Source organism: Equus przewalskii, chromosome 25, assembly GCF_037783145.1.
Source record: "Equus przewalskii isolate Varuska chromosome 25, EquPr2, whole genome shotgun sequence".
NCBI classification, from domain to species: Eukaryota; Metazoa; Chordata; class Mammalia; order Perissodactyla; family Equidae; genus Equus; species Equus przewalskii.
The window spans coordinates 42197669-42269549 of record NC_091855.1 but is presented as its reverse complement, the minus strand read 5'-3'; the positions used below and the strand labels follow the sequence as shown (position 1 = coordinate 42269549).

The 71881-nt window shown below is 50.1% G+C and overlaps 1 protein-coding gene and 2 non-coding genes across 3 annotated transcripts; 1 reads left to right on the top strand and 2 right to left on the bottom strand.

The window, feature by feature from the left end:
- Nucleotides 1–9542: 9542 nt before the first annotated feature.
- Nucleotides 9543–9614, bottom strand: LOC139079464 (small nucleolar RNA SNORD113/SNORD114 family). Its single transcript, XR_011533163.1, has one exon. It is a non-coding gene; the product is annotated as a small nucleolar RNA SNORD113/SNORD114 family (small nucleolar RNA).
- A 21713-nt stretch (nt 9615–31327) lies between these two features.
- On the bottom strand, nt 31328–31406 carry LOC139079487 (small nucleolar RNA SNORD112). The gene has a single exon (XR_011533181.1). It is a non-coding gene; the product is annotated as a small nucleolar RNA SNORD112 (small nucleolar RNA).
- Nucleotides 31407–43015: 11609 nt separating this feature from the next.
- On the top strand, nt 43016–47900 carry RTL1 (retrotransposon Gag like 1). The gene has a single exon (XM_070594560.1). The coding sequence runs from the start codon at nt 43452–43454 to the stop codon at nt 47499–47501; it is 4050 nt and encodes a 1349-aa protein (XP_070450661.1). The 5' UTR covers nt 43016–43451; the 3' UTR covers nt 47502–47900.
- The last annotated feature ends 23981 nt before the right edge of the window (nt 47901–71881 follow it).

Genomic DNA, 71881 nt, shown 5'->3' with positions numbered 1-71881 from the left:
CTAACCGCTAGGCCATCAGGGCTGGCCCATTAATTTTTAGTTAATGCAGTGAACACTGTTAAATCCACCAAGAGTAATAAACGTAAGCAGTACCACTATCCATCTACGTAGCCCCTAACCACATAGTTCACACCTCATTAATCTTTTTTAAGGGGCCATAGTCGTGAACTGCTTAGAGTGTGCCATGAAGCACTGGTCCAAAATTTACCCTAATTTGTACATTTACTGACTCATTCATGTTATCCTCTTATTTAATTACTCACAGAATAATTTGATCATTTATTCATTTTTAAGAGAAAAAGAGTAAAACCCACCAGTAATCCAGAATTGAAATACCGTTTCATGTAGCTGCTGATACGTACCTTGTCTAAAGTGGGGTAAGTCTAGATTTCTTTTTCTTCGTCTAAAATGATTTAATCATTATCTTGTTCTTTCATGACATCTCCTCACTGACCCACGCTCTTCCATCTTTTAAATAATTGGCCAAAATATGAACTCACTCGTTCACTCATTTTTAACAATACATTCAAAACGAATGCCAGCCAAGACACTGGACAAGAACATGGACTGATACCAATATCTGTCTACATGCTGACTACCCACAGACAGAACCTGCTAGATTCTTTTTTGCTTTTTGAAGCAATAGTCAGTGAAGAGAACTGTGTGTGCATACTTCCCATCATATTCTCAATGTTAGTCCATGCTTGGCCTTCTTTCAATTAGGCACTTGCTTAAACAATTACTTTTAATGTAAATAATTTGTTCCTTTTCTAAATAAAACCAACAACCACATACCAACCACGAATCCAAAACAACAATATGGACTCTCACGCAATAGTTAGATCCTTTATGGAAGACAGCAAGGAAGACCTGACCTATTTAGCTTATGGAACTCTGGTTCAGGAAATAATATAATAATCATCCTTATTTCAGTGCAGACTCAAATTAATTGGCCATCATTCATTTACACATCTTTATTCATTCTTTCATTGCTCCACTTACGATACATTTCAGACATTAAGAACCAAAGCTCGAGAAGCAGATTTTCCACTCCTCCTAACTTCTGCTGCAAGCCCCTCCCCGACAGAGGAAATAATTAGATTTCTTTTCTCTAATGAACCTCAAAGTTACAGAGTTTAATCAAAATCTTTGATTTATACTTTTGGAAACACTCATTGACATGACTCATTGACACTAGACATCTTTTTCTTCCTTTATTTATGCATTGTTTATTCCTTTATTCATTGATTCACTAATAATAATATAATCAATTCTCATGAATCAAAAAGCCCAAGAACAACATCCTTGACAATCACTAATAACTGTCTGTATGCCCGTTTCCCAAAGTGCTAACAGACGAAGCTGCTTTTTGCAACATATATATGTGCTTATGACATATATAAATTATTCATCATCCTTGTTTCCTGTCAGTTCCATTGGTCCCCGCTTGGTCTTTTTTCATTTAAAGATGGTTCAATAAATAGCGAAGGGACCTATAATCTTACTCCACAACTAGAACACCAACAATATTGTCCATCTTCCTCTCTGCTCCTCCCTCAAGGAATTAATTGCCTAAATCTTTATCAGTGGAGAGGTACTTAAATGAAGTGCAATGAAAAATAAAACACAATGTGAAGCAGCCCTGAAAATAAATGAAACACTCGGAGTCTTTTTTATTGGATTTTAGTAGTACTAATCAGATTAATCATAAATCTCAATTCTGGTCTGTGCTGGTGTTATTTGGTTTATTTATTAACATACCCATTTATTACTTTGAAAAATTCAAGCAGCACCCATAAACCAACCTCCCAAGCAAGAACATTAACCATCACTTACATCAGTCTCTTGTCTCCTTACCCACAGGGTTTGTAAAAGCCAGGATCTTTAGCATCAGAGAATGACTAAATCATCTGTGGTGTTCACTTGGGGAAAACGCACTTTCAAAAGAAAGAAAAAGCCTATAGTTAGATATTTGTTTTAACAGAAGTTAGTCTAGCCGTATTACATTAATCATAAACTTGGGTTATTTCATAACCTCATCATTGGCCAGGAATGGTACTCCTTATTTATTGACTTATTTAATTTTTATTTGTAAATAATACGATGAACACCAACATGAGAATGAGAACGATTATCTATAATAAATATCTGTCTACATACTCCCGACCCAAATGTTTAACAGCTCAGTGATTGCCTGAAAGGCGCTCACTAGTGCAAAACTGAATAAATGTGAAGCTTTGTTTTATGGCCTATTCTCACCAATAATGTGCATGAATTTTTCTGATTTATATGCCTAGCAATCCATTTATTTATTCATGTATACAATTAGGTATGAAATAAGTTAATTATCAACTCATTGTCCTAAAGAATTTCTCCATGCAAATTTCAACATGTACTTTACTCAAAGTGGGAGGAACTTAGATTTCTATTTCTTTATTCAGACAACCTTTGGGGATAACAAGAGTAATCATTATCTTTGGTTCATAAGACATGTTCCTCATTGGCCCTTGTTCAGCCTTCTTTTGTTTAATAATCTATATATAAATGCGAGCCTTCTTGCCTTATAACAACATATCAGCATCAATGATGAAAACCAAGGCTCTGGACAAGGGCTCTGAACTTCCTGTCTCCAGGCTCATGGCCCATGGACATAACTGACTAAATCCTCTTTTGATTTTTTTTTAATAAAACTGAGTGAACAGCATTACTCTGGTCATATGACACATTCTCAATATTGGTTCATGTTTGGCCGTCTCTCAATAAGATAACTGTTTAAGCAATTGTTTATTTATGTAAACTTTTTTTTGTCCTTTTCTAATTAAAACAGCCAACCAATCAATGAAAGCAGTAACAACAGCATGGACTTGTAGGTACATCTGTCCATGTTCTCCTTACGGAAGGGTTCAGAGCTTGGATTTATTTATCTATGGAACCCAGCGTTTCAACTATGCACTAAGAATAATCTTTGTTTGACTACATAATTTCATAATTTGTCCCTGTGTGGCCTTCCTTATCTTCATTCATTTACACTTCTTTATCCATTCATGATTTCACTTGGCAAAGAGTTTACCTTATCTCTTTTTTGCAATAGTTCACTGATTTCCAGAGAGGGCCTAATCACAATTTTAGATTCAGACCCAACCCCCACTCCAGGAGTCCTCACTGGTGCAAGCTTTGTACTCTTTCTCTCTAGTCCTTTATGCCTTTGCTTATTGATCCATTCTAATATAATCAATACAAAGAAATCATAAAATCTCGAAAATAAGATCCATGAATATTACTAAGATCTATCTATATGCGAAATGATCCCCGCAGAGGTACTACATTCGATCTCTTTTTGCGATGGCCCTAGTGTAGCACATACATGCTCCCTCCCTGAGGTCTTCTGAAGGAAGAAATAGTGAAATCGACTGTCAAGTGATTATAAAAGACAATAGCGCACATCTCTGAAAATGTATGAAACATATTCCAGCTTCGTTTTAAGGAGTCATCAGTTGTGCAGAATTGAATTCATCATCACCTAGGGTTCATAATCTATTCCCATCATTGGTAATGGATAGCATTTTTTAATTATATACTTTTATGTAGCTATTTATTACTTTGAAATATTTCAGTGAGCATCCATGAACAAGTTCCCCTAACCAAGTACATAAACTTTGAATGTTACTCACTTCCTTAAACACAGAGGTATCAGCCAAAATCTTCACCATTTGATATGATTAAATCAACTAAGGTGTGCTAATAATGAGATAAAAAGCAAGCTTTAAAAAATAACGAAAAAACATAAATTTAGGTATGTTTAAAGGATACTAATTGCAGGGTTCTACATTAGACATAAAACTTACTTCTTTTCATTGGCTCAAAAATATCACTACTGTTTATTTACCCAATTATTTAATTATAATTTTAAACAAGATAATGAACACCATTGAACCCACCACTCAACCCGCAAGCAGGAACCATGACTATTATAAACACATCTATGTACTTTATGCAGGTAAAGTCTGAGAACTGTCCTTTTTAATGGACCTTTCTTGTACTGATCGGATAAATTTAAATCTTTGTTTTACAGCACATCTTTAACAACAGTCCATGATTGACTCTACTTGATGTATTCATTCATTCATTCATTCATTCATTCAATTACTCATGCAGTAATTTCACCAGTTGCTCATTATACAAAGAAAAGGCAAAATGGTAAAATGGGTAGCAACCCAGAACCAAAACATTATTACATGCATGTATCTATGTGCATATTATGCAAAATAGGAAAAGCCTAGATTTTTAAAAATATGTTCATGAGTTGTGTAAAACAGGATAATCATTATCCTTATTTCATAGTAAGGCTCCTCAGTGGTGTGTGATTGCATCATTTAAATAAAATATGAATCTATTTATTCATTGTCTTATAACAATATATAAGTAAAATATGTCATTTTTATAATTATAACTCACTGGACAAAACTTTTGAATAATATTAACATGTGGTCACATGCTCACAGTAAACCATCCTAAATTAATCATAACTCTTGTCATAAGACCTACTGTCATCATCGGTCCATGACTGTTCTCTTTTTCAATTAGATATTTAATTAATTACTTATTTATGCAAACATTTTGCCCTTTTCTTAATAAAATAATCAGTAACCCATCATCAATCTGTAATAACAACGTTCAATCTTGGTCCTACCCGCCTATTTGCTCCCTGCTGAAAGCAGCCAAACCGTCATCTATTTATTCTCCTGGGCCTCAAAGCATACTCTCACAATTCAACAATCCGTGGCTTTCCTCGCCTTCATTCCTTCCTTCCTTTCTTTCCTTCATCATGAATTATTTCATTTATAATAAAAAAAATCCATACCCAAGGAACACAAAGCCCAAGAACAGGATCCTGAATATTCCCTTTTTATGCCACATGGGAATAACTAGATACCCTCTTGTAATGACTTAAGAGCTATCCAGTTTAATCAAAATCCTTAATTCAGACATCCCAGGATACTCATCATTGATTCATACTTGGCATGCATTTGGTGTCTTCTTCATTTATATCTTCCTTTCTGGATCATTTTACATGCATAAGTTATAATACAATCAATATCCATGAATCACAAATGACAAGAATGAGATGAATGACTGTTATTAAGATAAGTCTGTTTGCACTTGTCCCACAGAGCTAAAACACTTGACGTCTTTTTTCAACGCACCTCTGGATCGCACATATGGATCAATAAGAGCTGTGCTTCGTCTCATCACCATACTGATAATAGGTTTTTGCCTCTCTCTTTATTTAATTTATCCATATTGTAAAGATGCTGGAATGTACAAAACCACCATCTTCCCTCACAACTAGAACAATGTAATTTCCTCCCTTCTTCCTATGTTCTCCACCCTCAACAAGTAAACAACCTCGATCCTTACTGAGGAAGGGACGACTAAATACGCTCTGAAGCCAAACTCAAATGGACTACTATGTGGCCCTGAAAATGACTAATCACAAACCTTAGTTAAGAACATAGTCCCATCCTTGGTCAATGCTTGGTGTTCTTTGATTTTATTTAATTATATAAACTTTTTAAAAATAATTGCTTGAAAATCCATGAACAAACTCCCCAAACTGAGAACATAAACCTTGACAGTTACTTGTATTGACCTCCACGTTCTTTACCACAGAGGCAACAACTAAAATCTTCACAATTAATGAATGATTGAGTTGGCTGTGGTGTATTCATGCTGTAAAGGAAAAATGAATTCTAAACAGTCTATATTAGATGTTTTTAAACGGACATGAGTTTTGCATTGCCAGATTAATCATAACCCTGGATCATATCACATTCTCATTATTGGTGTAAAAAATGCATTCCCTTTATCAGTTTCTTTTATTTTTAATTTTAAGCAATGTAGTAAGCTTCACTGAATCCAACTTCCAACTCAAGAATAAGGCTTGTAACTATTACAAATGAATGGCCATATACTTCCTACTCTTAGTTAGTAGCCTAATAATCATTTTCATGAACTTTGTGCAGAATTAGATAGATTTAAAACCTAATCTCAGGATACATTCTCACCAATAATCCTAGCTTTATCTTCCTTTCTGATTTTATAAATTCTTTCACTTATTTACCTAATTATCAATGGAATAATTTGATCTTCTACTCACTTTTCTAAAAATACACATTACGTACAACAAAATATATAAAACATATTATATAAATATAAAATATAATAATATAATATGCAATAAAATAATATCTAATATAAATATAAAATATAATAAAATTATATATAAAATAATAAACTCGCCAACTGAAACCCAGAACTGAAATGCTCTTATTACCTGCATGTGTCTCTACTACTTAATCCAAGTAGGAAGAAACCAGGTCCCATTTTCTTCATATGGACATGAGTAGGGTAGAGCAGGAGTAGTCATTAACCTTGCTGCACATCACATTCTCCATATTGTCCATAATTTTCCCTCTTTGAAGCAATCGTTTGAGATATCATCATAGTCTTTTGCTAACTTACGATAATATGTAATTACCCCGTCTACAGACCCTATACTTGTGCACTAAAAATACTAACAACTGCCCAGAGGCTCTTTACCCACAGAAATAACTGACTATATTCCTTTCCATTTGTTTTTTTAAATAAAACTCATTGAACACAATTAGATTAATCATAACTGGTGCCATGTAACAAATTCTCAACAGTGGCCAATGCTCGCTTCTTTTCCATTAGAGAGTTCTGTAATCATTTGCTTATGTAAACATTTTTTCCTCTTTCTTAATAAAACCAACAACCAGCAATGTCCCACCAACCCAGAATGCCAACATGGACACTGAGATGCATCTGTCTACGTGTTCCTGTGTGTCTGGAGCTCCTGTGTGCTCCAAAGGAGATAACAACTTCTACTTATCTACTATATTGGAATTTGGTGTTAAACAAATACATGAGTAATAATACTTATTTCATGACCCATTGTCATAAGTGACCCACATGTGACCTTCTCTGTCTTCATTCTCTTACACACTCATTTATCCATGCATTCACTGACTCACTTACACCAATACAATCCATAATCAGGAACCACTAAAACTCAAGAATCAGATCTCCAACTGGCTTGAACTTCTGCTCGGAATTCTCTTAGCTCAGAGGGAATCACTAGGTCTAATCCTAACAGACCTCAGTGTTTAGAGTTTAATCGAAACTCTGGATTCATATACCCCAGAACTACACATCAGGGATCCAAGCTCAGCACTCTTTTTCTTCATTTATTTATACATTGATTCTTGGTTGTTTATGCATTATTTATTGATTATTTCATTCATGGCTTCACTGACAAAAAATATGAATTTCCATGAATCACAAAAATCTAAGAACAAAATCCTTGAATACTGCAGAAAGCTGCTGGCAGGCTTATTTCCCACAGAGCTAGTAAAAGAGATCTCTTTTTAATTGGCCCTCAGTGTTGCACATATGGATTAATCAATAACATTGCTTCATACCCATCATGTGTTTCACGACTCTCTGCTTGCTCACCTTTTGTTTAATTTCTTCATATTTTAAAAATGGTACAAGGGACCTACCATCTTACCCACAACTAGAGCACTGATAGTACTTTCTACCTTCCTAGATGCTCCCTCCTCAATGATTTAACAGTCTAGATCATTATCAATAGAGAATTTTTCTTAAAATACGGTGCAAAAATAAAACAGAATATTAAGCAACTGTAAAAATAAATGAAAAATCCTCCAGCTTTGTTTTGAATGGACCCCAACTGTACCAAAATGAAATAATCTTTTTTTTTTTTTTGAGGAAAATTAGCCCTGAGTTAACTACTGCCAGTCCTCCTCTTTTTTTTTTTCTGCTGAGGAAGCCCGGCCCTGAGCTAACATCCATGCCCATCTTCCTCTACTTGACATGTGGGACGCCTACCACAGCATGGTGTGCCAAGTGGTGCCATGTCTGCATCCGGGATCCGAACCAGCGAACCCCTGGCCGCCAAGAAGCGGAACGTGCACACTTAACCACTGCGCCACTGGGCTGGCCTCCATATGGAATAATCTTAATCCCTGGTTCATTACACATGCCCAGTAGTGGTCCATGCATATTTGCAGTAGCCACCCATTCCTTGGAAACAATTTCAGAGACAATATGAATTACCTGCACACCAGGAACACGAACTTTGTTCCTTACATGAGTCCCTCTGCTCCTTATCCACAGAAGTGACAGCCAAGATCTTCATCACTGGATAACGAATAAATCAGATTGGGTATATTGAATCTATGGAGTAAAAAGTAGATTTTAGAAAATTGAAAATGCAGTGTAGATTTAGTTTTTTTTAAGAGACCTTAGTCCTGCTGTACCAGATTTATCATAAACCCCTGTTTTCATCCCATTCCATTAGCCTAAGAATGGTCCCCTTCTTACTTATTTTAATTATTAATGTATGTTAATGTATGTTAATTAATGTGATATGATGACAGTTGCTGGATATACATGCTAGCAGAGGAACTGAGAAGTATGCCTGTTCCAACTGTCCATTAAACCTTCCAGCGGTAAGAGCCCAGATCATCTTCTTTATGGGTCTTCCTTGATTAGAATTGGATAAATTGACATCCTTCTTTCTTGACATATTCTCACCAATGATCCATGCTTGACCCTACTTTACAAATTTTTTCATTTATTTTTTATTTATCTACTCATGCAATAACTTGTTCATATTTTCATTCTTTTCAAATCAAACACAAACTGGTCTAAAATACAACTACAGGGAACTGTCTCGATGCACTTGACCCAGAGCGGACAGAATCCCAGTCCCCCTTTATTTATATGGACATCAGAAGAGCAGAGTGAGATTAATAAACTTTTTTTAACAACATAGTCTATCCTCAGTGGTCCACGTTTGTCCTCCTTTAAATAATCACTTCCTTCATTCACTTCATCGATATTCATGAACCAGCATACCCTGGGCAAGAGTCCTAAATAACACTAACTTCTGCCCATAAACTCAATGCCCACAGAAAAACAACTAGATGTGTTTTTCAAAAACGATGCTAACTGAGAAGCACTTATTTAATCGTAACTCCTCTCATATAACGCATTCTTAACATTGGCCCATGCTTGGTCTTTAATTAGGTAGTTCTGTAATTGATTATGTTTCTCCTTTTTCCCCTTTTCTTAATAAAATTCTTAATACAGTTAACAACCATCAACCGAGAAACAACACTGACTCTTACCTACATCTGCCCACACGTTCCTAATCGACACAAAAAAAGCCTTGCACTCTTCGCATACTGGACCTCGGCTCCTCAGCGCTGTGCTAATAACAATTCCTATCTCATTACGTACTCTCATAATTAGAGCTTATCCAGGCCGCTTTGTCTGCATTCACTGATAGGTTTCCTTGTTAACTCATGCCCTAGTTCACTAATAAAAGGATCCATACCTAAGATCTACCAAAGCCAAGAGCAAGATGCCTGCATTCCTAACTGGAGCTACAAGCTCATGTCCCATTAAGGTAGCAAATTAGATACATTTTTAGAGTGGACGTCAGAGTTACAGATTTTAATCAAAATCCTTGGTTCAGACACCCCAGGGTACTCATCATTGATCCAGGCTTGGGACTTTTTTCTTTATTCACTTACACATTTGTGCATTAGTTCATGCATTAATTGACTAATAATTACTTAATATCCATTAATCACAACAAAGCAAGAATAAGATACAAGAATATTACTAACTTCCGACTTTTGGCAAATTTCTCCCAGAACGAATACATGAGACCTCTTACCACAGTGGACCTCACTGCTGCACACATGGATCAGCCAACATTCTTTATCCAAACCCGCACTCATCATGGCCATGCTTGGCCCTGTTCTTTAGTCTTTCTTTAATTTGTTCAAATTTTAAACATGTAACAAAGAAAATTCAGGAACGTCTCATTTACTTCCCTATCTTCCATCTTTCCTTGTGTTTTCTCTCTCAACAGGTGAGAAATCTACATCTTTATCACTGGTGGAATGTGTAAATCAGCAGCGGTGAAAAACGAAATATTAAACAACTGTAAAATGAATAAAGTACCTTCTTTCATCTTTTCCTTCTTTGATGGACCTCACTTGTTCCAAGTTGGATTAATCTAAAATTGTTTCACGGCACATTTTTCCAGTGTTCATTCTTGACTCTCTTTATGTATTTATCTATGTGCTTATTTATTATTTAATTAGTTACAGATTAATTTAATCCTGTATCTATTGCTTAGAAGATAATTAACAAGAGTAAATCCAGGGGCCAGCCTCATAGGGTAGTGGTTAAGTTTGGTGCACTCTGCTTCAGCAGCCTGGGTTCAGATCTCGGGTGCAGACCCATACCACCATCAGCAGCCATGCTGTGGCAGCACCCCACATACAAAACAGAGGAAGATTAGCAAGATGTTAGCTCAGGGCAAATCTTCCTTGGCAAAAAAAAATGTAAATCTACTATCCGCAAAAACTTAACACGAATCTACCTGTGAACTTTAAACAAATAGGTTGGAGCCTAGACTTTACGTCCTCTTCATGGACATCAGCAACGAAGACTGAACTTATCCTAATACTTGCTTTGTAACTTATGTTCATCAAATGGTCACTGATTTGCCCCCTTTTAACTAACGGACTGTGACATAAATTTATTCATTCATTCCCTGACAATCTGTAGCTTGGAATCTGAAGTAAATGGTCAAAAACTCTAAATAAAACTAACATCTGTCAACCTGTTCATTATCCACAGAGATAACCAACTAGATATTTGTTGCTGTTTAACGAACTCAAGGAATAAACTGGATTAATTATAATTCTTATCATCTCACACAATGTTAACATTGGTCCTCCTCAATTTTCCTATTTACGTAAACATCTATTATGAGAACATGTAAGAATCTGCCCTTTCTTAGAAATTGACATCAGTGCCCTTTTTTTTTAAATGGACTTCATTGCTTCAAAAACATATTAATAATAATTCTTGCTTCATTATATACACTTATCATTGGTCCACACTTGCCTTCGTTTTTTTCATTCATTTATACATTTGTTTAATTTATGCATTGATTCATTTACACAATAATGTAATCAAAATTCATGAGCCTCAAATGCCTCAATTAGGACCCCATCATGTTCCTAACCCCTGGCTACAGGCTCATTTTCCCCAGAACTGAGACTAATAGTGTTTGCAGTGGATTTCAGTGGTGCCCATAGGCATCAAACAACAGCTTTGCCCTCTATGCTGTCCTCACCCAGCACTTGCCATCCTTGACTCTTTTCTATTTAGTTATTTAATTAGAGATTTGTCCATGTGGATTATTTTCTTAAAAAAGAAAAAAAGAGTAGCGACACACCAACAGCATTGATTACTACACACATCTGTTCATATGTTCATTACCCAAAGGGATTAACCACTTTAAATTATTTTTACAGGTTTCAATGTTTCAAAAAATGTTCAAAGTAATCCTTGTTTCAATATATACCTTAATATTTAGTGTATCCTTTTTCCTATTCATTCCCTTTTAATTGATTGATCCATTAATTGGCTAATAAAAATGCTATCAACACCCATAGGTCAGAAAAACACAAAGGAAAAGATCCTTGACTATTCCTATCATTGGTCTATAGCTGTGCTGGCCAATAAAAATATAATGTAAGCCACTTATATATATATATATATATATATATTTTTTTTTTTTTTTTTTTTTTTGGCTGAGGAAGATTAGCCCTGAACTAACATCTGTGCCAATCTTCCTCCACTTTATATGTGGGTCACCGCCACAGCATGGCTGGCAAGTGATGTAAGTCTGCACCCAGGATCTGAACCCACATCTTGGGCCACTGAAGCAGAGCACACTGAACTTAACCACTACACCATGGGGCCGGCCCCACCACTCATATACTTTAAGTTTTCTAGAATCTACACTTTTTAAAAGTAAAAAGAAACAGGTGAAATCAATTACAATTGTATATTTTATTTAACCCAATATATCTAAAATACTATCCATTTCAACATGTGATAAATATAAACTATTAACGAAATATTTTATTTTTTGTTCTGACTCTTCCAAATTTGGTGTGTATTTTCCACATACATCACATATCCATTCAGACCAGCCACATTCCAGATGCACAGTAGCTACCTGTGGCTAGTTGCCACTGTACTGGACAACACATGTGCATAATTTCCCACAGAAATAATCCACTAGATGTCTTTCTGTAATGATCAATAACATGAGTGAATCAACAGTCTTGCTCCATAGCACTCCCACACTCATCACTGGCCTGTTCTTAGCCCTCTTTCTTTTAATTCGTCTATATTTCAAAGATGATTCAATGAACCACTATGAACCCACCATCTTCTCCCACAATAGAACATTGATAGTATCTGTCCATCTTCCTATGGGCTACCCTCTCAAGCATAAATCTTTACCAATGGAGGAATGTTTAAATCAAGAGTGGTATAAAATTAATATGGAATATTAAAATGCAAATAACATAAATAAAATGGCCATAGTGTATTTTTAATAGGATTAAGTTGTGTTGAATTGGATTCATCGTAATCCTTGGTTCATATCACTCTCATCGCTAGTTCACACATGGCCTCCTGTGATATTATCAAAATATGGAGCCATTGGTTTCTTGGTTATACAGTCAACATCCATAAGCAAAGGATCCAAACCAAGAACAAGAACTCTGTCACTTACATCAGCCTCCGTGCTCCTTACCCACAGAGGGAAGCCATTCATCATTATAAAATGGCTAATCAGCTCTAGAGCATTCATCCTGCAGAACAGAAAGCAGATGTGAAAAAGACTGAAAGATATTAAATTTTTTAAATAAACGTCAGTTGTTAAATACTGGATTAACCATAACACTTGGCTTGTGCCACATTCTCAACCTTGGTCCATGCTTGGCCCTGCTTCTCACCATTGACCCACAAACAATACTCCATTTTTTACTGATCTAATCAATTAACAATTCTCAATTATTATTTCAACGAATGCCATTGAATTGCTCACCTAAAGTAAGAATAAGAATGATGACCATTACCAACATCTGTCTTTCTTCTCCTTCCCCTGCAGGTGACAGCCACAGGTAGGAAGATCGCACAGCCCCTGCCGATCAGGGTTCCAGAGCTGCGATGCAGTGGACGGCTCTGTGCCTCCTGTTCTCTCCCTTTGCAAGCAGGAGTGGTTCCAACACAGCATGTTTACCATGTGGGGACAGATAACCTGTCTCTAGTTTACAAGTCTCTAAATAAAGAAGAGGCAGAGCCAAACCAGAAGCAGATCAGGATGCTCTGGACTTTGAACTGGAGCACTGGTTTTATGGACTTCCGGGACGTTTTGGAGAGAGAATGACTGTATTTCTCGTATGGACATGAAGTAAATATTTCTTAGCAATTGGGGGAAATGTGGCAGGTTATGCTGTTTTTCAGCAGGTATTCCCTCTCCCTTCCCTCTCCCCCATGGGAAGAATATCCTTCCTGACCCCAGTATGTTGTGCCTGGCCATGACTTGCATTGCCCAATGGAGTATGAGTGGACGTGACAAACCACATGGGACTTAGAGCAGAGGCTTTAAACGTGCTTGGGTGGTTTTGCTTAGCCTCTGGAGCGTCAAGCCTTCACCATAAGAAGAGTATGTCCTAGACACTACAACTCCTTTATCTAGGGACCTAGAATAAGAAGGCAGGGGGGTGGGGGGGACGTGCAGAAGCAAACCCAGCCCACAGCCTGGAGCATAACTGCTGCAAGAGGCCCATCGACCCACATGTGAGAAATAAATGTTGTTGTTGCTACTACTTTGTCAGCCACTGAAATTGTGGGTTATTTGTTAGGCAACATTGTCACAGCAATGACTAATGCATACATGTCCTGCCCTTTATTTTTAGGAATTCATTCATTTATTGATTTTTATAATATCATCAATGAAATCACCATGAATGTACCATCAAACCCAAGAAAAACTATTATTTAGATCCATATATAATATATAGAGATATAAGTCATAGATGATAGATAGAAAGGTAGACAACCTTTGTAATTTTTATCCACAAATGGAGAAGCAAAGACCTTTATATAATGGACTTCAGTTGAGCAGAAATGTATTAACATAAATATTTGGGTCACGATACACTTTCATCACTGGTCCATGTTTAGTCCTCTTTACATACATTGACAATTACTTACATCTGCCATATGTTCCTCACCAACAAATGTAAAAGAGACCTTTTATTTATGGACCACAGTTTGTGATGACTTGTATTAATCACAAACTTTGTTCCATGTCACGTTACCATCCTTGCACCATGCATGGACTCTATTATTTATTATTCATTTTTTGAAGTAAATAATATAATAAATATATATAAAACCATTATTCAACCCGTCAATTACAACTTTGACAATAGATTTTTGACCGTTTCCCACCCAGATACATAGATCTTCAACTTTAGAGAAATGTTCACATAAACTGTGGGGCAGACATTCAAGGTAACACTGAATAGTTGATGAAATAGGTGAATAAGCCTATGTCTATTTTTCATGAACTTTCATGACTTTTTTGCCAGGGAATCTCAGCTGTGCAGAACTGGATTAATTACAATCTTTTTTCATGGTACACCCTCCTCTCTGGCCCATAACTAACTCTATTAATTCATGTATTTATTTATTCATATTTAATATTCAAGAAACTCCCATTAACCAACCACTCAATGCACCTGAGAGATTAGCCACACATGACTATTTAAACACAAATTAATAAAAATCAACTAAAAATAAAAATTCAGTTATTCATTCACATTAGCCACATTTCAAGTGCTCATAGTCACACATAGCTAGTGGCTGCTATATTGGACAGAAAAAATAATAGAACACGTCCAACACTGCAAAAAGTTCTACTGGACAGCTCTAGCATAGACCCTTTACCCTCAGGTAATTGTCTAGAACTTTTCCTAATGAAGCTAAATTGGATTAATCATAATTATTGATCATTTGGTCCATACTGATTCTCTTTTCTTTGATTTGATCATCTCTAAAGAAGTTTTTAGTGAGCAATCATGAATCCAATCTCTTACTCCACAAGTAGAACACTGACATTTTCTCTCTCACCTTTCTTTGTGCTCCTTGCTCAAAGAATTAATAGACTAGGTCTTTATCCACAGAGGAATGCTTAAGGAAACTCTGTACATATACACAATGCAAAACAAAACAGCTGGGAAAAGGAATGAAGCAGGCTAGATTATTTTTATAGAAGTCAAGAACACAGAACTGACGTAACTGTAATCCTTTAATCCTTGGGCCACTCTCATCACCAGCTGATATTTCGATATCTGTTGCATTTTATACATTTATATAATTATTTATTTTTAGGATGGAAATCGACATCCAACACACCACCATGCAAAAACAAGAATATTGACTCTTTACTCCTCAACCAACACATTTTTTAAATGGACCTTGGATGTACAGAATTAGAATAACCTTAATTCTGGGATAATGAGATAATATCATCAATGGCCCATGTCTGCCCTCTCTTGTTTTATTTGTTAATTTATTCATTCATTCATTTACTTGCTTATTTCCTTGTCTTGAACAACTTACCAGCCAAAAATTTAAGTACCTTGACCATTACTTACATTTTCTTTACATACTTTATCCACCCAAATAAGAGTTAAAATCCCCATAAATATTGTGTGAGTCAATAAACTCTAGTGTGTCCATGTTGTGCAACAGAAAGCAACTGTTTAAAAATGAACATCATTTTTAACAGCTATCACTTGTGTATAATTGAATTAATCATCCTTAGTTTATGAAACATTATCCTCATTGGTGCATGCTTGGCCTTTTTAAATTTTATTCATCCCTTTAAAAACACCATAAAAGAATACCCATGAATCTTATCCAACAAATAGAAAGTTACCAATACCTTACATCTCTACATGCACCTTTCCCCTTGAGTTAATAGCCTAAACTTCACCAATGAGGAAGTGTTTATATAAACCATAGTGTATAAATTAATATAGAATGCTACTAAAATAAATAAAATAACAGATATTTTTGTTTAAATCTCGCTCAAATTTGCAGAATTGTGCATTCATACATCTTGGGTCACTGTCTTCCTTAGTCCATGCTTGACCTTTTTGATTTTATTTATGTACTCATCCATTTATTTTTAATAAATCAATAAAGATACATGACCCTACCACTCAACCCAAGAATAAGTAACAATTACATTTATATAAACAGATATATGTTAAAAATTTATGAATATAAATGTATACACATATATACAATTAATATCATTAAACGTGAATATAATTGTTTCTTTTCATTTGCTCATTTCCTACAAAAAGAACAGCCTAGTTATAATATTTTTTAATGTGGTGACAGTTATGCCAAAGGAGATTCACCCCCCTGGTTCATGACACAGTCTCCCCATTGGTCTACGCTTGGCCATCTTTGACTTTACCTGTGCCCATTCACGTTTAATAACGCATACACACCCATCAACCCACCAGCCAACCTTAAAACAACACTAACCATCACTCACACTGCTTGGTCCATGGCTCATTTCCCGCAGAGGTCACAGCCAAGATCATCACCAACAGAGTATTATTAGACCGACTCTGGGGCCTTCATTCTGTGGAACACAAGGCAGATGTTAAGAAGGGTGAAACAACCTTGGTATTTTATAACGGCCACTGGATGAGCAGCACAGGATTAACCACAATTTGGTTCATGACACAGTCTCACCGTTGGCCCAAGCATAGCTCTCATCGTACATATTTCATTTAATAATCTTATCATGACAATCAACATAATTCACCACCCTAATCAAAAACAAGAATAATGACTATCACAAGCATCTGTCTCTATGCTTCTTACCCACAAAGGAACCAGCCCAGATCTTCTTCGTAATGGACTCAGACATGGAGAGTTGGAGGAATAATAACCTTTGAGTTCAGATAAAAATCTCATCATTGTTTCCTTCTTTTCCCTTTTATTGTTTTTACTTATTTTTTTTTAATTACAATAAACACAGATGAGCTCAGTGCTAACCCAGAAGAAAAACATGGATTACTACTTGTGTACATACCAACGCTTCTCATCCAGTCAGGTCTTTGTTTTGTTTGTTGTGTACAAAACTGTACATAAGGGGATTAATCTCAACCCATGATTCATAGAACATTACCTTTGGTGGTTCATTTTTGCCATCCTTTACTGTATTTGCTCAGCTAATTCACTTTTAACCATACAGCAAATACACATGAAGCCACCGTCCAGCTGAAGACCAATGGCTGTTTTACACACCTATTGCTATGCTCCCCACCCACACAACTTGTTGGGTTTGGGAAGGATAAAACTAAATTACTCAGAATCCTTGTTTAAGAACACATTCTCCTTGTTGGTCCACGCTTGGCCCTCTTTATTGATGCATTCATTTATTTTTAACTGTTCAGTGAACACCCACCAAGCCCCACTTATACTTGTCTACAATTTCCTCCTGCACAGCCCCCGAGATCTCCTCCAGAGGAGCACCCCCAGCACGCTCGTTCTGTGGAACACAAAGCCCCAGGAAAAGAAGAAAACAGCCTGGACCTTTGCAGTTTGTTAATGTCAGGTTAGCAGACCTGGACAAATCATAATCTTTTATCCAGAACACATTCTCACAATTGCTGTATTCGAGGCCTTTATTACCTTATTTCTTTATTCTTTTACTATTTCTAATAATAAAATTAACAACCACAAACCGCTTTGATCTCTTTTTTTTATGTCCCTCGGTTGTGAAGAATTAGTCGCAATCCTTGGTTCGTGACCTGCTCTCGTCTTTGTTCCTGGCACCCCTCTCTTATTTTATTGATTGTTAAAAGCAATACCATAACCATGCACGCCCCCCGCCTCCATTCCTCCCCCCTCACCCCCTTGCTGCCCTCTACCTGAAATAATCACTCTCAAACCTCCAGTCTACCCGCCCCCTCCCCTTTGATAGATATAAAATTCTATCACACACATGCATTCTTAAAAAATATTTCCCACGGGCCAACGGCTCGCTGGGCCTCTGCAGAGACTCTGTCAAGAGGAAGAATGAAATATGTATGATTGACTGGACAGTACACCCACCAGGCAGTGGTAAAAGGACTCAAACCCAGATTCTTGGACTCCATGTGCCATCTCTACGTGTGCTCACAGTCAGGAGGCAGTGTTTCCCAATGGTTAGAGCACATATGCTCGAACCACACCGCCTGCCTCCAAATCCAGCCTCCAATCCTGATGAGCTGGGAAGCATCAGGAAAGTTAACTAACCTGTCTGTGCCTGTTTCCCATCTGTAAGATAGTCACAGCACTAGTCCCCAAGCAGAATTAGCTATTGTTTTCATGTCAAAGTCAGCCCGAGTAAACCCCTTCCCCAGCCCGTCTCTGAGGCCCTCACCCAAATCTTTGTTCCCTCTGCAGCAGCGCCCGAGCTGTGGTGCTAGACAGACAGACAGACCAGGTTCCACCCCAGCAGGCACTCATGAGCTGTGTAACTGCAGAGACGTGACCTGGCCTCTCTGTCTTGTGCCCCGACTTGCGCGATTTGTAGACCGAGGACAGCCACGCCCCCGCGGGTCCACGGCGGGGGGTGAAGGGAACCGCCGCCAGCTCCCCCAGCAGCTCCCGCCCCGCCCTGCCCCTCCCCGCCCCGCCCACACGCCCTGCCCCTCCCCGCCCCACGCCGCCCACCCCGCGGGTCAGACCACCCCCAGGCTGATCAGAGGAACGATCTCGATGCTCAGGCCAAGCCGAGGGCTTCCGGCAAGATGGGCCTCGGGCAGGAAACTCTTGGGATCTGCTCTCTTTTTTGGACACGGCATGAAAGCTTAAACAAGTGCCCTGGAAAACAGAAATCCGACTAAGGGATCCAGTTCATGAAATGGGGCTGCCCTCGGGGGCGTCCACATCACGAGATTCTCCATGTTCGAACCGTTTCCCAGAAACCCCAAAGGCCTCCACGCTGACCCCTACTGACATACATGGCTAGCTTCCTTTCTCCCCTCCCAGATGGCCTGCTGGGTGCCCAGCACACTGGCCCCAGAGCAACTCTGAGACACGAACAATAAACAGGAAATTAAGTTTAAAGACAACCATGTGTTACATATACGTGTATATAATGGCTCCCGCCTCTGCCTCCATCACACGGGCGGCCCTTGGGCGAGGCGAGGCCCTTCATCGCCTGGGGCCTCAGGTGGCAGTCATCCACCAGTCTTCCCTCCCTGCCAGGGGGTGTGAAAATGAAAAGCATCAGGTCTAAGTGCAAGTTCCCTCCACGCAGCGGAGGATCATGAACGTGCTGCCTCCGGTACCCAGCACGGAGCATTCAGAGCGTGCCTTAGCATACGGTATCTCACTTGATCCTCACCACAGTCCTGTGAATCAGACACAATAATCAGAATTAGCCGATATTTATTAAATACATGCGCTGCACCAGGCCCCACGCTGCCTGCTTTGCATGCACTCAGTCCTCTGGGATGGGTACGATTCAACAATATCTCTTTTCTTTTTTCCCCAAAAAAGTTCTGAGCATGCATTTTGTGCCAGGCACTGCTCTAGGGACCAGGGGTATGGCAACGAACAAGACAGACAGGATCCAACAGCTCACGTTTTTGTGGGTGGAGACAGGAACCCACAATATTCAAAACAAAAAAGTACACTATGTGGGATATGAGATGATGATTTAAGAACTATGGAGAAAAATAAAGCAGGAAAGGAGGTGATAGGAAACAAGGAGAAGGAGAAGGCCTCACTGAGAATGTGCTACTTGAGTAAAGACATCATTAGCCCCATTTTACAAATGAGGAAACTGAGCCTCAGAGAAGTTAAGTGACTTACAAGTGGTCACACAGCTAGGAAGACGCCGAGCTGGGAGCAAACGGGAAACCTGGCTCCAGGTCTGTCTGACCCACTCAGCCCCAATGCCTCACTTTGCAGCCGTTCTTGCTCCCGGATACCCCACTGTCAGCCTACGATGTGAGTGTGTGAACGCATGTGTGGGCACATTGGAGGGCTTGTCTGACCTTCCACACAGGCAGCTCCAGGAGCACGGGGCATCCCCAGGACATACCAAATAAACAGGAGGAGACGCAGTGGTGACAGCTCCCACAGGACTTGCACTGCTTCTGGGTCAGGTCACGCTGGGGTCACAGCATCCACCCAACACAGCCCAGCAAGTCAGGGAGATGCTGAAGGCGTCTCCCACCCCTCGGATGCGCTCACCGCCCAGTGCCACCTCTACAGGCAGCCACGCGCTGCCCAGACTCAAGCTGCAAGCGTCCTGCCTAGGAATGGGAAGTCCCCCACTGGGTCCTCACGCCCCACAGGGTGTGAGACGCAACTGGAACAACTCTTTGTTCCAATGGGCCCGCCGTCAAAAGAGCAAACAACGAAACATTTCTAAAGTGGCTATTTTCTCCTCCCCACCACCAAAAAAACAGGTAGGGAAGGAAGTCTGGTGAGAGCACACATGAGAACTCGGGAAACACCCACTGCTTCGAGAAGCCGTGATGTTGACCCCAGAGAACTTTAAGTGTCCATCATGCCTTTCACCTATCGAGCTGCATCTCTGCTCCCATCTAACCTCTCTGAAACCCTCCATACCCCCAAGAACATTCCTCGGGGACCTTTCGCATCCCAGGGCTGTGTTTCTTTAGACAGATCAGGTCTATTTGGGGTGTGTAACTCTTGTTTCCAGAACTAGAACGAAAGGTTTCTGGTCTTAAATTTATACTTGTGTTTCTAGTTCGCTGACTCCCACTCCAAAGGCACTCTCGTACAACTCCCCAAGCACCTGCTCAGCTATCTGTAAAATGTGGGTAATGATTCCCACCAGTCAGAGGTATTAAATGCCATCTCGATGAGAATAGTGATAACAGTCAGAATTTTAATTATAATAAAATATTTATGGAGTGTTCACCCTATAGGAAACATTGTTTTAAGCACTTTAAATATTTGACTCATTTAATCTTCAATTATCCATTAATAAGGTGCTAATGGCATCCTCATTTTACAACTGAGGAAACTGAGGCACAGAGGTTAAATACTTTGTCTGAACTCATGAAACTAGTGAACGGCAGAGCGGGGATTGAAACCTGAGCCTCCAGGACGTGGGTGGCAGGGCTGGGGGCATAGGCAAGCTACGGACCTCCGTGTGCTGCCTCGGAGCCCGGGCAGCACGGCCGCTGGCTGAGCTGAACTGCGGCCTCCGTCCAGTTCCCTCTCTCCTGGCCTTGCACCCTCCAAGCTCTACAGTCATTTTCACATCTGCTTCCCTTAGCGTTCAGTCCTAATATGAGCTATGAGAAATTCAATTTAACTTAATGGTACTGCAGAATGCCAGTGATGTATCTGGCCCTTGTGTGTGTGATCGTCACAAACAGGATAAACTAGAGAAGGTGTTACTGTAGAAATGAATTTAGAGTCCAGGGCTAAGAAGTCCAGCTCCCTGACCAACTAGAGGGTGACTGTGACACCAGTGAACCCCAAGGGGTGCAGGGCATTCTCAGGCATGGTCACAGGGAAAAGGAACTGGGGAGAGCGTATGGGTTTGGAAGGAAAGCAAACTAGGGTTCAGATCCTGGTTCCATAGTTGCTTGCTCCCTACACGATTTGGGGGCAAGTCCCATCCCATTCCTAAACCTCAGTTTCCTTTTATCTTAATTGAGGATGGTAATTCCTACCACGGAGGGTGGCTGTGATGATTTGGAGGAAATGAAATTAAATAAAATTATGCCAAGTGACCAGAAAAGGACTGAGCATGCAGAGGAGCTCTGGGCTTAGTCTTCCGGGAGAATCAGCATGGTGCGCAAGCAGCTGGGACTGAGAGCTGCTGCTGAGCGCTCCAGCCCCACAGCTCGGACTTGGTCCCTGTGAGTAGGCGTCCCACTTGATGCCCCAGGGCCACCTGAGCCAGTCAGTACACTGAGAGGCAGAACAGGAGGCAGGAGCTTCTCAGCAAGCTCCACCCAGAGGAAACCTCTCTTCACAGCTCAAGTAAGCCTTTGCTGGTGGTGAGGAACAGACCATTCCCTCTCGTTCGTCCATCCATCCATCCGTCCATCTGCACTTCAATCCATTACCCGTCCACCAGCATTCACCAGCTAGCCAGCCATCTCTCTGCCTACCGATGCATCTTGATGCAGGCATCCATCCATCCACCAGCCCCAACATCCATCCTTCCACCGCTCCATTAGGCAGAGAAATCAGACAAACCTGGGTTGGAATCCCGGGTCCCACCTCCTAGCCGATCTGGGACAAGCCACTAACTTCTCAAAGTCCTCTCAGCTGTAAAATACAGGGAAATTAAATCATAGGACGCTGGGGTGAGAATTTAGAGAGAGAGCGGACCACCCCAGTGCCTGGCCCAAGCAAATGATCATTAAATATTCATTCCCTCTGCTTCCACAGTCGGGCTGTGACTGATGCAGGGAGAAAACCATGGGATGACATAGTGAGAAATGCTTTTCAGAAATTTTCTGCAATGTGCAACCCCCTGCGGCCCCTGGAGCTGGGTGACGGGTGACAGCACGAGCAATTTGGGTAGCAGTCCCTCTTGGACTGACAGCGGAGAGTGCCATCTAGTGGACTGGCAACTGGTGGGGTCCCAGCTCTTCCCGAGTTGCCTCTGCTGTGTGCTGTGGGGCAGCAGAGTTGCCACCAGCCGGGAGGTCCCAGCCCCTGGACCGCAGGCTGCCTTGTCGGGATGCGGTGCACGTACTGTCTTAATCACTCAGGGGCCCGGGCTGCCAGGAGCCTTTTGTTTTGTGGACGATGGCCAACTCTGTTTTGCCTACCCCAACCAACTCCCCTTTAGAGATTTCTGGGAAAAAGAGTAATTCTCGCAGCTACCGTTTGCTGAGTGTCTATGATGTATTAGACTCGGGGCTGGGGTTTCATGTATATTATCTCTAATCCTCTAAACGACCCTAGGGAAGACCCAGAATTTGCCCCAGGCTCAGTGAGAAAAGTGAGCTTTGCCGAGGTTGGGTTACTCACATAAGGGGAGGGTAGATGTTTGAACCTTGGGATGTGTAGTTGTACTTACCTTCTAGAGTCCCAGCGCCCCTTGAAAGCAGAGGCAAGAATCTGGACAGTGTTTGGAACACGCCAACTGTAAGAGAAATTTATGGATAAATCGGGCATATTTGAACACTAGAGAGATGTTGGATGACGTTGAGGAAATGCTGTTAATTTTGTAACTGTGATCATGGCATTGTGGTTATGTTTTAAACCACGAAAAGAATCCTTCTCTTTTAGAGATACACACTGAAAAACGCTCAGAGGAAATGCTATGGGGTCCGGAATTTGATTCAGAAAAGTCTGAGGAGGAGGGGTGGAAGGACAGGACAAGAGGGGCTGAGAGCTGACGGCGACCAGGTCTAGGTGACAGCAACATGAAAACTGTGTAAATTGTGATGAAAACGTGTACTGTTTTCTCCACTTTTGTGTTGGCTGAAATTTCTCACAATTGACATGTTAAAACAAGTAAAAGTAAAGTGCAGGAGATGAGGTGGTAGGAGAGAGGAAGCCATTTAACAGCGCAAAGGGCCCAGGGTCCACGCTAAATCCTGGGGGGAACTGGGGAGCTGGTCCATAGGCAACAAACGCCTCAGAGTAGAGAGGACTAGAAAGGCGCCAGCCGGCGGGGCAACCGACCGTTCTGAGTTGGGTGATTAAGGAGAAGCGCAAGGGGGCGGGAGCTGGCCAGCAAGACCCCACCAGCTGCCCCCTGGCCCCTGTGCCCCCATGCCTCCTCTTCCCTGGCTCTCAAAGGGCCTGAGGGTGCCTCCCTTCTGCAAGGTAGAGCAGACCCTGAAGACTCCTTCCCTGGGACCAGCTGGCCAGGCCGGGAAGGATTCAGCTATCAAGCTGTCAAGTACCTTTTTTTTTTTTTTTTTTTTTTGCTTTTTTGAGAGGACAAGAGTTGATGCTTCTGCCTTAAAACCATGTGCCAAGCTGCCCTCACCACCCTCAGCCCCTCTCCTCCCCATGTCTCCCAGCCTCCCTCTTTCCTGTCAGTCACATTGCTGCAGACTGACTCAAAGGACCCCAGGTCCATTCCAACCCCTACAGGGCCCCTGACCCCCACCATGCACTCCACTTCTCCCCCTTTCCGGCCCCTCTGCAGCTTCCACTCCCTGTGAACCGGCTTCCTGGGCGCCTCGCCACCCCTCATCCCCTGCAAATGCTCCCTCCCTCATCCTTCCTTTCCCACTTTGGAAAGCCGGCCACCCCCAGGAAGCTCCCCAGGCTGGACCCCCCGGGGCGGCCTGCGGCATCGCAGCACAGGCCTCTGGGAGGGAGGGACGCAGCGTGCAGCCACTCCCAGGCCGGGTTCCTGCGCCCCCAGCTGGGGCAGGGCCTGGCCCCCTCACGCATCCGCCGCGATGAAAAGTGCCCCTGAAAAACCAAAAGCACGGTCCCTTCTGCCTGTCTCCCGCCCCCCCTCACTTTCCGGGCTCAAAAATGTGGCCCAGGCAGCCCCCTTGTGGCACTTGGGGGCGCCACAGACTCTTGACTGGTGTCTGAAACACTAGACCGTCTGATTCCACCGCACCGTGAGTTGGCACAAATCTTAAGTGGCCCAACTCCTACCGGATGCAGACCTGGCTCAGCGTCTCTCTGAGTCGGGGGCATCATTCTCCTCCGCTCCCTCTCCGGCGACATCTCTCCCTCCTGGCTCCCTCCCTCCCGGAACTGGAACTCTCCTGTTGAATACCGCTCTGACACTGACACGCAGACAGGTGTCTGATGACTAACAGTGGTAGGGGGCCGGTGGGAAGGTGTGGGAACAGGGGCGTCTCATGCAATGACGTTGGGTTTCCATTTCCATCTCACAGATGGGGAAACTGAGGCACGGGGTGGCTCATAGTCCTTGTCTGTGGCAGAGAACGGGCTGGGGAATCCTCTTCCCAAGAGTGGGTTCCAGTGTGGGTCATTCTCCTGAGATAAGGGGACTGCCCTTAAGACTGGCCCCTCTTGTCCCTTTCAGCCTTTATGCCCACATCCCTCCTGAAGCCAGTCTTGCTCTAGGAGGTAGCCCTAGTGGGCCCCCCGGAAGTGCCCCATCCTCTCTAACTCATCACCCACACAAACAAGCCCCAGCCCCCTCCATCTCCATCTGCAATCTGCCTGGAGGTGGGCAGGGCCCTCCACGCATCAGGTTAATAATGCATTTTCAGAAGCCTCTGCCCATAGGTGCTACCACCTAATTTTTAATCTGCCCTTCAAACGGATTGAGCCACAGAGGAGCTGGGATCTCAAGCACCGCTGGGAGGTGCTTATAACTAATCAACCCATCCCCTGCCCACCCACGCCCCCCCAGCACTCAGCACTGCCTCGCTGAGCTGTCAGCTGAGCAGGGTGTGGTGGGGAGCCTCCGACAGACTGGGGTTCCATCCCGGCCCGGCCTCACTCCGGCTGAGAGACGGTGAGTATGGAACTTCACGGCTCCCTGCCTCAGTTTCTCCATCAATCAAATGGGGATGATAAGGCCAGTGCTCAGAGTTGCTGCCGGAGTGAATCCTAGGCAAACAGCCCCGCTCAGAGCTTGGCCCCTAGATAGGGCTGCATAAATCTCACTGCCCTCACCCACCCCCTCCGATCACTTGATTTACAGTGACTTACTCCCTGTCTCTTTCCCCCACCAGACTGAGCTTCAAGAACAGGAAGCCGACCGGCACTGCTCCGTGGCCAGCCTCCCACTCGGGTCTGGGCCCGGGAAGGTAGGTACACTGTGGTGGTCTGGAGAATGAGCGCATGGACCATCCCACAGTCTGTGGGACGCCTGGACCCACTGGGCTTCCCTTCCCCAGAAGCCCTCTGTGGAAACTGGCCCTGCTAGGAAGTGGCAGGGAAAATGTTCTCTAACGCCTTACCCCTGGGTCCTCTCATACTGTCATAGACAATGCAAATTCTTGCTCTATTAAATGCAGATGTGGGATTGCGTGTCATTTCTGCTGCCTGCTGCCTCTACTGTGAGCTCACAGGCTAGGGGCTGCCTCTGGCTGACTTGATTTGTGCGATTAAGCCGGCAGAGGGGTCTCTGCCAGGCAAAGTTCCCGTTTGTATTTGGAGCAGGGTCTCAAAAGGCCAGACGGTTTTCTTTGGTGCGACACTTGTTACACGCATGCCTCCCTGCCGGGGTCTCCCTGTCTACTCCACAAGCATTTATGAAGTGTCTGATGTGTGCTGGGCTACTTGTATCTCGTTTTGTCTCGCTTCAAGCCAGGGAGGGAGCCCCTCTTATCTCCATTTCACAGAGGAAAAACCGAGGCTCTGAACAGTAGAGGGGGTTGCCGTGGTCTCACAGCTAGGGAGCAGGGAGTGGAGCCCAGCCTGTCTCACTCAGGAGGCCCCCAGCCCCGCCGCGGCCGCCTGCCGCCGCCGCTGCGGGCTGACCAGGGCCGGCCCAGCCGCCAGCAGCTCCTGCGGAAAAGACAGGGGGGTTTGCATAGAGAGCATTCTCCCTGGCAACTGGCAAAGGGGCCATAAAAAACCGACAGGGCTCAGAAGCCGCTTAAGAGATAGCGCCAGAGCAGCTGGACCCAGGCGGGGAGACCCGCGCCCTCCCCTGGGCTCTTTGCAGAACAGCAGGGCAAAGGGCCCCGTCCCAGATCCAAAGGTGCAGGGACAGAGGCGTCCCGGGACAGGTGTAGACGGCCGTGATCAGGACGGTGACAGGGACCCCAAACCTGGCCTCCCGGTTGATAGGGGGCTTGCCATTCAGCACGGAAAAGGGAGGACTGAGAGCGAGCTTGCTGCCTGCAAAGAGCCGAGGGCAGAGGGGGCGAGGGGCCGCTGTGGAGCCGCGGAGGCAGACGCAGAAAGCAGGGGAGGGCTTGGCGAGGCAGCTCCGTCTGCGAGCCCCGAGCGGGCTGCTCGGGGAGAGAGGGAGCTCCCTGTTACGGGAGGCATCCGAGCAGAGAGAGGCAGGCCGGTACTTGGCCGGGAGGCTGCAGCACGGCTCCCTGCCCGGGCTGGCAGCCCGCACGTCTAGGCCTTTGAGAAGCTCCTACAGAGCTGAGTCCCGAGCTGGGCTGGCTGCGGAGGAGGCAGGCTGGGGTCAGAGCAAGGATGCGCAGACTTCCCCGTGTACCTTGCCCCGAGCTGAATGGCAGAGGCACGGAGATGGCTGGCGGAGCGCTTCTGTCACAATGAGGCAGTGAGGGAGAGGAGCGGAGAATGGGGGTGAGTGCTCGGGGCCAGCGGGGGGAGGTGGGGGGCTGTCCTGCAGCCAACTCCCCATCTCAAGGGCCAGGCCACCTGGAGTGGCCAAGTGCCCGCCCCGGCTCCCAGGCCCAGAAACGCTGGCCTGGGTCCTCTGTGGGGCAACAGGCTGGCGCAGAGGGTGGGGGGAGCCTTCCAGGGGGGGAAGTAGAAGGAGGGGGGTCTGGTGAGTTGTGGGGCTGGCCCGGTCATGGGAAAAGCAGGGCCCTTTGCTGGAGGCTGGGCCGCAGCCACAGATTTGGCCGGTGGCTGGATGCTCTGGGGACTGGAGAAAGCCCCCTCGCCCGGCGGCGGGGCCCAGGGGCCTGCGGGCTGATGAATGCAGCCCACGCTGGAGTCAGGCGCTGGCTCTCCAGGCCCATTCACGGGGGCTCCGTTCCCAGGAACTCCGGGTGGACGGGGCCTTTATCAGGGGACCCCCGCGAGACGAGGCTCTGTTCTGCAGTTTCTAAAGGAGTTTTCTCGTCTTTGTTCCCAGTGTAGGCACTCTGTGTGTAAGTGTGTGTGCGCGCGCGTGCGTGTGTGTGTGTGTGTGTGTGTGTGTGTGTGTAACAGGCTGGCTGCGGGGCCAGCCCAGGTTCCTTGTCTGTGAAATGACCCTGGTGCCCTCGCTCACCCTCGGGCAGGGACGCAGCTCCATGGGGCTGAAAGATTCAGGGAGGACAGACGTACCCAGGGACCCAGGGACGGAGCCCCTTGTCAGTGCTGCCTAATTGTCCCACTCCTGACAACCCAAACTGCCAGGCGCTATCTGTCAGCCTCGGGGTCCCAACAGCTGCTCCAACCCGCCGTGGGGGGGCAGCATCGTGTTGCAGGTGGCGAGTGCAGGCTGGTGCCCGCAGACAGACAGACAGCCAGACAGACTGCCCGGCCGACCCGCTTAGGAGCCGCGAGCGAGCCCTTGGGGAAACTGTTTGCTTTCTCAGAGCCTCAGTTTTTCGTTGTTTTCGTCATTGCTGTTGTCTTAATCTATTAAAGGACTGTTTTGAAACTGTGGATTTGAAAATGTTTAGTAAAGCGGTATCTGCATACGTGTTCCGGCCTCTGCGGCATTACATGGTTGGGGGGGGAAACGGGGCGCGGAACAACAAGTCACGCACATGTGAAATGGTGCAAATAAGGTTTCTGGTCACGGGTAGCTGGTGGCGCAGGAAAAAAAAGGGGGGGGGGCGCTCAGAATCACTTTGGTGTGGATTTGTAAAGTCACCCACCCAGATCCCTGACAGGCAGAGGCCACGGGGCAGCTTCTCTTAGCCCCCGATGGGCAGGCTGGCCGGAGGAGGCTCCTGCAGAGGAGGGGGCGCTACCCCCCTCCCACTAAGAGTTCCTTTTGCTCCAGACACAAACAAAGCCCAGCTCCCTCGCCCATGGCGAGAAAGTTAGGAACGGGGGTTCGGCACGGAGCGAGGGGCTGCATGGTGGGGGCACCGGCAGCGCCATGAACGGCTGCAGAGAAACAGCCCGGGCGGGGCGAGCCGAGCGTGTGCCGAGCCCTCGCTCCAGAGTAAACAAACTGAAAATTGAGGAGAGAGGCGTCTTTGTGCCCCGTGGCCAAGGAAGTTCACTTTTGTGTAAAAAGCAAGTCACACTTCCACTAGGTAAGGCTGCACAGAGGCACAAAAACCTCATTTAGGCTGGGCCCGGCCCAGGGAGCGTTTTCTGTGAAATTTAGGAGAAGTCAGGTTTAGCCAGAAGTTTTTCCAGGAATTATTAACCTCTGGAGACTGCAACCACTGTTCCTTCTCAGCAGCTTTTGCCAAAGTCTATAAAATACAAGCCCAAAAAATCTGCCTGAAGAGTAGTCTGACATTTTATATATATTTATAAAAAAACAAAATAAACTATCACAAAACTTTTTAGGAGAACCCAATTAAAACGGGTGGGGGCAGCCCCTTCCCGGGCCCCCAGGTGTTGGAGAAAAGGCCCTCGAACCCCCGGGGGCGGGGGGGGGGGGGGTGGGGAGGGGGGGAGCAGAGAGGCTTCTGGCCCCGCTCATTCTCTCTCAGCCTTTTGTTTTTTTGTTTTCCTTGGTGGGTCTCCCTGCTCTGAAAAGGAGCTACCTGTGTCTCAGGAGGGAGGGAGGGAGGGTCGTCAGTCAAGCATTCCAGGATGGTACGAGAAGGGAAAGGCTTCTGATTTTGCTGGGTCCGTGTGCTGGGGGGTTTATCTGTGTTATTTTCTCCCTGAGCCTCGCAGTAACCTGTGTGGGAGTCTAGGATTCCTTTTTTATTATCAGGAAACTGAGGCAGAGGAATTCTTGGGGACTTGCCAAGGACACACAGCTCTGTGTCTGCTCTGTAGCTGGGTCTGCGCTCAAGATGGCTGGCCTCTCGGGATGCCTCCTACCCACCCCTCACCCCCGCCGCCCCCAGGGAAAGAAAGGGGACCCAAACCTTGAACACCAACACCGTGGTGACCTTTGTTCCTCTCTACAAGCAGGTGATGTCCTCTGCCCCCAAGGATGATGCCACCTTGGCATCACAGTCTCTCGACCCCAAAGCCTGTGCTCTTTCTAGAACATGACCCGGCCCAAAGGCAGAGGCACCACTCAACTCTGTCCTCTCCCCGGAGCCATCGCCATCACCCCAGCTGGTGGCCCTGCTGTCACATGCTAGGATTTTCCTCCTTCTCATGTTCCCAGACCAGGCTTACTTCCCTCTGGCAAGGAACAGGCCACAAAGGACACAATCAACCATTCCCAGGCTGTAATTATGCCCTGAAAACCCGTCACTGGCACTCCCGACCCTGAGATGCTACCACCCCCACCCCGGACCCCAGGACTCTGGGTTCTGGGGCCCTGCACACAGCTGCCGGCAGGCAAGGGGCAAGCCCGCGCTGTGTGCCCAACAGGGTGCGACAGAGCAGTCTGGGCCAATGGGCGACGCTAGCCTGCACCCCGCCAGGTGTGTGTTTTCAGCGTGACAGCATACTGAGACTCACCCAGCGCCGCAGAGCAGACAGCTCTGTCCTCTGAAACTGCCCATCGGCCCAGGGAGGAACATGAGGCAGGTTTCAGTTAGGGAACATCAGATGCAGGCAACACGGGAGCCAGGGACACTGGAAAGGGACAAAGGAAAGGGGGTGATTAACATGTGGCCAGTTTTGTGAATTCTAGAAAAATGCAAAACTTGTCAACTTAGAAAACACGTCAATAAGGCATCCCAATTCCGGGGACTATGCTTTGCTGGACTTTTGAATGAGATGCTGGCGGGTGGGGGCGGGGTGAATGGCCTCTAATTCTAGGTTCACCGCAGGGGGCATTTCAAGCCTGGTCTCGGGGCCAAGGAGAAGCTGGCTAGAAAGGCAAGGCCGAAGCCCCCAGGTCTTAAAAGGCAGGATGCACGCAGGGAGAAGCAGGTCGCGCTGCAGTGCCTAGCGGGGAAATATGTGCCTGCATGGGGAGGGGGACGAGGCTGGGAGCCTCCAGCCGGACCCTGAAGGGTCTTACATGCCAGGCTAAGGCGCTTGGACCACGTCCCAGAAGCTCCGGGAAGTCAGATGGAGGATTTAAAGCAAGACAGTGACAAGGCAGAACGGCATTTTAGAAAGATCACTCAGTGAGAATAAACTCTGTAAACCAAACCATTTAAAACCCAGCTATCCCACCTTTAAGAAGCTAGATAAAGGAGCAGTCGGGGACGTGTTTACAGATTCGGCTACAAGAATGCTCATTGCAGGGTCGTTAGCAATAACAAAAAACGTTAGATCATTTCTAGCTGGCGTCAGTTGAGCAGAATCATATTAATTAAAACCTCGGTTTGTGATGTGCCCTCCTCATTTAACTGCGTGAGGACCACTTTTATTTTATGTATTCCTTTTTTATTTATTTTCTTAAATAATATAACCAGCACCCACAAACCTGTGACCCACCTCGGCGACGAGGACCTTAACCGAGCATCTATCTGTACACATCGTCCTCCCTCAGCACACTTACAGCTAGGACCTTCAACAGCAGAGCTGGCTCTAACCAGCAATGGTCCCCACACACCCCAGAATATTAAACAGCTCTTAAAAAGAACCAAACAGCCGAGGCCCATTGTCTTTTAATGGACCTCAGTACTTTGCGCAGAACAGGATTAATCACCATCTTTTGTTCGTAAACACTTTCTCTCCTCATGGGTCCAGGCACACCCCGCTTTTATTTTGCTAATTTGTGCGTGCACATATTCATCTGTAATGATGTCAGGAACACGCGTGAGCCCCCTCCTCAAGTCCAGATCTCAGCAAGGACTTACACCTGCCTCGACAACCCGTCCCCACCAGAAAGGGCCTGGGGCGTTCGAGACAGCAGTGAGGGGCGTACATGAACGCCAGTGTTTACGGATTACAGGCGACTAAGGGGTTGTGATAAGAAATGATGCCGATCTTTAAATTATCTCCAAGCAGATTCCTGAGTGAAGAAAAACAAGCTGCTCGAAAGGAAATGTACACTATGATGTAGTTTATAGAGAAAATAAACAAAATCATATATTTTACAGGTCTAGGTAAATACATATGCAAATGCAGAGAAAAATATGTGGAACTACACACCTGAAACTGACAACAGCAGCTGCTCTGTCAGGGCGGGGGGCGCTGGGACCGAGGGGGCGTTGAAGATGGCGTCAGCTTTATCTGCACTGTTTGACTTTTAGTAATGAGAGTATTAATTACCAATGCATTTCTTACATAATTAAAATAAACGTTTTCTGGGGGTTTGGGTTTTTTTTTTTTTTTTGGTTTTTATTTGTTTGCGGGGCATTTTTTGTTTCTTTATTTGGGGGAGCTTTGTTTTTTTACAAACGCAAAAGGAAGAGCATTTGGCTGATGGATCAGGACCCGGCACGTCTCCCCAAACAAGTTGTGCAGACATGGGGGATTTATTTTATCCCAAAGATCATTCCTTTTTTAATTTTATATGTCCTAGAGCTGGAGCCCTGGGCCTCCGAGTGGGGTGTCAGTGACATGAGGCCAGCAGGTGTGTGCCTGCTGGCTGCCACGTCACCAACCGCAGGCCCCAAATCCCTGCCGAGCCAACAGCAGGGACCTGCAATGTACCCGTCAGGGAGCACTTTCCTTTTCGGTCTGCGAGAGGCCCCGAAAGCTAATGCCCTGGCCCGTCTTCTCGGGGATTAGCTCACTGGAATGAGAACTCGGGGAGAATGTGACATGAGACAGGCGTGGGCGCAGGGGACACACGGGCCTCTGGGGAGCCGGGGCCCCGCAGCTCACATGCGTCAACAGCCGCGCTCAGCTTGCTGGCAAAGAGCCGGGGCCTGGCTACGTGCTCCTCCACAGACAGCTTGGTTCCCCTGCGGAACCCTCGGCTGCCATGCCTCCTCCTCAGTTCCAACCAAGACAGAGTGAGGCTGAAGGACAGGGGCATTTCTAACCTGTCAGCTCCACAAGAATGGGGAGCCACCTTGCAGTCTCCTCCTGCCCCCCTGCATGTCCGGGGTAGCATACTGCTCCCATGAGAACCCCCTCCTTCCCCAAGGTACCCCAACTCCTGGTCGTACACTAACCTTCAGACCCAACTCCCCAGGCCCCCTCCAGGGATCACAGGCTGTCAGGATCCATGAACAGGCACGGGGCTAGGTGAGCCACAGAGATGATGCTATCACCATGGACCGATAAAGACATTGAGGCTCTGGGATCCCAAGAACACAACACTTAGCAAACGTAAAACCCCAGCAGTCAGAACCCCCATCCAGTTTGGTCCTGACCCCCATCTGCAGACATCAACTAACTGGCTAACTGGTTAGAGTCTCTCCTCTCACTAAGCTAATGCACACAGGAAACTTCTAGAACTTTTCTCCCCTCTGCCAGGCAGAGACCTATTTCCAACCATGACTTTGTGCAGAAGAAATGTGAGCACAGGTTAACCAGTCCCCTGCCAGCGTGGTCAGCTCTTAACTGCCTTTCCTGCCTTTGAGTCTCTGCTGTTTATTGCATGGCATTTTATTCGGGATTGGGTTTAGCCCTGGTGAATACTTTCAAGTGTTTGTCATAGCTTTTCAGATAGAAAATATTTTCATGAGAAATAAAAATAAGATGCAGTACCCAGGTTGAAATTACCTGCACTCACCTCCGGGCCGGGGTAATTCAACGTGAAGACATCCGCTCCTCCGGAAGGCTACCTAAAGCCGGGCAGTGCCAATAAAAGTTATAAAGGCCCTAAGGACCCAGTGCAGACCCTCCCTGCCCCTGTCCCCTGTCTTCCCTCTGGACTCTACAAAATAAGAAGGGCTTTCAAAGGGACAGTTATGGGACAGATCCACCTAAAATAAGAGCCATTTGCATGTAACATTGACTACTGTCAATGTATGCACGTGACATGGCCACTGTGTGCCAGGCATTTTCTATTTTATTTCATTGAAGGCATCAAGGCAACACATGCAGATTGCTGTCCTCACGGCACAGGAGAGGGCGGGGGGAGTTACATCACTTGTCCAAGGCCCCCACCTCCTCTCAGGGGAGCCTGCCCTCTCCAGCCCCAGAGCAGACCCCTCGAGACCCTCTCATAGCTGTCCCAGTTCTTGGCACCTCTTCGTATCACGGTGAGATTTTAACACCTCCCTTGGTTACTCATAACAGATAGACAGGAGTAACACAGCACTGTTCCCGGTTTTTAATTATATTAAAGTTGTATAACCCCCACTCCTCGAGGCCCCTAGCTCCCCAAGAGGCTATCAGTGTAGCAGAGCAGGGCATACGTACCTGGTCTGCTGGGAGGTCAGCCTGGGAGGGCGCCACACCCCTCTGGGAAGGTGTGTCATCCCGAGGGGCAGGGCTGGGCTGCTCCCTGGCCTCAGGAACCCACCGACTCACTGCCCATCCGGGGGGCAGTGAGCCTCGGCTGGGGAACGAAGGGCTCAAGTTAGTTCCATTCTGAGGAGTCTACACATTTACAAATTGTCGAATTTACAAATCAGGGGAAAAAAAAGATCATTTTCCAGACCTTTGATTTGATCCTGGGCCAGGCATCTGCTTCCTTCCCAGGAGGAAGCCGCCGATGCACCTCCACGCCACCTGGGAGGAGAGAGGAGAAAGTGCTCATGGGGCTGTTGGCCACCGAGCTGTTGCCTCAGGCCTCACCTGCTGCCAACAGCCCTACTGTGTGCTAAACGAGGGAAGGGCAAGTGCAGATTGACACCAGGGGCAAGACAAAATATTACTGAAGTCCTCAGGACAGGGGTCCCAGGTGAAGGACAGACCACCACCTGGGAAGATGCCACTCATAATTGCTGGTGGAGCCGGAGCTCAGGGAGCTAAGAGATCCACTTGCCGTTGCACCAGAGGCCCAGGCCCCAGACTCACAGGAATTCCTATGTGCATTTGCTGGAGAAGCAAAATGAGGCTCTGGCAGGAAGCGGGGGCTTGTCCAGAGCTCAGGAGTCACAGGGCAAAGGCTGGAGGACCATGAGGACCAGGGTTCACCTGCTGGCCCTGAGGCCTGAAGGAGGCGCCGCCTTGGTCAGTCCCCATTAGAGATGTGAGGTCGGACCCAAGAGTGGTTTGAGGTTTGTCCCTGGGCCTTAGCTTCCCCTTCTGAAAAATGAGGTAATAAAAGTAACACACATGTTGATATAAGGATTAAAAGAACTAAAACAGTGCCTGGCACACAGTACAAAGAAATATCACGGGGGCACCCGAATGCAGCAACGTGGGAAAAGGCACCTTGGGATGGAGTCCTGTGGGAAAAACAGGGGAAGGCTGCGGGTGTGTCCGATTGATTGCTACTGCGGACGATGTGCGCACGCACCAAAGCCTGGACTTCCATCATTAAAGAAATGAATTTATCTAATAACTTTTTAGAAAGAAGCGACCTTCCGGCTGACGCAACAGGACCAGATCCACTGAACACTTTCATCAAAGGTAAGAGTTGGGGGGGTCCTCATGTGACCTCCCCCCTGGGGGGCAGGTTGGTGGAGACGGAGGGGGCCAGGGCAATTAACAGCGGGTCCGCCGGCGCTCAGAACAAAGGTTAAACGGTTAGTTTATCTGCAAGAAAAAACCATGACATGAGAGACTCAATACCTCTGTTCAAATACTCGAGCAGCTATAATTAGCAGGTCCTGAGCCAGCTGTCCTGTCCCTCTGCCAACAACCAAATTAGCCAAATTGAGTCGGAATGACCACAGGAGCTTTTTGGGGAGATAGAGGCAGACACTGAGGTCCCCATTCTTCTGGTCTGGCCTCCCGTCGGGCCACAGGGCTGACCACATGAATGCCATGGGATGAAAATGGCCACTGCCTACCCAACCTGGGGCATCTGCCCTACCCTCTCCATCCACCCGTGGAGGGAGGAAAACCTGGCTCTGAAGGCTGCCTCTGCCTCCTCCTGAACGGGGCCCTCGCACTCTCCAGGGAGCGCTGTGAAACAGGGACGCGCCCTACCTGTTAAGGGGCAAGATCAGTATCAGGGGCCGCGCGGCTAGGGTCACACCTGACACAGAGCAGAGCCTCCGGAAACATCAATTTTAATAAATAAATTCTAGTTGTCCCTGGCTGGAAGACACGCAACTTCTGCATCTCCACACCCCATCCCTCACTAGCTTCAGCCATCAGCAGCTGATCGCAGTGGCTGTTCAACTGTCTGGCTCCCAGCGCCCCCCGCCACCATTAATTACATCTCCTGGGCAAGTCGGCTTGCCCCTCTGGACTCCGGTTCATTCACATTCAAGCAGAGGCATTGTCACCTCGTGAGGTGAATGGGAAAACTAAAGTGACACCATGCATGAAAAGGCGGTCTGAGTCTTGACCATGACAATTATAGGGAGTGTTTTAAAGGTAATAAGCCTAAGAGTCCTAATGATAATAACAGGCCCTGATTTGTTCAGAGCATTTCACAAGGGGCTTGAGGCGCCCACCTCCCCCCAGGAAGGAGGGGCTCGTTCCATTTTGCAAATGGGGATACTGAGGCCAGCCTTGGCCTCCCACTCCGACCCTAGTCCCACCGGCACCAAGGCCGAGCCCCCCTCCTTTACTTCGAAGTCCCTATGCTCCTAGGCCTACAGCTCCTGGCTTGTCCCTGCAGCAACAGAACACCGGGCATGGAGGCAGCCCATCAGAGACCCTCCCAGCCCGGCTGTCAACCGGGACAAACTCTAGAACGAACCACCCAGCCTGCCTCCCAACCATGGCTTCACGTGGGGACCTCTGTTTCAGTGAAAGAGTATGAGGACCCCCATTTCTAAGAGCAGTTGGTGGAACTGAGGCAGGGGTGGCGCCCCTGAGCTCCACCTGCTCAGCCAAACCCCTCCCCTCGCACTGCCCCCCAGGCTCACCCCTCGGGCACCTCTCAGGACCCCAGAGCAGCAGGAGCAAAGTGAGAAGACCCCCGCCCAAGCCTTCCTCACAAATCTGGGGAAACTGAGGGCCTGGGAAGAGGAGGGCACGCAGAAAGCCAGCGTGGGCCCCAGCCAGCCCCTGCGCGGGCTGCTGCCCCTGCCCCGGCCCACTTGCCTTGAAAGGCAAGAGCAGCCTGCGGAGCAGCTGATTGGCTCGGCCATTCGGGCAGCCCGAGGAAGAAGGACGCTCATCTGTGACCCCTCTCCAGCCCCTCCGGCACGCGCCTCTCCCCCTCCCAGGGTTATTCTGGGCAGAGTGATCCAGCTGCCCCTGGAGCTGCCAGTCAAGTGGTGGGGGCAGGGGCTCAGCCGCAGGAACACTGCTGGGCAGGGGCTCTGCCCTTCACCTCGACAGCTTGGGGATGCCAGGGGCTACGGGACCCTCTCCAGGAGGCCCCCCACCCAGCCTGGTTTGGGTTTGGAGGAGCAGCCCCAGCTCTGCCACAACTCACTGTCTGTCTTGAGCCACAGCAACCCCCTTCCAAAGACTCAGTCTCCCCAATGATGTCCAAGGTCCAGTGGGAGGAGGAGAGGGGAGTAACTGAGTCTGGCCGCTCTGGGTCAAGATACAAAAGATCTCCCATCTGGAAGGCCCTAGTGGGTTTTAGCCACACGTCAGAGAGTTGAGTGGGCAACCGGGAAGAAGGGACCCTCAACGCGAGCTGTGCCAGGCCAGCAGGCCCGGTAGGTACCACAGTCCACTGGGACCCATGACTCAACCCAAGCTCCTCAAGGGGCCCTCAGGGAGCCACCCTCAGAAGTCCCCTCACCCTCCTTCTCTGATCCCAACTAGCAAGCTGAATGAGGAGAGTGACCACACCACTGCTCCAGACAAGGAAACCAAGACGGACCCTCAGCCTAGCCTCCAAGGGCACATCTTGACCCTGACATTAGTTTAACAGAATAACTAACCACCTGCGGCCCTCCCAGTGTCCCTGCGAGCCCACACCCATCGTGATGCTCAACTCCTGTCCATGTCACAAGCAGCATGTGGGCAGTGGAGGGAGCAAATGGGGATGTTCATTCCAACATCGCTTAGCCCCTAAAACCTGGTGGCCACTTCCCTCACATCCAAGTGGCTCTGAGTATGGCCCGGAGGCAGGCCAAGGCTGACAGGGGTCTTCAACCAATGTTGGCCCTGACCCCATCCTGGCAACCCAGAGAGCCAGGGTCTTCAGGTGTGGCGTAGTGTCCAAGAGATCAGAGAAGGAGAACACGGAGCCCCCATTTTCCCTCCTTCCCCTTCTGCCCTCAAGCCTCCCCTTTCTCTCTGTCTCTACCTTCCTCCTCACGACTGGGGCCTCCCGCCCTCCTCCCCTGTCCTCACCTCTCCCCTAGTTCCTCCACCCCCGCCCCCTGCCCCAGGCTCAACTCTGCTCCTAAATATCCTCTCATCTCCTCTTCCAAGCTCTATTTTTAAAATCAGATTTCCTTTACTGTATGAGTGAGCTGACAGGGAGAGGTATTTGCTGAGGGATTGGCCCCCCCAGGCCCCCCCCACACCCAACCCTTCATAGACACACGTTGGCAGCCCTGACCCAATGGACCACTTGCTCAGAGGCAAGCAAGGAGCTGACCAGACCAAGCAGGCTCTGGGCACTGAAGGTGGTGAGGCCGGGGTGTCTGTCTATGCATGTTGGGGGGAAGAGGGTCCGACTCAAAGACCTTAAACCAGGTACACCAAATCCTAATTTTGGGGGGATAAGAATATCCAAACCAGTAGATATTTCTTCAAGAAATTGTCATGAGGCTTGAGACCTCAACATGTATCGAGGTGCAGCTGCATCTGCAGGACTGAGAACATCACTGCCAGAGAGCCCAGAGAAGAGGCAGGGGCAGCGGTGGACAGGCACGGAGGGGTGGGAGTCAGAAAGGAAGCCCAGAGTGATTGTTAAAGCGAGACGGGGGAGGATGATGGCACCTGCACTTTGTGTGATAAGGGCTCAGGCAATGCCCAAAGTCTTTGCAAAGGGACAGACAGCTGAGCCCAGCCGAGCCTCAAAGGAGACCCTCACCAGGGGGAGAAGGAGACCCCTTGGCCGTGGCCCACAAAAGACCCCACGCTCACCTCCAGCACAGCATTTAGCACGAGGGTGTGGTCCTCCTCTCCTGGCTGGGGATGTTCCGCAAGGCAAGGCTGCCTCCATTTCTTCACACTGGCCATCCAGCAGAGCGCCTGGCCCAGAAAAAACAACCAGGACATGCTGCTGTGTGAATTAATGAATGACAGGCAGGAGATGAGCTTAAACTTACAAAGACCTGGGACGATAAAATCAAGATGTGTTTGGGGGCAGGAAATCAGAAACCCAGTCCTCCAGGGGTGAACTATGAGAGGAACGAGGAACCGGACCTAGAAATTGTAGATGGTGAACAATGTTGGTCTCCTGCAGAGGACCGAGGCTTTCTCTCCTAAGTAACGAAGAGCAGCGCAAAGACTTTTCAATAAAACAAATACTTTGTCCGATGTTCATCTCATGCTCAGATACCTGGATTTTACGTTGGGGACATGGAACGTGAAAGGTTTTAAACTGAGAACACAATGATTAAATGTGGGTGCTGGGCTGGGTTGTTGAGAAATTTCGTTAGTGATGAAGATGCGTTACAAGATTTTAAGTGGTGGTTTCGTGAACAGATTTGGTGTTTGAGGGAAGAAATCTGGACTTTATTGTGAGGAGTGACAGGGTCAAACTTTGATATCATGCTAAGGATGTTGGAGTCTTGCCAAAGGGTTTTAAGAAATGCAAGGATGAGATTCTTGCTTGCGCAGAGATAAGTCTAAAGGAAAACATGATAAAACGTAGCTGAAGGCTAACAGCTTTGGACTTTAAATTACAGGCAATGAGGAAAGATTTGAAAAATTGTAAATAGAAAACTAACAGCCACAAATTTCAGTCTCATGCTAAAACATTTGGACCTTATATGTTGAGAGAATGCCAAAGGCTGACTTGCGGAGCATGCCAAGAAGATTTGACTGATGTTGATACCAAAGTTGAAAGACTTTAATCAGAGGAGTTACATGATCAACACTGGGAATATGCAAAGAAATTCGGAATTTATTTTGAGGCTCTGACATCACAGATTTTTGCACACGCCTAGGAATTTGACTTTAGCCAATAAAAAGTTCTAAGAGAGATACACGGTTGAGTTTATTTGAATTTGATAAATAGTATGCAGTGAAATAAGAAAATAAAATTCATGTTTTGTGCTAAGAATTGGGACTCTTATTCCACAGTTCCACAATTAAGAGACACTGTAAGATTTTAAGGTGGAGTTCTAAGATCCAATTTTATAGACTGTGCTAGGAAATGTGAATTTTAAGGGATGACAAGATCGAATTTTTATATCATGCTCGTAAGTCTGGATTTAAGCTAATAAAATGTTGAAAAGAATGATGGAGTGAGATATTTGAGTTTTTATAGACCAGTCTGAAGATAAATCTCATGGTAGAACACTGCATTTTATCTTAAGTAGTCGGCGCTTGACGTCACAGAAAATGAAGAAACCTTAAAAAGTTTTAAAGAGGGGAGTTACGTGATCAAACTTAGACATTTTGGCTACAAGAGTGGATTTTTATGGTGAAGATAATATGATCCGATTTTTATAACATGCCAAAGAGATATGATTTTACGTGAGAGTGGAAGGCATTCGAGCATTTCATTTGGGGAGGGATATGAGCTCGGGGATGAACCCTCATGCAGAGGGATCTGGATTTTAGCCAGGAAAGGGTTTTAAGGAGCGACTGATGAGAGTTTTGTCTCCAGGGGAATTAGCTGGAAAAAACATATTTTGTGGTAAGGTGTCTGGATTTGATGAACTAGATATCGAACCAGCATCGACAGCTCAGAGGAGGCAGCCTTTGGCATAAGTGCACCCTGTCTGTTCTGTATGCTGAGGAACTGGATCATGGATAGCAAGTAATACCGAGGCAGGCAGGTCGCAAGCAAAGGTGCTAGGACCGAATTTACAGAGCATGCTAAGAAGCGTGGACGCTATTTTGAGGAACGAGAGGATCGCAATTTTGTGTCGTGCTAAGCAATTTGGACTTCAGTCTTTAAGAGATTTTAAGAGAGTGGCATGGCAAAATTTCTGTATTTATAAGAGCAATCTACAGAGATTATACAGTAAAATGTGTATTTTATGCTAAGGAGTTTAGATCTTATCTCATAGGTGATAAAAGATATTATAAGGCTTTAATCAGAAGTTACATCTATCTTGCAAGGAAGTGTGACTTTTTATTTTGAGGTATAACATACTCAGATTTTTAGATCATGCTTAGAGGTTTGGGATGAAGTCAATGAAGGGTTTCAGGAGTGGCCTGGTAAAGTTTTATACCCATCAGTTTGCAGACAAATTACATGACAAAAACTTTTATTTTATGCTAAGTGACTGGAACTTCACATTATAGGCAATGAGAAGAAACTTTTCGAAGTTTTAAATAGAAAAGTTACCAGATAACTTTTATGCATCCTGCTAAAATTTGAACCTTGATGTCAAGGAATATTAAGATGAGGTTTTTATAACACGCCGAGGATATTAGATTTTAGGTTGAAGACAGCAAAGTTGAAGGATTTGATCAGTTACATCAGATTTGTAAATATGTGAAGAAGTGGAGACTTTATATTAAGAAGGGGCTACAATCTAGTTTGTAAATCATCTTGTTAAGGAGTTTATTTTAAATTTTAGCCAATAAAAGGTTTTAAGAGACACACCGAGATATTTTAAATTTTAGCCAATTTAAATCTTTAAAATTTTAGCCAATAAAAGGTTTTAAGAGACAAGTTGAGATTTTAAAGTTTAAATTTTAGCCAACTTAAATTTTTAAATTCTAGCCAATTTAAAACTTTTAAATTTTAAATTTTAGCTAATACAGGGTTTTAAGAATTTTAAGAGACATACTGAGATTTTTATTTCTAACAGATGAGTCTGCAAATGAATTACGTAGTCAAATTTTGTATTTCAATTAGAACATTATATTAGAGACTTGGAATTTTGCAATAATAATATAACCTTACAGGACATTTACGAAGAAGGAATGAGTTAATTTATGCAATGTGCTATGTATATGTTGCTATGATGGAGACAGAGATGGTGATGGTTATGATGGTGATGGTGGTGATGATTTTACCTAATTTGGACATCATGCTTTGAGGAATGACATGATAAGAATTTTTTATGATACTAAGGCCTTTAAATTTTAGCCAGAAAATGACTTTGGTGAGTTTATATGTCAAGAATTTTTATGGGTAGAAGGTTTAAATTTCATATCGTAGACAGTAAATAAACAGCAAACGGTTTTAATCAGAGGGCCTGCAGAATCAGATTGAACTGTCATGCTAACAAGAATGTACTTAATTTTGACAAACAACAGATCAGAATTTTGCGTCTTGTTGGAAAGGTTGGATTTGAGCCAATGAGAAGTTTTATGTAAGACAATGCACGTTTTTTTAATAGATCAGCCCAGTGGCGAAGAAGAAAACTGAAAAGTAACAAAGGTGCTAAATATATAGAGAGAGGTAACCGCAGAGCGAATCTATCGGATAATCAGAACAAAACTTGCTCTGCCCCCATGAGAAGAAATGTGCAAACAACCCCAACCAAAACATCTCTTTAAATACAGTCTCTGCCCGCTAGAACCACCTATGACTAGATTCTCAAGAATCCACCCCAAGACAATCAGACGTCAAAGAAATGTCATGCCCTCCCCCCACCCCTTACTCAACATCCCAACTCTTCTAGACACATCCGTAATCTGGGGGGACCACCAGTAACAGGGAAGGGAGTGTCTGCTTGCTTGAAGAGGCCAGCCCCACCTGGTAACACTGGAGGGGGTATAAATACGTTGGCACCTGTGGAATTGAGGCCAAATGTTTGAAGTTCCTAAACCCCCACAAACAAAGAGGGCAATCCCGGGAAAGGGGAAATCTCAGGAGGGGCGAGGAGGTGATTTACAGAGCTCCTAACAGCTCAGAGCTGCGGAGAACACAGCAATGGAAGGAGACGAAAGAGAGGAAGAAAGATCATCAAAAATTCAGAGTTAGAATCAAGTCACAAATTCTCTGGCACATAGTAGGTGTCTTATAAATGTTTATAGAAAAAATAAAAGCCAGAATCCAGATCTCTATATCCGACCCCCGCAATTTCTACTTTGAATCTGGGGGAGGAAATAAGAGCTATTTGGGGCCGCTGACCCAACTGATGGGACAGTGGCCAACTGCCCATTTGCTCCTCCTTCCATGAACCTGTTAAACGGTAGCATCTTTGCTAGAGATCCCTGCCTCACCACCAAGGAGGCCAAGCTTGCTGCAGAGCAGCCAGCCTGCCAAGGACAGCTCTGGACAGCACTGAGGTGTGACCCCTGTGACTTCTGGGTGACCAGAGAAGGGAAAGTGGATTGACTAGGCACACATGTGCCAGGGTAAAATGAAGCGGCTCATGTATCCTGCCAGGTGCCTGCCTGCCATGGCAGCCGCTCTGGGCCCATCGCTCCACAAAATTTATGGGCTGTGAATTTCTCACAGCCACAAGGGAGTGGGCAGGCCAGACAGGCAGAGTAAGCCTGGGAGAGGAGGCGAGAAGGTCAGGGGTTGACAGATATTCTCTTCCTGGGGGTACCCCAAGATGGACACCAAGAGACCTTCCGCAGTTTCTCCCTGTTCTCATGACTTGGGCATCTGATTTGTCCTGGAGAACCTGACCCTCACCTCACGAAATCCTAAACTATTGCCTTTACTCCCCACCCTCGTTCCCACCCCCAGGTTCTGATCCCTGCAGCCCGAGTCGCTGACCGGACGCATCGCAATCTTACCAGTCTTCAGAGAACCCTCTTTTCCATCCGACGACATGATAGAACCCTCTGAAGACTCATTTGAGACGATGATGGAGCGTAAGAATCCATCATCAAAACAAATGGAGTCCTCCGAGGGCTCATCCAACACCACCGTGGAGACATCAGGCAGTGGAGAGCAGGAGGCGGCAGGGCTGGCCAGTGGCCCGGCCCAGGAAATGAAAGAGCTGCCCATTGATCTCCTCCAAGACATGGAGGAGCCATCCAGTGGCCCACATAGGGAAATAAAGGATCCACCCAATGACCTACTCCAAGACCTGGAGGAGTCACGCATTGGTTCACATCAGGAAGTGGGGGATCCATTCAGTGAGGCACCTGGTAGAATGGAAGAAGCATCAGTCAACCCCTGGGGAGCCCAGGAAGGGCAAGGCGACAACACCAACCTGGCTAAATCGGGAGAAGTGAGGGGTCCTGAAGAGCAGACCGAGATCTCGACTGCAGAAACCATGGCCAAGGTGAGGTCCATCATCTCTCTCTACTTCCGAATGCAAGACCTCAGAGAACAACAAAGAGTAGCAGAAGAGATCTTGATGAGAGGGATCAGCGCAGGCCAACTGCCCCTCCCGAAGCAGTTCTCGGGCGATCGCAGAGAATACCGCGAGTTCATCGTGCTCTGCCAACTCATCTTACAAAGCTGCCCAAGAATGTTCTACAGCGACCGCCTGCGAGTTGGGTACGTCATCTGCCACCTCTCAGGCTTAGCCTTAGAATGGGCCAATGCTCTGGTGGAAGAAGACAGCCCTCTGCTTAACAACTTCCCAGCCTTCCTGGAGGCCATGTCCGACATGTTTGAGTACCGGCAGGCACTGCGCGTGGCGGAAGAGGCCATGTTCAACATCAGGCAGGGGGATCGCCCCGCCATCGAGTACATCAATGAGTTCCAAGGCCTGGTACCCACCTTGGGCTGGCCAGATGAAGTCCTGCAAGCCCACCTGTGCCACGGGCTCAACGAAGAGATCAGGCATCATCTCTTCCGAGTCCCTCAGCCGGATTCGCTGCAGAATCTGATTGTGCTCGTCCTGCAAATAGAAGACAAACTGGCAGAGAGAAGGGCAATGCTCAGGCTGCCCCCAGAGGCCCGCCCGCGGAACCTGACCTGGATTGACTCACCTGCTCCAGAGAGGTGGAAGGTCAGCAGCTGGCTTCCCTGCGAAGTCCACCCCACCATCGATCGCGACCATCTCTTCCTGCTGCTCATGGTGAGAGTGAACCCCTACCACAGCGTCGCGGTTCAGGCCCTGGTCGACTCAGGGGCAGGCGCCAACTTCATGGATGAGCGGTTTGCCCAAGAGCACTACGTAGAGCTCTATGAGAAGCCCTACCCACAGTCGATCCAAACCAGGGATGGCTCACTGATCGGCGACCACCCGGTCTGGCTCTACACCGAACCCCTGGTGTGCATTCATCAGAACCACCAGGAGACCCTCGAATTCGACATTGTTCCTTCACCCAACTTCTCCGTGATACTGGGCACCAAGTGGCTCCAAGTCCACGCCCCCGAGGTCGACTGGATCAAAGGCCGCTGCACCTTTCACTCTCCCTACTGCCTGAAGAACTGCCTCCGCCCACCCCAACCATGCATCGCGCTGGAAAGACATGCCATCCGCCTGCTGCCCGCACTGCCGCCCCTGTACTCCGACCTGGCCGACGTGTTTAACCCGAAGGAAGCAGATGATGAGACTTCCGACCAGCCAAGCTCAGACGGATCCGATGATCTTTCTGAATCAGAGCCCTCTGAGCTTCAGCAGGCTGGAGACAGTGATCACAGCGAGACCTTTTACGAATGTCCCTCCACCGCGCCTTGGGAACCTGTGGGTGCCAGGATGCAAGAAAGAGCCAGGCTACGGGATGAATTCTGGGATCTGCAGGACATGCTGACCAACAGACAGGACTACATACAGATGATTCCAGAACTATTCGACCAGTTACACGGAGCTACATGGTTCACAAAGCTGGAGCTGCGTGGGACCATTGTGGAGGAAAGCATGAACGTATGCCAAGCGGAAGATGTATGGAGAGCAGCGTTTGGTTTGGAGCTTCAAGAGATGGAGAGCTACAAGCCCTTTCAGCTATCCTCAGACCCTGTCATCCCTCAGAAGGTGATTCACTTTATCCTAAAGGACATGCTGGGTTACTTTGTGCTCTCTTACGGGCAGGACGTCCTGATCTACTCCATGAGCCAGGAGGAACACCTCCAACACGTCCGCCACGTCCTGGTCCGTTTCCGCCATCACAACGTCTACTGCTCACTGGACAGGAGCCAGTTCCACAGACATACTGTCGAATTCCTGGGATTCGTCATGACCCCCAAAGGGGTGAAGCTAAACAAGAGCATCGTGACCACTGTGACAGGGTACCCCGTCCCTGGCTCTAAGAAGTCCCTGCGACACCTAATCGAATTCACCTTCCCCTACCGGCACTTTGTGGAGCGCTTCACCATCATCACGGAGGCCCTGGTGAGGCAGCTGCTGACCAGCGAACCGTTCTTCTGGGGAGACGAGGAGCAAGAGGCCTTCGAATGCCTGAAGCGGGCTTTCCGCCAGGCGCCCCTTCTCCACCACCCTAAGCCCCAGAACCCGTTCTACTTGGAAACAGGCGTCACCAAGACGGCTCTGCACGCCTCCCTGATCCAAATAGACAACCAAACTGGCAAGAGAGTCTCCTGCGCTTTCTACTCCCGAAACATCTCTCCTATTGAGGTCGACTACTCTCAACTGGAGATGAAGATTCTTCCAATAAGGGCTGCCTTCATGGTGTGGTGCCGCTACCTGGAGAACACCGAGGAGCCCATCATGATCCTTCTTAACACAGAGGATCTAGCCTCTCTGAATAATGACAGGCTCACCGTACTTCTCCCCGGGCATTGGGTCTTCTTCTTCTCCCACTTCAACTTTGACGTCATGGAGCGGCCAGAACAAGATGGCGGCCGATCTCTGCCACCTGTGAGAAACCTCAACCAAAGAGCTCTCCAGCACAACACTGCCACTCGGTCACTAATGCTTTTGGCTACAAGAAGATCCCTCAGGGATCAGCTACCAGAATCCGGGGAAGAAGAGAATGGAGATGCCCCTCACCAGGATGAGACAAATGGGCAGACCCTCCAGCAGGAGTTCCTGGCTCTGATACCAACTGACCAAATACTGAGCAGCTTGCTTGCCCATTTCAGCATAGCCCAGATCAGGGCAGTCATTCTGCACTTCTTCCGAGGCCTCCTCTTCTGGAAGAACATCCTGGCCGTGGCAGCACTCCTCGCACTCCTGAAGCTGCGGCGGCCCCTCGCGCTGCTGCCCGCGCCCACCCTGGAGGTGGCTCAGCCCCCACCCAGGCGCTCGCTGCGACTCATCCTGGACACGTCCCTCCTCACAGGCAGTGGCATCACCCCTGCCATTACTCAGCTGCTCGCCCAGATGCCGCCTCTCATGGGCACTAACACCATCCCAGCCGAGGAGCTGGCCGAGTTATTCCTGCGCCCTGGCCACCGGCAGCAAACCGCCCTGGTCCCCCAGACCCGCCGGGGCCCGCCATTCATGCCCAGGCTCTGGCTGACGCTGCGTGAGTTCTTCGGTGTCAGAGTTGCCCTGCAAGAGGGAACCAGCCCCCTCCTTCTCGAGAACCGCTACCTGGAGCTGCACGTCGTTGGTGATGAAGATGTCGTCTTGCGAGAAGCCCTGCAAGACGACCTGCAACGTTACCGTCAGTGTGGCCTGCATGACGGCCTGCAAGACACCTCGCAGGACGAGCAGGACGACGTGCAGGAGGCCCTAGCCACCGACACCACCCTGGCCCTGCGACCCCACCAACGAGTCCCCGGGGACTCCCAAGTCCTTGCCATCCTGAACAACCGCCAACTCTACGTCCGCAGCACCCACAGACAGCCCAGCGTGGCCAGCCCGGGGCCAATGGCCAGGGCCCTGACCCACTTCCTGACCGGCATTTACGCACAAGCTCCACTCCCCATCATCCGGGTGACCCCACCCAGGGAAGAAGCCAGGCTGGAGGAAATACCCGAGGAGGACGAGGAGGAGGAAGACTCAGACCTCAACTGAACACGCCTCCTCGCCAGCCAGGAGCCCCTCCACTCCTCTGCCCCAGAACAGCCCACAGGATCTCCTCCAGCCTCCCCGTGCCTCAGCCTGCTCCGCTCAGACCCAGTGCCCCCTTCCTGCTACTCCGGACCCAAGGGGAACCTACTTCTGAAGGGCAAAACTTTCTTCAACTCATTAACCAGCAACGTCATCTGTGCTAAGGACTATCCAACCATCAGAGACCCAGAGCAACCTCAGGGCTACACAACCCCCGTCTTAATTCTCTAGGTCCCAGGCCTGCAACTGGGAGTGAGATCAATGAGAGGAGGAAGCAGTGATGGGCAGATGACCCCATGACCCAAGGGCAGGTGAGAAATCAGGCACAGCAGGCACAGCCAAGCAAGCAGATGCCAGGGATCACCCCCCCACCCTCCCCGAGTGACGAGTGGCCACCATGTGCCACTGGGACACTGACCTCGGGTGCTCCACTGACTTCTTCTACCTCCACCACCGGTGCTCCTGCTCCCCTGGGCCCCCAACCCCACCTCCCCACGTCTCGTGCTGTGCCGTGTGCCCCCTCCCCCCACCCACTGCAAAGCCGCCCACCCCCCAAGTCTGGTTCAGCTCCCTCGACACTGACTCTGCCTGACCCTGCGCTCTGGGCTCTCACCTGGACAGTGCTACTCCACGGAACATCCCGACGTACCAGGACTTACCGGACGTGCAGCTTTGAGAGTCTCCGTGACTCTGCAGGACACCGAGCCTCCCTCCCCACACCCAGCACTGACGGCACAGGGGCCCCAAGGCCCATGACAAGGGGAGGTGGCTCCAGAGAAACTGAGGAAGGCCCGAGACCCTCAGCAGACTGTGCCGAGGAACTGAGAGTGCTCCCACCAGACCACTGCTCCCTGCCACGGGGAGGAGACCCTTCTGCCCCTTTCCCCCCTCCCTCACCTTTCTACCCCCAAATAAAGCAGAATAAAAGATTCTCTGACTTTGTGATTTGTTCTGAAGGTGAAGGGTGGGGGACAGGCAGGGCGGAGGGTGGAAGGGGGCAGGTGGGCGGCTGGGCTCCCCCCTGAGACAAGCCCCACCTGGCACCTGGCACAGAAGCTGGGGGTGGGGGACACTGGGAGCTGCCTCTTCCTGAGGGTCTGGACTAGGGACCCCAGAAATCCAAATCCCACCTCTGGCCTTGGTCTTATTCCCACACAAGAAGTGAGAGAAGGGCAGGGGGCAGACCCCTCTAATTCAGAGGGTCTGTGACCAGGAGCCCTGGCTTCAAGCAGTTCTCCCCAACACCCCCTGGGGGGAAGGTCGAGGTCACACTGCCAGAAAAGTGGCAGAATGGACGTTCTGAGGGCGCACGACCTAGGAAGGGGGAGGGGTCCCAAGTGGGCGAGGGCCGCAAGGAGGGAGCACTCACTCACTCAGGGTTCACTCAGGGCTCACTCATCCCACAGTCCAGCACACGCTGTCCAGGGGCCCCTCTGCCTGGCCTCAGGGGCCACCCATCCAGCAGCGGCCTCTGACCTCCCAGGGCACACTGCCCCTGCCCCTCCACACTGGGCAGTAGCCGGACAGGGACCACTCCTGGTGTGACCTGGAACCTCAACTGGGAGAGGGGGCCTGACACTGAGGTCCGTGCACATGGACCCTCATACATGGCACCATGGACCCCAGATCTGCCCTCTTAGCACTGGAATCTGCCCCCCGACGGTGGCACCGTGAGATCACTAAGCAGATCTCAGGTTCATTCAAAAGTCAGGGGGCTCTGCAGGGGCCTGACTTCCCATCCCCCTCACAGGCCCGCCCCGCCTCGCCCCACCCTATGGGAAGCCATGTCTCTCACTGACCCCTGGACTTCCGTGTCCTCCACCAGGCTCACACCCTGTGCCCTCACTGGTCCCCAGTGGCAACAGGCCGTCGCCCACCCATCCATTTGTCCAAGGCATCTACCCCTGATGGCAGCACCAAGAGATCACGGTCAGGATCCCCAGGTTCAAGCCAGGGGCTCAGCCGTACCCCTGGGCTTCTCTCACCCCCACCTACCCCCTGCTGACTGGCTGCACACCCCTCTCCCAGGCTCAGTTTCCTCATCTGTGGCTCGAACCCCTCAGGGCTGCTGTGAGGACTCAAAGGGTCAGGAAGAAAGAGCTCGGCGCAATCAGCCCTCAGGCTCCTGTCCTCCACCTCCACCCCTGCATGGACTGCTCAGACCTCTGGTTCAGGATCAACTTGGGGAAACCAAGGCCCCAAGAGGGCAGGCAATCTGCTGGTGGCCACCAAGCAGTGAGGAACAGAACCACGACTGGGGCCTGTCCTGCTGACCTCTGCCCTCTCACCCTGGGCCACTCAACCCCTGCCACGCCCACTCTGCACACCTATGGCTGCAGGACCCAGGAACGACCCCCACATACACCTTACTGTGGCCCCGGAGCCCAGGGCACACATCTGTCTGTCTGTCCACCTAGCAGCAGCCCCAAGAGACCAAGGGCAGGTCCCATGGGTCAGCGGCTCAGCTGCAAGAACGCTTAGTAGTCCCAAACCCAACCTGCTGGGTGACCCTGGCTGGTGGCTGTCGGGCACGCTTTCCCATCGTCAAATGGGGACATGGTGAAAGGAAAGAGAAGTCTCGGGGGCAACAGGACACAACCTCCAAGGGCCCCTGGTTCCTAAAAATTCCTTCGTTTCCAGATGGCATTGTCTGCGGGGGCTCCCAAATCCAGATGTCACTCTTGGCGTGAACTCCTTTGTGGTGGAGCCTGGAGTCATGGTGGGGAGGCCGCTCCCAGCACTGGCCCCTTGCTCAGGCCACCTGGGGGTCCCACAGGCTAGACCTCCAGGGCAAACCTGTGTGCCTGCTTGGCAGGGGCTACCCTGGGCGACTGGAGGATGGACGGAGGACCCCTTGTGTCCCAGCACCTGCCAGGCCAGTGCCAGTGGAGGGGCAAAGGGATGACCTCTCAGCTAAGGCCAAATGGAGAATTCATCACCAAACAATCTGCCTGCCCTACAGCAGGGACTCCAAAGGCCCATGACGGCGCACACGCTCACGCACAGTCAACACGCACACACACGTGCCTCACGGGGTCCCCCGCCCCAATCCAACCAGAGGTCCTTTATCTCCATTGACAGGGAAGAGAGGCAGCCCCCAGGCTGAGGAGAATGACCATCAATGCTGTCCCCACCTTCCTAGAAAGAGTTTAAAAAACATAATACAAACCTTTTTTCTTCTGAAAGAAAAAAGAGAAACTTAGCATTAAATGACATACTGGGTTATGACATCACGCCACAAAAAAGGTGAAAGATCAAGACAAGCACCTAGTTCCTCTGGACAGCAGGGTCCCCGGACACAGGCACACGGCCCACTCCAGGCCGCCGCTGAGCGGTCCCCGCATCCACCTCCTCCCCACCCCCAAGATCACCGGCATCCGGGGAGCTCTGATGGCGTCCAGGGACCGGGTCAGCCCCGAGTTCCAGCCCAGGTGAGGCTGTCAACCCCTCTCCCACCTCCCTTCCCCACCCGGCCCACCCCCACAGATGCCCCTAGCGCTCCAGCCCCCAGGCCTGGAGCACGCTGGGCCTGTCTCTGGGCCATGCAACACTCCCAGGCAGCTGACGGCTACTCACCACTCAGGTCCAGGTGTGTCCATCCCTCCCGCTGGCGGCCGCAGGTCCAATTAGGGGCCTCTGATGCAGCCCCCCGCCGTGCTGCCCCACCCTGTGCTAGGGGGTGTGGGGGGAGCTAGGCTAGCAGAAACCTGAAGTCTCCTCCTCGCCCACCGGGGCGCCATTCCCACACCCCCCACACCCTGCCCCCCACACCCAGGCCCTGCTGCCGGGCCGATGGGCACCACTAAGAGGTGCTCTGGGCCCTAACTGGGACCCTCATCCTGGCCCCTACGCAGGGTCTTCCACAACAGAGGATACATTTCTGAAACGCCTTCAACCTAAGATTTCAACAGCTACCCAGGCAGCCAAAGCCCAAGGGTAAAGAAGAGCAGCCCCAGAAAAGAGAGGACAGAGCAAGTGTGGCCGGCCTCGGCGGTGGCGGGCCAGCAGGTTAGTGGAGGCAGGAGCACGGAGACGGCAGCGCCGTGTTCCGACCACTTCCTACAGGCGCTTCTCAAAGCGCGGCCCTGGGCAGTCACTGGGGAGCTTGTCAAACATGGAGATTCAGGGCCCTGGTGCCCGGGAGGCTGGAGAACCACCGCCAACCGTGTGTCACATACTGTCCACCCCTCGGAGCTCTTATATATCCCCAAGGGCATTCCTGAGTAGGTGAAAGGCCTTCCTTTGGCTGACACTGAGGCCTCCCAGGACCTCAGTCTTCCCTGTGTCATGTCTTGTTCTGACCCACTTGACCCAACAAGGGCACACACAACATACTCCCACCACTCCTGAAGTCCCCCTGCCTTTGTTCAAGCTATTCCCTGGTCAGAAAGGCCTTCCTGAACAACAAGGACCTCCTGATGCTGTGAAGGATAAAAGGTATGAAGATGGGCAGAGGGGGGAGGTGCAGGACCGGGGTGGGGGATGGGGGGTAAAGAAGGGGTCAAGAGTTAGGAGGCAGGGGAAGGGAGACGGAAATCCAGCCCCTCCTGTCCCACTCTAAGGGCATCACGCTGTGGGCAAGGCCTCCCCCTACGCTGCCACCCCATGCGTGTGCCTGGGCTGGCTGCCATGGCTGGTCAATGGGTTAATGATTCCAGTAGCACAGGGGCTTGGCACAGGTCACCTCCCACCATGCACAGGACCTGAGTTAGTGGGGGACACAAAAGACGAGGGCCATGGCACAGGGGGACACTGGGCTAGTGCCCTCAGGCACCCAGCCTGGGCAGGGCAGGACAAGGGGAAGAAGGGGGCACCTGCTGACAGCCTCTGGCTCAGGGAGGCCGGACCCAGAGTCGGGAATCCATGGGAAGCTGGGAGTGTCTCCAGACCCGGTTTAGGGAGAGAGTAAGCAGCCGCCTGTGAGGGGCCTCAGCCTCCTGGTCATGAAAGAATCCTGGGTAGAGGCTAAGGCCCCTCAAGGAGACCCTCCTCCTGTGGCAGTGGGAAGGGTCAGCCTGCTCTGTCCAAGCCGCGCCCCCCAGTCCTGGGAACAAAGGGCACGTCCCTGCAAAGCCTGCCCATGTGTCCTGGGAGCTGGGTCCCCTCAGAGGGCTGCCTATGGGAGCACAGCCGCAGCCCCATCAACAGCAGGCAAAAGCCCCAGGGCCGGCCCTATCTCCATCTCTGGCCTGTCTGCTCATGGCCACCAAGTGCCCAGCCCTGGGGAGTATCCCACAGGGGACCCAGCCTTCCCTCTGAGAGGGGGGCCTCAGAGACGGCCCGGGGGCTCCGGCCCTCACCTCCAGGAGCTGGGGAGCTGCAGAAGAGAGAGAGAGAGAGGAGCTCGCCAGGTGGAGGCGGGGCAGCAGCAAGCTCGAAGACGCACCCCTGTGCAGCCGGGGGTGCCGAGGAGGGCCCGGGGGCTGCGCGAGGTGAAGGGGTGAGGAAAGGCATCTCATAGGAGCTGGGTAACTGCGCATCAGCTCCTGTATGAAGCCGTTCTCACCCCCCACCTACTGACTACGGCCGCGACCCTCCTCCCGGAAGCATTGTGTGCACCCCGGACGGCAGGTGGGACCTGCCACTAGCAGCTGCTCGTGGTGACAGCAGTGACGGTAAGGGACAGCCAGCCCAGGCGGCACTGCCCGCCGCTGGGGACCTGCAGCACGGTGGTGCCTGCGTGCCTCGCCCGGCCGCGGCCTGCCGCTGCCTCCTCTGGCCAGGGCCTGGGTCTCCCTTAGCTGGGCTCCACAGGGAGGCCTCAGGAGGCTGTGGAGACAGGCTAGGGCATGGAGCCTGGGGACCCCAGGGGCAGCAGACCTGAGCTGGCACAGGAGCTGTGAGTGGGCATCAGGGGCTCGGATTTCCCCCCTCTGCAGCTTTCTACTCCCGGGCACTTTTCCTGCCTCACCGTCTGTGTCAGGACACCTCTGGGAAGCTAGTGAGGTGTCACTGAGCCCAAGAGGAGGTTAGTTTCCCTGAGACAAAAAGCAGCCAGGGGTTACTCAGGGTCGGAGGATGGGGGAGGGGGAGATGGGGTGACAGGTAAAGGCTACAGGATAAATGACAGAACGACTCCAAAACCGAATTGCTGATGGTTGCCTGTATCTGTGAATAAACTGAAACCACGGACATGTGCACTTCAGGGGCTGGACTGCGTGCATGCAGATATCCAATAAAGTTGTTTTTAAAAAATAAAGAGCTTCCCTGGTCCCTGCCCATCTTTCTTGACCACCGTGCCCGCCTTCCCCTGCTGCAGGCCTCGCCACAGACTCAGCAGCCACCAGCACCATCAACACACTCTCCCACAGATGCACGGCCTGGCACACGGTAGGTGGTCAATAAAACCGTTATTGCTGAATTAATGACTTAATGACAGAAGATCCCCTAAACAGCACATGGAAGAAAAGCTCCAGGGTGCGGAGTTCTGGCCCTAAGGAGAACTGGGGACAGGAGGGGGGAAGGCGAGGGAGGGGGTGAAGGGCTCCATGTGACACGTGGTGGGGAAGGGGCTCCATGTGACACGTGGTGGGGGAGGGGCTCCATGTGACCGTGGTGGGGAAGGGGCTTCATGTGACACGTGGTGGGGAAGGGGCTCCATGTGACACGTGGTGGGGCGAAGGGCTCCATGTGACACGTGGTGGGGAAGGGGTTCCATGTGACACATGGCTGGGGGAGGGGCTCCATGTGACACACGGTAGAGAATGGCTCCATGTGACACACAGGCATTGGAGTGGCTCCATGCGACACACTTAAGGAAGAGCCTCCACGTGACACGTGAGTGAGGAGGGCTCCATGTGACACATGGGTGGGGAAGGGACTCCATATGACACAAGGGTAACGGAGTGGCTCCATGCAATACACATAGGGGAGGCCCTCCATGTAACATGTGTTGGGGGAGGGCTCCACGTGACACATGGGTGGATGAGGAGCTGCATGTGACACATGGGTAAGAGAGGAGCTCCATGCAACATATGTAGGGGAGGGCCTCCATGTGACACGTGAGTGGAGATGGCTCCATGTGACACAAGGGTGGGGAGGGGCTACATGTAACACATGAGTGGGGGAGGGGCTCCATATAACAAATGAGTAAGGAGGGACTCAGTGTGACACACGGGTACAGGGTTTAGTGTGACAAATGGGTTGAGGAGAGGCTCTATGTGACACGAGTCAGGGGTAATAAGTGTAGCACATGAGTGAGGCAGGGACTCAGTGTGACATGAGTGGGAGAGGGACTCCATGTGACACATGAGGAGGGGAGGGGCTCAGTGTGACACATGAGGGAGGGAGGGGCTCTGTATGATACTTGAGTAAGAAAGGGACTCCATACGATACGTGAATAGAGAAGGAGATCAACGTGACACATGGGTGAGGGAGGGGCGCGTTGTGACAGGGGTGTGGGAGGGACTCAGTGTGACACATGAGTTAGTGAGGGGCTCTGTATGACACAGCGGGAGAGGGAATCCATATGATCCGTGATGAGGGGAGGGGCTCAGTGTGACACAAGGGTGTGGGAGGGGTTGAGTGTGACACACGAGTGAGGGAGGGGCGTATTGTGACAGGGGTGTGGGAGGGGTTCAGGGTGACACATGAGGGAGGGAGGGGCGTGTTCTGACACAGGGGTGTGGGAGGGGCTCAGTGTGACCCATGGGTGAGGGAGAGGCATGTAACACAGGGGTGTGGGAGGGGCGTGTTCTGACACAAGGGTGTGGGAGGGGCTCAGCGTGACACGGGTGAGGGAGGGGCGTGTTGTGACACAAGGGTGTGTGAGGGGCATGTTGTGACACAAGGGTATGGGAGGGGCTCAGTGTGATACATGAGTGCAGGAGGGGCGTGTTGTGACACGGGTGTGGGAGGGGCTCAGTGTGACACATGAGTGCGGGAGGGGCGTGTTGTGACACAGGGGTGTGGGAGGGGTTCAGTGTGACACATGAGTGAGGGAGGGGCGTGTTGTGACACAAGGGTGTGGGAGGGACTCAGTGTGACACGAGTGAGGGAGGGGCGTGTTGTGACACGGGTGTGGGAGGGGTTCAGTGTGACACGAGTGAGGAACTGTATATAACACATTAGTGGGAGACGGAATCCATATGATACATGATTAGGGGACGGGCTCAGTGTGACACTTGAGTGAGGGACTGGCGTGTTGTGATACATGAGTGCGGGAGGGGCGTGTTGTGACACGGGTGTGGGAGGGGCTCAGTGTGACACATGAGTGCAGGAGGGGCGTGTTGTGACACAGGGATGTGGGAGGGGCTCAGCGTGACACATGAGTGAGGAACTCTATATAACATTAGTGGGAGAGGGAATCCATATGATACATGATTAGGGGAGGGGCTCAGTGTGACACTTGAGGGAGAGTGGCGTGTTGTGATACATGTGTGAGGGAGGGGCATGTTGTGACACAAGGGTGTGGGCGGGACTCAGTGTGACACGAGTGAGGGAGGGGCGTGTTGAGACACAAGGGTGTGGGCAGGACTCAGTGTGACACATGAGTGAGGGAGGGGCGTGTTGTGACACAAGGGTGTGGGAGGGGCTCAGTGTGACAAATGAGTGACGGAGAGGCGTGTTGTGACACAAGGGTGTGGGCGGGACTCAGTGACACATGAGTGAGGGAGGGGCGTGTTGTGACACAAGGGTGTGGGCGGGACTCAGTGTGACACATGAGTGAGGGAGGGGCGTGTTGTGACACAAGGGTGTGGGAGGGGTTCAGTGTGACAAATGAGTGACGGAGAGGCGTGTTGTGACACAAGGGTGTGGGAGGGGCTCAGTGTGACAAATGAGTGACAGAGAGGCATGTTGTGACACAAGGGTTAGGGAGGGACTCAGTGTGACACATGAGTGAGGGAGGGGCGTGTTGTGACACAGGGGTGTGGGAGGGGTTCTGTGTGACACACGAGTGAGGGAGGGGCATGTTGTGACACAAGGGTGTGGGAGGGGCATGTTGTGACACAAGCGTGTGGGAGGGACTCAGTGTGACGAGGGAGGGAGGGGCGTGTTGTGACACAAGGGTGTGTGAGCGGTGTGTTGTGACACAGGGGTGTGGGAGAGGCGTGTTGTGACACAGGGGTGTGGGAGGGACTCAGTGTGACAAATGAGTGAGGGAGGGGCTCTATATGACACATTAGTGGGAGAGGGAATCCATATGATACATGATTAGGGGAGGGGCTCACTGTGTCACTTGAGTGAGGGAGGGGCATGTTGTGGCACAGGGGTGTGGGAGAGGCATGTTGTGACACAAGGGTGTGGGAGGGGTGTGTTGTGACACAGGGGTGTGGGAGAGGCATGTTGTGACACAAGGGTGTGGGAGGGGTGTGTTGTGACACAGGGGTGTGGGAGGGACTCAGTGTGACACATGAGTGAGGGAGGGGCGTGTTGTGACACAAGGGTGTGGAGGGGCTCAGTGTGACACATGAGTGAGGGAGGGGCATGTTGTGACACAAGGGTTAGGGAGGGACTCAGTGTGACACATGAGTGAGGGAGGGGCGTGTTGTGACACAGGGGTGTGGGAGGGGTTCTGTGTGACACACGAGTGAGGGAGGGGCTCTATATGACACATTAGCGGGAGAGGGAATCCATATGATACATGATTAGGGGAGGGGTTCACTGTGACACTTGAGCGAGGGAGGCACGTGTTGTGACACAAGGGTGTGTGAGGGGCGTGTTGTGACACGGGTATGGGAGGGGCTCAGTGTGACACATGAGTGAGGGAGGGGCGTGTTGTGACACAAGGGTGTGGGAGGGACTCAGTGTGACACGAGTGAGGGAGGGGCGTGTTGTGACACAGGGGTGTGGGAGGGACTCAGTGTGACAAATGAGTGAGGGAGGGGCTCTATATGACACAGTGGGAGAGGGAATCCATATGACACATGATGAGGGGAGGGGCTCTGTGTGACACACGAGTGAGGGAGGGGCGTGTTGTGACACAGGGTCTGGGAGGGACTCAGTGTGACACATGAGTGAGGGAAGGGCTCTATATGACACAGTGGGAGAGGGAATCCATATGACACGATGAGGGGAGGGGCTCAGAGTGACACATGAGTGAGGGAGGGGCGTGTTGTGACACAAGGGTGTGGGAGGGGCTCAGTGTGACACATGAGTGAGGGAGGGGCGTGTTGTCACAAAAGGGTGTGGGAGGGGCCCAGTGACACAGGGATGTGGGAGGGGCCTGTCGTGACACAGGGGTGTGGGAAGGGTTCAGTGTGACACAGGAGTGAGGGAGGGGCTCTATTTGACACAGTGGGAGAGGGAATCCACATGACACATGACTAGGGGAGGGGCTCAGTGTGACACATGTGTAAGGGAGGGGCATACTGTGACACAGGGTTGTGGGCCACACTCAGTGCGACACATGAGTGGAGGAGAGGCTCCATATTCCACATGAGTGGGAGAGGGACTCCATGTGACACATGAGTAGGAGAGGGCATGTGGTGACACAAGGATATGGGAGTGACACATGAGAGAGAGAGGCTCAGCGTGACATACTGTCGTCAGAGGGGATCTATATGACACACGTGGGGGAGGGGCTTAGTGTAATGCATAGCTGGTGAGGGGGGCTAATGTGACAAATGAATGGGGGAGGGATTCAGTAAGACACATGATGGGGGACAGTGGGAACACGTGAATGAGTGGGGGATCTGGCGTTACAAATAGGTGGGGGGGGTCTTGGTGTAACACATGAGTAGGATAAGGGCTCAGTGACACATGACTGGGGGAGTGTCTCTATGTGACATGAATGGGGGAGGTACTAGGTGTTGCAATGAGAACGGGGCTCATTGTGGCACACAGGTTGGGGGAGGGGCTTCACGTAACACGAGTGAGGGAGGGGTTCCATGTGACAAATGAGCAGTGGGACTTGGTGGGACTTGGTGAGCCATGTGAGTGAGAGAGGGGCTATACGCGACATATGGGTGGGGGAAGGACTCAGTGTGACACATGAGTGTGGAACTCAGTGTGACACAGGGGTGTTGGAGGGGCTGAGTGTGACGCATGGGTGAAAAAGGTATTCTATGTGATACACGAGTGCAGGAGGGAGTCTGTGTGACACATGAGTGGGTGAGGGACCCCATGATACCTAAGCTGGTGAGGGTCAAGGTGACACAAGACTGAGGAGGGACTGAGTGTGATGCATGAGTGGAGGAGGGAGCCCAGTGTGACACACTGAATGTGACACATAGACGGGGGGCGGATCAGTGTGACATGTGGGTGCAGAAGGGGCTCAGTGTGATGTAAAAATAGTGGGATTCAGTGTGACACAACTGGGGAAAGTCTCTATGTGACACGAGTAGAAAGGGACTCCGTATGATACCTAAGAGGAGGAGGGACTCAGTGGGACACAGGAGGGAGGGAGGAAGGGAGGGGTCAGTGTGACACATGAATTGCGGGGCTCAGTTTGACACATGGGTGGAATAGGGGTTCTAAGAGACACGTGTGGAGAAACATGAGTGGGAGGGAGTCAGTGTCACACACAGGTTGGGGAGGAGCTCAGAGTGACACATGAGTGGAGCAAGGACTCAGTGTAGGACATGGGTGAGAGGGCCTGTGTGTGACACGAATGGGGGGCTGTGTGTGACACAAATGAGACATGAATGGGGAGGGATTTTCAGTGTGATGCAGGAGTGGGGGAGGTGCTCAGTATAACACATGGGTGGGGGAGAGACTTCATATGGCACATTGGTTGGGGGGTCTAGATGAGACATGAGTCAGGGAGGGGATCCATGTGATACACGAATAGGGGACGGACTCTGCAGAACACATGGGTGGAGAAGAAGCTCTATGTGACACGAATAGGGAAAGGACTTGGTGTGACACAAAGGTGGGAGGACAGACTCTGTGTGACACATGAATGGGGGAGGGGCTCAATGTAACACAGGTGGGGAGGAGCTCCATATAACACATGAACGAGTGAGGCACTTAGTATGACACATGAGTACAGGGTCTAACGCATGGGTGGAGGATGGGCTCCATGTGAGTCATGAGTGGAGAAGTGATCCAGTGTGACACATGAGTGAGGGAAGGGGCTCAGTGTGACATATGAATAGGGGAGGGGCTCTGTGTGACACATGGGCAGAGAAAGGAGTCCATGTGACACGTAAGTAGGAAAGGGACTCAGTGTGACACATGAGTGGGGAGTTTGGTGTGTCACATGCATGAAGGAGGTGCTCTGAGACACACGAGTCGAAGTGGGCACAGTGTGATACATGAGTGGGGAGAGGATCATCTGACATATGAGTGGGGGCTCAGTGTGACACATGAGTGGGGAAGGGCTCCAGATGACACATGAGTAGAGGAGGGGCTCAGGATAACACATGAATGAGGGAGGTGCTCACTGTAACACATGGGTGAGGAAAGCAGCTCAGTACGACACATGAGAGTGGAAGAGGGGCTCAATGTGACACAGGAGTGAGGGAGGGAGTCGGGGTGGCATATGGGTGGGAGAAGGACTCCATATGATACGTGAGTGGCAGAGGTCTCAGTGTGACACTGAGGGGGGATTCAGTGTGACACGTGATTAGATAGGGACTCAGTATGACACGAATAGGAGGGGGACTGTATGATTGGAGGCAGAGGTTTAGCATGACACATGAGTCAGGGAGGATTCAGTGTGACATGGGTGCAGAAGGGGCTCAGTGTGGCCCATGAATGGCAGGTCTCAGTGTGACAGTGAGTGGCAGAGGGACTCAGTGTGACAGAGGAGTCGGGTAGGAGTTCCATATGAGACATGAGTTGGTGAGGGGCTCAGTATGCACGTGAATGGGGGAGAAACACAGTGTGATACACAGCAGGGAAGGGATTTAGTATAAAACATGAGCGAGGGTACTTGGTGTGACACATGAGTGAAACAGGGGCTCTATGTGACAGAGGGTCTCTATGTGACACATGAGTGGAGAAGAGGCTCAATGTAATGTGACATAAGTGGGGAAGGGACTCAGTGAGACACACAGGTTAGGGGGTTTCAGTGTGACACATGAGTGGAACAGGGACTAGGTGTGGCTCATAGGTGGGGGAGGGGGCTCTGTGTGACATGAGTCGGGGAGAGGCTCCATGTGACACATGAATGAGTGAGAAACTAGGTATGACACATGAATAGGGGAGGTGGTCAGTGTAACACGAGTGAAAGACAGACTTAGTTTAATAGATAAGTAGGGGGAGGGGCTCAGTGTTACACATGGTGGAAGAAAGACTGGATGTGGCACAATAGTGAGGAACATACGTGTGACATGAGTGGAGTAGGGGCCCCATGACACATGAGTAGGGGACAGACTCAGTGTTTCACATGGGGGGAGGAAGAGCTCAGGGTGTCATGAGTGGGGGGACTTCATGTGACACATGGGTGGAGGAGGGGCTCGATGTGACACATGGAAGGGAGGAGCAGATCAGTATGACACAAGTGCAGTAAGGGGCTTAGTGTGACACGAGTGAGAAAGGAGCTCTATGTGACATGAGTTGGGAAAGGGACTCGAGGATACATGAGTAGGGGAGGGGCTCAATGTGACACATGAGTGGGGGAGGGACTCCATATGATACGTGAGTGGGGGATGGGGTCAGTGCGACACATGAGTGAGGAGTGCTCAGTGTGACACATGGATGTCACAGGAGCTCAGTGTGACACACAGGGGGAGGGACTTGATGTGACACATGGGTGGGGGAGGGGCTCCATATGACATAGTAGAGGATGGGCTCAGTTGACACATGAAGAGGTGAGGGACTCAGTATGACATCTGGGTGCTGGAGGGGCTTTGTGTGACACATGAGTAGGGGAGGGGTTCAGTGTGGCCTATGGATGGGAAAGGGACTAAGTGTAATGCTTGAATGCAAAGGCTCGGTATAACATATGGGTGGAAGAGGGGCACCATCAGTGGGGAAGGGCTCAGTCCTCCTCATGAGTAGGGGGAGGGGCTCTGTGTTACGTATGACACATGAGTGTGGAAGAGGTTCAATGTGACACATGAGTGGAGGAGGAGCCCCATGGGACACATGAGAAGAGGAGGGGCTCAGTGACATGAGTAGAGGAGGGGCTCAGTGACATGAGTGGAGGAGGGGCTCATATAATGCATGAGGGGAAGGGCACAGGGTGACACATGAGTTGGGGGGGGTGTGACACATGGGTAGAGGAGGGGCTCCATGTGACACATGAGAGGAGGAGGGGCTCAATGTAACACATGGTGGAGGAAGGGGCTCAGTGTGACACATGAAATGGGAGGGACTTCATAATGATGCATGAGTGAGGGGCTCAAGATGACACAAGGGTGGGAAAGGGTCTTAGCATGACACATGAGTGGGGCTCTTGGTGGACACACAAGTGAAGGGTCTCCACGGGACACAAGTGAGGAAGGGACTAAGTGTGACACACAGGTTAGTGGAAGGGCTCAGAGTGACATATGAGTGGAGAGTCTTGGTGAGACACATGGGTGACGGAGGTGCTGTATGAGACAAGTGTGGTGGAGGAACTCTATGCGACACATGAGTAGGCAAGGGACTCCATATGATGCATGAGTAGGGGAGGGGCTCAGTGTGACACATGGGTCTCACAGGGGCTCAGTAAAACACATAGGTGGGGGAGGGATTTCATGTGACACATAAGTGGGGGAGGGGCTCCACATAACACATGGATTCAGTGTGACCCATGAGTGAGGGAGCAGCTCAGTATGACATAAGGGTGCTGGAGGGGCTATATGTGACCCATGAACCTGGGAAGGGCTCAGTGTGGCACACGGGTGGGAGATGGGCTCAAGTGTGACACCTGAGTGAGGGGGCTCAGTATAACACATCGGTGGAGGCACTAGAGGGGCACCATGAGACACAGGAGTGAGGGAAGACAGTGCTACTCATGATCAGGGAGAGGGCTCAGGGTGACACACGAGTAGGGAATGGACACAGGTGTGACACATGAGTGGAGGAGGAGCTCAGTGTAATACATGAGTGAGGAGGGGCTCCATGGGACACAAGTAGAGGAGGGGCTCAGTGTGACACATGTTCAAGGAGGGGCTTGGTTGACACATGAACCTAGCAGTGGTTTTCACCCTCAGGAACATCCCATGAACATCCCACTGAGAGTGATGGGCATCCTGGGGTGAAGGTGGGACACCCAGGGGGCCACCTCATCCTACCAGACCCCAAGGCAGTCTGCACACACCACGCTAATTCTGATTCAGAATCTAATTAAGACAGGCAACTAAACAATCCCAAAAGTTACAGAAGTTCATGCACCAAAAGTACAATTCCAATTAGCTAACCTGAAACTTCTCCTGAAGACCACCAAGGTCCCCTAAAATTGAGTCTACTCCAATCCGTGAAGGGGACCATTAAGACAGCTGAGGCACCATCAAACCCAACAAGTCCACACCCCCTCTCCCTCGAACATCCACAGGGTCTTCATGGACACTAGAGGGTCCCATATCTGGGCTCTCCAAGACCTAGAAATTTCCAAAATGGTTATCTGACAACCAACACTTGGCCAACCAAAAACATTAAATCTGATAGACAAAGCAATTCCCATCCTTGACCACCGTCATTTTAGAGAACAGAAGTTCACTGTAATAGCCCCAAAGTAAAAAAGACATAGCTCAGATTCTTACAATGGAATAAATTTTGCTTTACACAAAATTCACTGGCTTGTCCGCTATGTTCTGATTTTACCCCAGAAGCATGAACACTCCTTCACAGACTGGGCCCACCCCTTCCTCCCCAGCAACTCCTCTTCCTCCAATGTGGTCTGACTCTGCATTGAAACCACTCCAGGCCTGAACAATGAGAAGTAAGGTCCTCTTCTCCCCAAACTTGCCCTCTTTCATGTCACGTCACTCATTCATTCATTTCAACTTTAATGGAAAGAGCACAAAATTTGGTCCTTACCCTCCATCTGCATTCTGACACGTGACACTCAGGGACCCTGTGTGAGCATCAGTTTTACTCGTCTAGAAAGGGAATGACATCAAAGGATCTGGGTAGGACTGGATGATCTCAAACAAGGGGACAGCAAGAAGACTGACCCAGAGCATGGGGTGCAGAGTGCAAGCAGCCAGGCTCTGGAGGTGCAGGAACCTGTCAGGGGTTCAGGGGCAAGGTCCCAGTGGGCAAGCTGGGAGGCCCTAGGCTCCTGGCGCCATTTCTGAGATGTCAGCTACCAGCAGGTAAGAAAGAGGGCACATGTGACCTCTCCTTCCAGACCCCACTCAGCAGAACCTTGACCGAGCACCGCCACCCCCTGCCCCCATGCAGTCAGATTTGCCCTTCTCTGCACCATGTCTGCAAGTCACCCTGGGCCAGGCTCTCTGCCATCCGCCGGCTCTTGTGCTTCTCCCCGAGGCGTGCGCTCCCAAGGGCAACGTCCCTTTACTTGATGCCTGGCACAGAGCCTGGCACACGGAAGACCTTCACCGAATGTGCAAACGAATGAATGAAAGCCTACCATGTACAAGGCCCTGGAGGCCAGAGGGAGCCCCGAAGCGAGGATGATGGAGGTGAGGCAGATGATGGATGGGTGATGGCCAGGTCCACCGTGATAGAGATGAGATGCTGTGCCCAGGATGACACAGACTGGACGGACGTGATGGGAGCCGGAGATGACCAGCCCAGGGGGAAGGATGGACCAGGTCCTGGGACCCAGTAGTTGCAGGTGACGGTGAAGCAATGCTGGGTGATGGAAGCCATGATGATGGAGCCCATGGTGACAGACATGCATGAGATGGACCCCCAAAGTCTAGAGGGAGAAAAAGAGGGACCCAGGACCCACGAGCTGGGCCTGGACACCTCTGAGGGTCAAGGGGAGACATAAATCAAGAGCCTTTACAGTCGCAGCCCAGCCCAGCATCCAGCTCAACACCCCCACCCCACCCACTTGCATTAACAGAATATCCAGAACATAACAGAATAACATGTGCGAAGCTCAGAGAACAACTACCAAGCCCAAGAACCTTGCCAGCGAGGAAGCGTGGATGCCCCAGAACAGGGGCAGCAAACATCTGTGCTTGCACATCCCATACAGGAATTCTGAAAAGCCACCCACCTCCCCCTCCCACAGTCCATTTTTTAATAGGCAACAAAGCTCTCATATCAAGCTTAAAGAGTTGCAATGATACAGCCTCCTGCATATCATAATACATATGTGACATGTAAAACTGTCTACTTTTGTCAAAACCTCAGAGCTGCAGATGAAGCTCACTCGATTTGTCCACTCTCAACCTCGCTGGCAAACCAAGTGAACGTGACAGAGTTTCATCAGAGAAAGTCTGACGCCATTTGGGGCACTTTTCAATCCAATCCATCTGTGCCTATGCATTTCAAAGACCAACGGTGGGAACTGACCTGGATCAGGCAGCACCTGGGCCGAGCGCCATCGGGGGCACAGGCCTCCTCCAGGTCCAAGGTTCTGTCGTCGGTGTGGTCCTGAGGTCTCCGGCCATCGTCACCAGCTAAGAGATGCCCCAGGCAGCAGCAAGGGAGGCTGGGGAGGCTGGGCACAAGGACCCTCGCTCAACCCATTCTTGTCCCTCTCCATGAGGTGGCTGAGCTTCTACTGTGAGCTGCCCCAGAAGCTGGGGTCTAAGGGCTGGGGCAGGGCTGGTCGGAATCCCAGGGAAGAGGGTAGGAGATGGGGGGCCGTGGGAGGGGAAGGCTCCACTCCAGACACAGGACGGGGTAGACCAGACAGAGCTGCTGAGAGGGGGTGTCGGCAGCGCGCGGGGGCAGGATCCCCTACCTGTGACAGCACTGCCAAGGAGAGGAAATGAGGATGGGGGTGGACAGTAAAGGGTAGAGGGTTGGGAACCAAGGCTGCCACTCTTCTGCCCAATGCGGCAGAGCTGGACACAAAGATGGGCTGGAGCACAAACTACGGGGGGGCTTGTGGCAGAGGTGACTACGGGGAGCGGGTCTCAGGAGAAGCAGAGGTGAATCCGTGCTCAGGGTGTCTGGGGTCAGAAAGAAACCCACTCTGTCTCTCACTTCCAGTCGCTCTCCACCAGCTGCCTCTCCCACACATGCATGCACACACAGGCGCAGACTGCACGTGCATGCACACTCACACATGCACACACACACAGGTATGCACACCCATGCACATCCAGGCAGGCACAGGCACACAGCCACCCCCTGACCCAGGCTAGGGACACCCGTCCCACTGAGCCCTTCCTGGGCCAGGACAACACCGGAGCCTAACCTGGGCCAATCACCCAATACCAACATCAGGCATCTACCTGGTACTGGGGGCTATGTGGCAGCCGTGGTGAAGGGGTGCAGATTAATCCCTGGTCCAGGGGTCCCAAGCTGCAGAAACCCTCTGGAAGCCTTATGCTTGCAGGCGACATGAGTACAAGCTGTCGCGGTGGGGGCGGGGGGGGGGGGCGGTTGGGCTAAGGCCTGGCCCTTTGGAGTCACAGTCAATTCTAGGTGAAGGGAGGCAAGTTCCAGCCCCAGTAATAATCCCAGGAGGCCGGGTCTGGGGTGCACCAGGGGGCTTTCCTCCTAGCAGTGTGGCCTCTGCTTCCTGGGCATTGAGGCCCTGGACCATGGTATCAAGGAAAGGCCCCTCTTGGCCCCAGGAGGCTGAATCCCAGAACCCCATGGGCATACGAATGTCCCCAGAATGGCCTCTGACCCGCTCCGAGCCCAGGGTCTCCTCCTCCGACATGGGGTGACTGACGAGCCCCCACACCCACCGACAGGCACACTTTCATCCATTCCTTGCACCATCAGCCGACACCAAGCAAACATAAAGTGCTTTGTAAAGTGCAGGTATATAGGCAATGTTCCACAACACCCTACCAGCCCCCACCCTGCCCCCCACCCAGCCCACCCCAGGACAATTTGAGAACCCTCAGTGCAGGTGAAGGCAGCTAGGGAGCTGTGGGCTGTCTGGGAAATGTACAGCTATCAAATCAGCCTAATGTCTCCCAGGGATGGGGGGGTCCCCCTCTGCTGACTATTCCAGTAACATCTGGCTTGAATTTGGCCTGACTCTCTGGGCCAGTTGGCTGCTGTCCTGCCCCCCACTGCCCTGCCCATCCATCTTCCCACCCACCTCCGGGTGGGCTCAGCCCCCACAGAGGGCCTTGCTGCTATTGGGACTGGCTTCCCCAGGGGCCCTACATGATTGCTGGCTCAGGGGAGGGGGCAGAACCCAAAGTGTCCCCCTAGAAGCACAGGGAGGCACTGTCTCCCATGGCTGGCTCACGAGAACAACCCTCTGGTGAGGAGAGCTGGAGAGCAAGCTTTCCACAGCCCGCCCGCCTCGGCCTCACTCCAGCCCCCAGCTCCCAAATGGCGGCCATGGGTGAGGCCAAGAGGGGAAAATAACAGTCATCCGGAGAAAACTGCAGCCCAAGGCATCTCTCTTCCCAGCTTCCTCTAAGAGCTGAGCTGGGAGTGTCAGGGAAATTTGGGGCCCACTCAGCCCCTCCTGGGAATGAAGAAGACCATGATTTTCCTCCCCTCACTGATTGCCCCCTCCCTGCCACTGATCCATTTTGCCAAGTGGCAGGTACTCACAAAGCGTGAGTGGTGCCCCCATCAGAAAAGGTCCCTCCAACAAACAGGAGGACAACAAAGTGAGTGATGGGGAAAATGAGGCCCTGAGGGGGAGAGTCAGAGACAAACTGGCTGGGCCTTGCTCCCCAGACTCCCAGGTAAGGTCACTCCTACCACCTCACCCCCACACCCTCCAGAGCATCCTTGCTCCCTCTGGTCTGGTCTTCTAGCATGGCGCTGGGGCTGGACTGGGCTCCTGGCAAATGGGTACCACCACAGTCTGCACACGGAGGCAGGAGCTCTGGTGCCAAGCCTTCCCGCTTCTGCTGTCTTGACGGGTGACCGCAGGCAATCCACTCAGCTGTCCTGGCTCTTCTTCAATCTCGGTAAAATCGGAAGCAGCGTGGAGTAGGGAATAGTGCCATGGCCTCCAGAGAGGTCTGGTCTTAATGGGCATCAAGGAACCAACCTATCTCTCGACCTCAGTGTCCACATCTGTAAAATGGGAGAGCCAACTGGGAGACCACTTCGGGCCCTATGCTGCCACCACAGCAGCCCCACCTGGAACTTAGTCTTTCTTACTTGGAGGGCAGGGGCTGGATCGAATTCAGCTTTTCCTCCTGGGTCTCAGCACAATGCCTAGCACACGTCAGAAACATGTGAGAGCTCGACGACCTTCCTGGAAGGGGCTGGAGAACAACCTCTGACCTATCTCACTCAAGTCAGGGGGCTCTGCCTGACGATCCAGAAGTTCCGTCCTATCCTTCCTGCCACTCCTGTGGCTCTGCTTTGAGCCTAGCTCCCTGAGGCTGATGTCTTTACAGAGCAGAACTCACACTTTCTTCACACACATCACAAGCCCAGCTCACCCGTTTTGCATTTGGCCTCAGAGTTTGTTGTGAGGGCTTCTAGGAAATCAGCAATGAGTGAGTCTAATAATTGCTTGTTCTTGGAAATCTCCTAAAATAACTTGGCCAAATGAGGGTGGGGCGAGGCAGGCCAGGCAGTCCTCTAAGATGAATTTCTCCTCCATCCCACCCCAGGTCTCGAGTTCCAGTTACTCATCAAAGAAGTTTTTGTGTGCATAGTTCCAAATTCTAATGAATTTCCAGGAAATGTCACCAAAATGATGTTGGCATTGCTAGGATGTGTTTTTCAAGAACTCGTTAGCTGCTCCCTTTTCCTGCAGATTCCAACTGCATAAACTAAGTCAGTTTCTGGGATGTATTATTGTAGCTGTGTGCCTGAATGGCATAACTGATGATATCGGATTCTCAGAACCTCCTGGTCTCGAGATTTCAGAGTCAGTACATCCAGAATAATACTCAGCAGCCTCTCCTCCCAAAGTCTATACTTTTCATCGCTTTGACGCTAGCTACCCATGACCTTCTTATGGTTTCCGAGCAAGTCAATATATTTGGCCTTATTTCTTTAATTGTTATCTCTATCTGGCTTAGTGGATGGTCTGGTGTCAACCAAGTTCCTGAAAGACCACAGATACAGTCAAGGTGCTTGGGGCAGGGTCCCAGCCCAAGACGCGGCTGCATCTCGGAAGCTGCCATTTTGTCCCCATTTATTTGAGGGCCTCCTTTGCCGTCCGTACCATCTTCACACATGTCGCAATGGCCTGGCCCTCTCCCAGTCCCAACCTCGATGAACTTCCGTTGCTGGAAAGAGGCAACCAGATCTGAGCAGCCCCAAGGTCGCGGCTTCACGCCGGGCTGGCGAGTGGGCGGTTAGCACCTTCCCCTGGGAGAGGAGCTAAGCCGCAGAAACAAGCTTGGGTTACATTCCAGGGTCCAGCCAATTGGCAGCCCCGTGGATCAAGGCTGGTGTGCAGCCAGTCATGAGTCCAGCACAACTAAAAGGCATAAAACAGCACTCTGCTACAGAGAAACATACTCATGGACAGGCTTCATCAGCGATGCCCCACCCACAATCCACGACTGTGCTCTCCCTAAGACTCTTCCCTCCAGCCAAGAGTCCCCACTCCACATTGTTCCTTATGTATCTAGAACCCAGCCTCATGCAGGGGTCAAATGCTACCTCCGGGGATGCTAGTCAGGAGCACTGCAGGCCATGGGTGGAGAGCAGTGTCCTCTGCCATCTCCACTCTCAAGTCAAACCTCAGCCACACCCAGTACGGTCCAGCCAAGTCCACGGTCTTGAGGCTGTCTCAGCAGTTCTGCATGTCTGAGCTTCATCTGAGGCTGGAGCTGGGGTCTCAGCTCTGGAACATCAAGAAGGCCTCTCATCACGGACATTGGAGCTTCACTGGAGGCTGGAGCTTGGGTCTCGGCTCTGGAACATCAAGGAGGCCTCTCATCATGGACATCTGAACTTCATTGGAGACTGGAGTTGGGTCTCAGCTCTGGAACATCAAGGAGGCCTCTCATCACGGACATCAGAGCTTCACCAGAGGCTGGAGCTGGGGTCTCAGCTCTGGAACATCAAGGAGGCCTCTCATCATGGACATCGGAGCTTCACTGGAGGTCAGAGCTGGGGTCTCGGCTTTGGAACATCAAGAAGGCCTCTCACCATGGACATCTGAGCTTCACCAGAGGCCAGAGCTGGGGTCTTGGCTCCAGAACATCAAGGAGGCCTCTCATCATGGACATCTGAGCTTTACCAGAGGCTGGAGCTGGGGTCTCGGCTCTGGAACTTCAAGGAGGTCTCTCATCATGAACATCTGAGCTTCACTAGAGGCTGGAGCTGGGATCTCGGCTCTGGAACATCAAGGAGGCCTCTCATCATGGACATCTGAGCTTCACCGGAGGCCGGAGCTGGAGTCTTGGCTCTAGAACATCAAGGAGACCTCTCATCATGGACATCTGAGCTTCACCGTAGGCTGGAGCTGGGGTCTTGGCTCTAGAACATCAAGGAGACCTCTCATCATGGCCATCTGAGCTTCACCAGAGGCTGGAGCTGGAGTCTCGGCTCTGGAACATCACGGAGGCTCTCATCATGGACATCTGAGCTTCACCGGAGGCCGCAGCTGGCGTCTCGGCTCTGGAACATCAAGGAAGTCTCTCATCGTGGACATTGGAGCTTCACCAGAGGCTGGAGCTGGGGTCTTGGCTCTAGACCATCAAGGAGGCCTCTCATCACGGACATCAGAGCTTCACCGGAGGCTGGAGCTGGAGTCTCAGCTCTGGAACATCAAGGAGGCCTCTCATCATGGACATCTGAGCTTCACCAGTGGCTGGAGCTGGGATCTTGGCTCTGGAACATCAAGGAGGCCTCTCATCATGGACATCTGAGTTTCATTGGAGGCTGGAGCTGGGATCTCAGCTATGGAACATCAAGGAAGCCTCTCATCATGGACATCAGAGCTTCACCGGAGGCTGCAGCTGGAGTCTCGGCTCTGGAACATCAAGGAGGCCTCTCATCATGGACATCAGAGCTTCACCGGAGGCTGGAGCTGCAGTCTCGGCTCTGGAACATCAAGGAGGCCTCTCATCATGGACATCAGAGCTTCACCGGAGACTGCAGGTGGAGTCTTGGCTCTGGAACATCAAGGAGGCCTCTCATCATGGACATCAGAGCTTCACCGGAGGCTGGAGCTGGAGTCTCGGCTCTGGAACATCAAGGAGGCCTCTCATCATGGACATCTGAGCTTCACCGGAGGCTGGAGCTGGAGTCTCGGCTCTGGGAAATCAAGGAGGCCTCTCATCATAGACATCTGAGCTTCACCAGAGGCCGGAGCTGGAGTCTCAGCTCTGGAACATCAAGGAGGCCTCCCACCATGGACATCAGAGCTTCACCGGAGGCTGGAGCTGGGGTCTCGGCTCTAGAACATCAAGCAGGCCTCTTACGATGGACAGCTGGGCTTCACTGGAGGCTGGAGCTGGGGTCTTGGCTCTAGAACATCAAGGAGGCCTCTCATCATGGCCATGTGTGCTTCACTGGAGGCTGGAGCTGGGGTCTCGGCTCTGGAACATCAAGGAGGCCTCTCATCATGGACATCTGAGCTTCACCGGAGGCCGGAGCTGTGGTCTTGGCTCTGGGACTTTGAGAGAACCCTCATTCTGGATGTCCAAGTTTCATCAAGGGCTGGAGCTGGGACCTCAGCTCTGGAACTTCAAGGGGGCCCTCATTCTGGATGCCTGAGCTTCATGAGAGGCCCGGGGTCTGCCCACCAGAGTCAGGACTTTCCTGGACCCTCAGCACCATCTTGGCTGAGCATGGACTTATCTGGGTGGGGCACACTCTGGAGGCCCTCTCCTCATCTCACTGCCTCCTGGACCATCACTCAGCACCATAACATCTCCAACTCCATCAGGGCTGAGGTCAGGCCTCCTTGGCTGGACATGGCCATGGTCCTCAAGGTGGTTCTTTCTGTTCACAAAGTGGCCATGCTCAGCCCCATACATTCATGAGTGGACTCACCTGTAGTTCTCTTGAGGCATTCCCCCGAGGGTGTGGAGGGGAGGAGGGGGAAAAGGAAGGAGAGAGGAGGAAGAGGAAGGAGAAAGGAGGAGGCAAAGGAAGGAGAAAGGAAGGAGAAAGGGGGAAGGACAGGGAAGAGGAGGAGGAGATGGCGGTAGTGATGGTGGTGGCTTTGGCGTTGACGTTGACGGTGACGGTGGTGGTGACAGCAGCTTTCCCTTCCCACTGGTTGCATGTCCAGCTCATCTGCTCCAGCAAAGCCAGGAGTGCCGACCCCAGGACTCCAGGTGGACGGAGGTCCGAAGTTCCTTTGTCCTTCCCTCTGGCCCATTCAGCCCCAGCCACATGCAGCTGGCCACAGCCTGACCTTCCTGAGCTGGGGGGTGGGGGTGCAAGGCCCGGTGCCCCCTCCCACGAGGCGGGGGCTGGGTCAGAGGCTCTACCTTGGCAGCCCCCTCAGGGCCCGCTCAGTAACCATCTTGTGGGATGAG

Coding starts and splice junctions, on each gene's coding strand:
- RTL1 (XM_070594560.1), top strand. CDS start 43,452: ATGATAGAACCCTCTGAAGACTCATTTGAGACGATGATGGAGCGTAAG.